This window comes from Bubalus kerabau, chromosome 4, assembly GCF_029407905.1.
Source record: "Bubalus kerabau isolate K-KA32 ecotype Philippines breed swamp buffalo chromosome 4, PCC_UOA_SB_1v2, whole genome shotgun sequence".
Classification (NCBI taxonomy): domain Eukaryota; kingdom Metazoa; phylum Chordata; class Mammalia; order Artiodactyla; family Bovidae; genus Bubalus; species Bubalus kerabau.
Window position 1 is genome coordinate 10965968 of NC_073627.1, and position 68571 is coordinate 11034538.

At 58.5% G+C, this 68571-nt stretch overlaps 2 protein-coding genes across 7 annotated transcripts; one reads left to right on the forward strand and one right to left on the reverse strand.

Moving 5' to 3' along the window:
- The first annotated feature begins 7066 nt into the window (after positions 1-7066).
- Positions 7067-15794, forward strand: ENGASE (endo-beta-N-acetylglucosaminidase). Of its 3 annotated transcripts, none has more exons than XM_055575292.1 (14): positions 7067-7191; positions 7862-7929; positions 8070-8271; positions 9714-9862; positions 10445-10602; positions 11152-11300; positions 11633-11798; positions 12729-12832; positions 13161-13269; positions 13448-13638; positions 13975-14123; positions 14557-14665; positions 15032-15146; positions 15348-15794. In XM_055575292.1, exons 1-14 carry the CDS (start codon positions 7070-7072, stop codon positions 15765-15767), a joined length of 2211 nt encoding a protein of 736 aa, XP_055431267.1. In that variant the 5' UTR covers positions 7067-7069; the 3' UTR covers positions 15768-15794. The 3 variants fall into 3 exon arrangements, with proteins under 3 accessions (XP_055431267.1, XP_055431268.1, XP_055431269.1); XM_055575293.1 differs by having other exon boundaries at positions 14560-14665; XM_055575294.1 differs by having other exon boundaries at positions 7134-7191; positions 8074-9862.
- A 5587-nt stretch (positions 15795-21381) lies between these two features.
- On the reverse strand, positions 21382-42262 carry RBFOX3 (RNA binding fox-1 homolog 3). 4 transcript variants are annotated; one of them, XM_055579829.1, is made up of 11 exons: positions 42041-42262; positions 35511-35645; positions 33356-33409; positions 32383-32475; positions 30764-30824; positions 26800-26853; positions 26405-26537; positions 25768-25807; positions 24793-24854; positions 23792-23870; positions 21382-22034 (listed from the first exon to the last, which is right to left on the reverse strand). In XM_055579829.1, exons 1-11 carry the CDS (start codon positions 42260-42262, stop codon positions 21990-21992), a joined length of 978 nt encoding a protein of 325 aa, XP_055435804.1. In that variant the 3' UTR covers positions 21382-21989. The 4 variants fall into 4 exon arrangements, with proteins under 4 accessions (XP_055435804.1, XP_055435802.1, XP_055435803.1 ...); XM_055579827.1 differs by having other exon boundaries at positions 25768-25948; XM_055579828.1 differs by having other exon boundaries at positions 35511-35648.
- Positions 42263-68571: the final 26309 nt, after the last annotated feature.

Consider the following 68571-nt stretch of genomic DNA (forward strand, 5'->3'; position numbering starts at 1 on the left):
CAAATGGCTGACCAACACGAAAAGCTGCAACTTAATTTAACACAACAGCTAGACCCCTATGGGCACCCACCAGGGGAGCAAAAATCTTCGAGTTCGATAATATCAGTATTTGAGAGGCTGTGGAGTAACCTGTATTTACCCCATGCTGCGGAGGATGTCGCTGGTAGCGTGTTAGTGACTTAAAACTGAAAACGTGCATGCTGTTACTCTTAGCAACTCTAATCCTGTTTTATCTGAAAAAGGAAAAAAACGTTAAGTATGACCAAAACGGTCGACACAAAGATGTTCATTTTAACATTTAAAAAATAACAGCAAGCAAATGTTTACCATTTACATGTCCACCTATATGTAGATAGCTAAATTGATTGATGTGTCAGAATGATCGCATAGTAATAACAGTCAAAACAAATGAGAGTTATTTAAAATGAAGTGGCCTTAAAATTTTATTTATTTATTTGGCTGTGCTGGGTCTTAGTTGTGGCACGTGGGATTCTCAATCTTCACTGGGGGCCTGCAGGATCTAGTTCACTGACCAGGGTTCCAACTCAGGCTCCCTGCAGCGGGAGCACGGAGTCTTAGCCACTGGACCACCAGGGACTTCCCTTCAAAGTGGCTTTAAAAAATATTGCTGAGTGAAAAAAGCAAGATATAGAATAATGTGTGTGACTGATACCATTTTTATAAAATGCAAACAATGTTATATAGTTCCAGATACATATAGGTGTGTAAAAAAGTATTTTAAGACATCTGAGAGGATACAGGTCAAACTGATAGAATTAGGGGGAATGTTAAGGGGTCTCAGTAGGACAGGGGAGGCAAGGCAATCAAGAGGGAGGTGGATTAAAGGAAACATTAATTTTATCTGCAGGGCTTTAAATTTTTAAAAAGAGAAAATGAATGTAACCATTGTGTGAGTATAGTAATACAGGGACCCAGCAAAGGCAGGTGCCCCAGGCTTGCTATGATTGTTGCAGAGTGTGTGTTCACAGATAGGCACCTGTGAGGCACACATGCAGGCATGAACCAGAAGGGGCTCGATATTCATCGTGCAGGACATTCAAGCAGGTGCCTGGGCACAGACTCAAGTGGGTGTAAAGGTGAGGCCAGGCCCAGCATCCTTTCATTCCTTGGCCTTTGCTGAGCACCTGGGAGAACTCTGTAAAAGGGAGTGAGAGTCCTGGGCTGCACCACACAGGCCTGCAAACCCGGGGCAGCCCTAGCTTCCAGACCGGAAAAAGAACCCAGAGTCAGCAACAGACACATCAGTGGTTTAATGGAGAGAGGAGCTTCCATGTTGGAAGGAAGGTCCTGGAGCACACGCCATGTTGCGTGTGCAGCTGATGGCAGGTAGGACATGGATGCATCTTCACTTCCCGGGGGGAGGGGGAGGAGGAGGTTCCCAGTCATAGGGATTTGACATTGATGGACTCATTAGTTACCGGGGAAACCAGCAGAGGGGCATGCGCCTCCCTGTCCCTTAGATAAGCTGTCTGGTCTAGAATAATCTAGCTCAGGCCAGAGGGGAAAATATGTAGAAAGGCCAGTCAGTTGAGTAGGATGTAGGTGAAGCAGGCACTGGTCAAGCAGTGGATGTACAGAGAACAAGAGAACAGCCTCCACGGGAGGCCTGACCACACAGAGCTATAGTTCAGGAGTCTTTAATGTGATTTTTGCTCTCACCCCAGCTGGTCTGAGGCAGCTCTCTGAATGAAGGGAAAGTGGGATTTATTGCAGAAGGAACGCAGAAAGAATAAGCTAACAAGATCTTGCAAAAAACGGTGACAGCCTTGTAAGGCAGGCTATTATTTTGAGAAATTTTTCTAAATTCCTGTGTTCTCCCTCTGCTGTAGTTAGATTCAGCTACTATAAAAAATACCAAAATAGTATTGGCTTAAATCAGACAGAAGTTTATTTTCCTTACATAGGAATCCAAACACCAGCATTCCAGGGCAATACTGTGGTCTGTGCCGTCAGGGAAGTCAAGCCCCTTCTCTCTGGTTGCTCTGGGCCCTCTCCATGTGCCTTCTGTCTTACAGTCCCAGAAGGCTGCTGCAGTTCCTACCATCACATCTCACACCCATCTGGCCAGCAGCAGGAAGCAGGGAAGAAAAAGTGTGTGTGTGTCGGGGGCGGGGAGGGGGAGTGGGTGGGGTGCCGGGGTCCAGCCCCAGCTGATCCAGCGAGTTCGAAGCCGGGACTGCGTCGGCGAGGATCAGGATACAATAGCTTTAATTAGATATTAATTAGAGATATAAAGAGTAATAGAATGAGGATAGCTCAGTAGGAAAATTCAGTGGAGAGAAGAGTCTGACTAGCTTGGTTTACGCAGGAGACCAATAAAACTTCAAGACAAGAAGCTTGCACCACTTACATAGGCCGCAGGCGTCCTTCCGTTCTCCCGAAGGAGAGGAGACACTGAGGCCTCCCCGGTCGGATCTTAGAAGCCCAGGCAAAATTAGTAAGCTTGGTGGGTTCTGCACTCCAGATGGAGACTCAGCCAGAGTTTGAGAGAGCGACATGGGGAGACCAGTATTTCGAGGAACTGATCCCAATTCTTTATTTTCCATGGTCCAGTTTTATATACTGAGATGTTATTCAAAAGTCACGCGGGGTCAGCAGTCCTGACTTTTATCAAAGTCAGGTGCTTCATACAAATGTATACAGAGGTCTTAGGGATGTTACATCATCTCCTGGCCAGGGGGCCTGCTGACAATTTATGACCCTCTCCTTGTGACAGCAGTCAGTCAACCAGGACACTTATTTCTCCAGGGGTGATTATTCTTAAAACAGACACCACCCAAATAAAGTTACATTCCTATAGGGTGAGGGTGTAGTGGGTTTTAGTTAAGGAAAAGAATTTACTTAGCCTAAGGTCTAATGTGATTAATATCAAAGGTTAATACTTATTTCTTCTATATATTCATTAATGTGTATAAGGGCAGGGGATGTGGAGACTTAGCAGTAAGCATTGGCTCAACAAATGAAAAACCCTTCACCAATACAATTTCTAATCAGCCCGCTATACTTATACTAATGGTTTTCTAACTTTTCTAAGGAACTTGTTTTTAGAAGGTTTAAAGCATCTCGTGCCTCTCACGGTTAGGAGGCTGTGAGCAATCACATGTGGCCGGACAAGCCTGTCAGGCAGGCTAGAGAACCTTCAGAGGAGTTTGTAGGTTAAAACACTCTTGTCACGCCCAGGAATTATTATTAACTGGAGCTCTAAGTTAACTCCTTCTCCGAAAGAGGTGGTGGGGGACAGCCCCCTATAAAGTCAGAGGTGTAGGTGAGAGCACAAAGTAGTAAAGTAGGCAGCCTCTGGTTATGGGGGTAGATGCTCGAGGATTTCCAGGGGGACTCCTGAGGCTCGATCCCGCCTTTGCGTATGTCGAGCCTCCTTCCTCATGACCTTTGCCACGGGCGGAGTGCCTCACGCTGGCCCCCAACAGTAGGGGGTGTTCCTTTGTTTTGCAGGCACAGCCAGAATTGCAAGTATGACTTCCATTCTCATCTGGAAAACAGGACATGCTTGCCAGGCCCTTCTAAACTCTCAGGGCTGCTGGAGATGCTGTCTTCATCCAGGCAGCCAGCAGTCAGCTAAGAGTGGGCTTTTCTCCCTAAAGTACAAGGGGGAGGAAGGCATACTGGGGACAACTAGCTGTTGCCTTTAGCTTATGAATAACCAAGCCTGTGGATCAGGTGACATCCACTCCTCTGGTTCTAGCTTCTGGCCCAGTGACATTGTGGAGGCCAGAAGAGAGAGTGGAGGAAGGAAAATCAGGCAGATGTGAGTCCAGGTCTCCCTCTAGGTCCAGTTGAGGGTCAGATGTGGCAGCCAGTGCAGGAAACATGAGGCCCGTGCAGCACCAAACCAGTGGCACCGTCAGTCGGTCAGGCAGGGAGGTCTCCAGGCTCAGGTCCCTGAGCCATCCTGGCTTCCTGTGCTGGCAGAGCCAGGAAGGTGGACAGAGCCAGGACGTGTCAGCAGGGTCTCCCACGGCAGGGCAAGGCTGCAGTGGAAATTCACAGATGGGGCTGCCAGATTTAGCAAACTCAGCATCAAGTTCACTTTGCATTTCCGATAAATGAGAAATAATCGCTTTGTATAGTCATGTCCCATTTCCATTCGTTGTTTATCTGGCGTTCATGTTTAATTGGGCATCCTGTACTTTATCTGGAAACTCTACAAGGTAAGGATTTTAGGTGGTCAGTCCAGGCTTTGGAGGGTCTGGAGCCCCAGGGGGACCAGCGTGAGCTTAAGGCAAACGTGGGGACCTCCAGGCTCATCCTGATCGCAGGACAAGGACACTGAGACCAGGAACCACAGGGTCCTGCAGAGTAGGCAGCACAGCAGGGGCCAATGCAGAGGCTGCAAACCGGCTCTTCCTGGCCCTGTGGAGGGTGTGCAGGACGACTTGAACTTCCCTGACCCCCAGACCAGAGGCCAACACTGCCGAGAGGAGCAGAGAAGGGAGGTCTGAATATATTTTTCTCCCAGAGACTGAGAATTACCCTAAAGAATCTCTAAGAACTTTTAGTTCAGAGGATGAAAATGTATTTATTTTCACCACTAAGCTGCAGTTAAGTGGTTTAAATGCAGACTAAATACAGACCCCCACATCTGTGCTCACTTGAGCACAGCCAGAGGGGACTCGTGACCCTACAACTGCCCCCCCACCACCCCCCGCTCTTCCGGGGTCAAGGCAGACTTCCCAGGGTGCTGCAGTCCCTGTCCTCCCTGGGATCACTGTCGCCTGCTCCCCAGGGCCCCATCTTTCCCCAAGGCACAGCCAGGATCCATATTTCACAGCTGAGTCATCTTCCCCACTCTATGGGTTTATGGATACTTGGGGCCTCATAAAGTTCAAAGTCTGCAGCCATAATAAAGAGGCCCACTCAGCTTGGCTTGTGCAGCAGGCCATCCCAAGCAGCACAAACGGGTGTTGGGAGCTGGGTGAGCAGAGCTTCAAGAGGGCCCACACTCAGTCCTGTGGGGCCCAGTCTTGGGTCCAGGCCCTTCTCCTCACACTCCACACTCTGGGGACCCCTCTGTGACTAAGATGCTGGGGAAGTGCTATCTCTGAGACACCTCCTGGCCCCGTGTGCTTTGCAGGGCCTTGCAGATTTGGGGGTGCAGAAAAAAATTTGTGCTTCAATGGAAACTATGCATTCTCTACATGCTGCATATCCTGCTGTTATCTCATTCTAGCTTTTTTAAAAACTGAGGTATAAAAATATGGAGGCATAGTTGATGTACAATATAAGTTCTGTACAACATAGTGATACACAATTTTTAAAGGTTTTACTCCATTTATAGTTATTATAAAATATTGGCTATATTCTCTGTGTTGTACAATATATCCTTGTAGCTTATTTATTTTATACATAGTGAAGGAGGAAACAGACAGAACAGGCTCCATCTTGAAAGCAGGACTCCATCTTGGGTCAGACTGTGGGCTTTGAGCTATATGCCCAGTAAAAACCAGGCCGCCTGGATGGAAGAGCCCCAGGGTCGTACCTAGACTCTCTGTTGCCTAAAAGAATACCCTAATTATGTGTGTAACGGAATGAGGATTCATGCTCAGTCGTGTCCGACTCTTTGCAACCCCATGGACTGGAGCCTATCAGGCTCCTCAGTTCATGGAATCTTCCAGGCAAGAGCACTGGAGTGGGTTGCCATTTCCTTCTCCACGGGATCTTCCCGACCCAGGGATCAAACCTGTGTCTCCCGCATTGCAGGCAGACACTTTACCGTCTGAGCCGCCACGGAAGTCCATAACCGAATAGAATCATACATTCTATTATGCTTATTGGGATATGACCACAGGCCTATTGATAATTGTCCACTGTTAACTACCTAGGCTTAAGGCATATGAATAATGGGTTAACTTTGATTGTATCTTTCTTTTCTTTTGTTCAGACTAGTTTCAGGGAATTTGGGGAGGTGGGCTTGGGCAGGTACACTTAGGGTATATAAGGTTTTCAGAAAAACTGGTCGGGGTCCTTGGCTAAGAGGAGACTCTGCCTTGGGCCCGAAGGTGTAATACACTGCACTCCACTATCTGCATTGTCCTTCCGAGTGAGTTTGTTTCCCGGAACGCGTGGCTACAACGATAGTACTTTGTACCTCTTCATCTGATTTTAGTTTTATTTTTTGTCACCTTTTTTACGTGTAAATTGTCTTGTCCAGAGGCTCAATGATCTCACTCACCCCCAACCCACCCAGCGGAAAAACTCTTTATGCCTCTATTTACCTACTCATTTCAGTATTCCTGATCTATACACGATCTCTTTTTTGATTTGCTTTGAACTGGTTATAACACCTGTCTGAATAACGAGTAGGACAGTCTTTAACACTTGTCCATATTTATACTTCGGAGAAGGCAATGGCACCCCACTCCAGTACTCTTGCCTGGAAAATCCCATGGACGGGGAAGCCTGGTGGGCTGCAGTCCATGGGGTCGCTAGGAGTCGGACACGACTGAGCGACTTCACTTTCACTTCTCACTTTCATGCATTGGAGAAGGAAATGGCAACCCACTCCAGTGTTCTTGCCTGGAGAATCCCAGGGACGGGGGAGCCTGGTGGGCTGCCGTCTATGGGGTCACACAGAGTCGGACACAACTGAAGCGACTTAGCAGCAGCAGCAGAATATTTATACTTGAATGAAAATTATGATTTCACTTTTCCCAGAAAATTATCTTTGAAACAGGGGTTAAGCAAACTGAGTTCAGATATCACTTTCACAATTTACTGACTTTGTGATCTTGAGATTGCTCATCTGAAAAAACTCACACAAAGGGGTTTTCCAGAGCCCTGGGCTAAGACCCCGCCCATCCCCACGCCCACCGCATCAGCCCCGCCCATTCCCCGCCCCCAGGCCTTCCTCCTCTACAAAGGCCGGGCGGCAGGTGCGCCAGCCACAGAGCGAGCGGGGTGTCCAGCCTGAGCCTAGTAGGGGCGGGGCAATCGCGCAGAGAAGTCCTCATTGGCCGGCGGGCGGCGGCGGTGGCGGGTCTCGGCCTGCGATTGGCCGGTGGCCGGCGGGTGGTGCGGGCGGGGCAACGTCATGGAGGAGGCAGGGACAGGGACCCGGACGGCGGCGCGGCGGCAGGGGCGGCGGATGCGGGCCCCGGCGACCCTGGAGAAGCAGCGGGATCGGCGGCCGGCAGGGCGGCTGACCCGGAGGAGGTGGGTAAGAGGTCGGCGGGAGAATTCTGCGGATCGATCCGGCGGCCGGACAGTGGGCCGGAGTCGTTGGGCGCCTGGCCTTGGCCAAGAGAGGCCGTAGGCACAGGACAGCGATCTCCGGCCCCCACGCTCACTGTTCGCGGCGGGTTCTGTCCATCGTCCCGCCCGCCCCGCACAGCAGCAGGCACGGACAGAGTCTCGGAGCCTGGGTGCGACCCCAGCCTCGGGCGCGTCTGGGAATCCTGGCGCCCTGACTGGAAGCTCCGACATCCTTATCTAAGAAATGGGTTGACTATGCCTCCCTCCCCTGGCCTTGGGTCTGCAGAGAGATTTTAATTGCTCAGTGCAGACCAGTGGGTGTAATTAGGATTATTAGTGTCCATGCTGGGGAGGACAGGGAGGGTGCCTGGCGTGGAACATCTGAACTGGTCTTTGAGGAGGTGGAGGACTGCAGTAGGTGGAGACTGGAGAGAAGGGTGTTCTAGTGTGAGGGAACAGAATGGGCAAAGGCACGTTTCCATAGTTTGCATTAAAAAATGTAAACCAGAGGACGTCTCCCCCTGCACATCTTCATGGGGTCTGCTCCCTTTGCTTCTACAGGTTCTTTTTCTTTACCCTTTTATTTAAAAACAAACAAACAAACAAAACAATTCAATCCTTCTTTGCTTAGAATTGAAGAGGATCAAGAAGAAGCAGTCTTTCGAGAAGTGGTCAGTTTTACCCCAGACCCTTTGCCAGGTGAGAAGGACCGAGGCTCTGAACACTGTTCATGTTCACTCTGGGGCTTCTGGGCAGGGCTGCCCCTTCCCCATCTCAAGTTCTCTATTATGAATTCCATAATTTCCACTGATTCCTCGCTGTTTCCCTCCTCTGATCAGTTAGATATTATGACAAGGACACCACCAGACCCATCAGCTTTTACTTGTCTTCCCTGGAGGAACTCTTGGCGTGGCGACCCGATGCGGAGGATGGCTTTAATGTGGCCTTGGGGCCCCCTGAGTGTCGGAACCCCCCTCTGAGCAGCCGGAGGCCCCGAACTTTGATGTGTCATGACATGATGGGCGGGTACCTGGATGACAAGTGAGAACACTGCGAGCGCATGGCCTGGTGTGATGGGAGGAGGGGAGGGGCTGTGCCCGGTGGTGGAAGGAGCACTGGATGTGGAGTTGGGAGTCAGCCAGCCCACCCTGCCACCTACTGTGAGAGGAACTCAGGCTTCAGCCTTTCATCTGTAAGAAGAGGAGGATGGGTTAGGGGCTAGCTTATGCCTCCTTCAGCCCTGAAACTGTCTGATTCTCTGGACTGTCTGCACCTGAAGTCAGGGAGGCTGGAGAAAGCACCATTGCAGGGACCTTCTTCAGACCACCTGGCCCAGTAACTTGGTTCTTCTGCTGATTTCTTTCCTTCACCCTCCTCAGTTCTATTCCATCTTGGCCCGCGGATTCTGGAATCATTCCACTCCCTCCCCAACCCCACCCCAGCTGGGGGCATTTCTTCCCAAGATCCTGCAGGGTCAGCTTAGAGATCTTGTTGTTTAGTTGCTAGGTTGTGTCTGACTCTTTGCGACCCCTAAACTGTAGCCCCTTAGGCTCCTCTGTCCAAGGTATTTCCCAGGCAAAAATACTGCAATGGGTTGCCATCCTCCTCCAGGGGATCTTTCTGACCCAGGGATCGAACCCAGGTCTCCTGGATTGGCAGGTGGATTCTTTACCACTGAGTCACCGGGGAAACCATTAGAGATCTTTAAATATCCATAAAACAGGCTTGGACGTCATAATTGATGGGAAGCCTTGAGTCAGAGCTGGCCATCAAGGTCCAGAAGTGGGTGATGAAGCCACTGGTGCAGCTCATGTGGTTGTGAACCCAACCATACCTGCGAGCTGTCTGTGTCCTAGTGAACTGCAGGTGTCGGAATAGAGCAGGGCCCCGGGCTGCTCTATAGACCCCATGGAGGTCTGTGTGAGCCCCTCCAGGTCTCTTTCCTTGTGTTCTGTCTGTCTGTTCATTGAGGCTAAACACGCTCAGTCTTTTGGATCCGATAGCAAGTGCCTGTTGGGCCTGGTGAAAATGCTTCCCTTAAGACTAACCCTCTCAGGACTTCCCTGGTGGTCTGGTGGTTAAGAATCCGCCTTCCAATGCAGAGGGTGTGGGTTCGACTCCTGGTCAGGGAACTAAGATCCCACATGTTGTGGGGCAGCTAAGCCCACATGTCACAACTACTGAGCCCATGTGCTCTGGAGCTCACACTACAACTAGAGAGCCCAAGGATCCCACCTGCTACAACTAAGACCCGACGCAGCAAACAACAACAACAACAACACTAACCCTCTTGACATCCGGGCTGTGACCTGGTGCTACTTCTGAGCCCAGTCGCTGGGCAGGGCCTAGCTCACAACAACCTTTAGTGCCAACTAGATGGAATTAAAGGGAATCTTCACTCGTGTTGCCCTCTCTTTTCACCTTGGGGTCACCATGTCCTCGTCTGTTTCTGGGTCCGGATCTCGTTCTCTTTCTTCACCCAGGTTTATTCAAGGCTCAGCCACACAGACTCCCTATTCCTTTTACCACTGGCAGTACATCGACATCTTTGTGTACTTCAGCCATCACACGGTCACCATCCCCCCAGTAGGCTGGACCAACGCCGCCCACAGGCATGGGGTCTGTGTGCTGGGTAAGAGCCAAGGGCCCACCTGCAACCCAACCAGACTCATTGGCACACCTGCCTGGGGCCCCAGTGATAAAAGGGCTTGGGTTTGGGGTGCTGTTGGGTGGGTAGACCTCCTTACCAGCCTTGATGAGTTAGGACAGGTGAAGGCAAACTTGTTCTGGAAAAAGGAAATATCCTCAGTTTTCCAGGCCACTGAGTCATGTACTGGGGCTGCCAGAGAGTCAACAGCTCCCACAGACAATAAACAAACAAATGGGCTTGACTGTGATCCCGTGAAACTGTTTTTGCAAGAAGAATTGGGGGCAGGATGTAGGATATAGGTGGTCCACCCCTGGGGGAGAGGAGTGCTTCTCAAGCTTTTCCCTGCATCTGAATAATTTATTATCTAACACTGATTTTGGGGCCCTGCCCCCAGGTATCTTATTTATCTGCCATCTGGGGACACTGGGAATTTGGAATTCTAACAATGTTTTTGCAGGTGACAGTGATGCCGTTGTTGCAGGAACCACACCCTGGGAACTGCTGGGTCTAAGGGGAAATAATCCCCTGGCCTGACCTCGACCTCGTTTCTCTCCTGCCCCACAGGGACTTTCATCACTGAATGGAAAGATGGGGAGCGGCTCTGCGAGGCCTTCCTGGCTGGGGATGAGCACTCGTACCGGGCGGTGGCCGATCAGCTGGTCCTGATTGCCCAGTTTTTCCGATTTGACGGCTGGCTGATCAACATTGAGAACTCTCTGAGTGTGAGCACGCCTGCCCTTGGTACCTGGCCCGCCAGCCCCTGTGCCCCAAGGGGACCCTCCGCCATGCTCCTCAGCCTCACCAGGCTGGGTCCCTGCTACCGCAGCGCTTCCTGCATCCCAGCTAGAGCTAGCTCCAACCTCCAGCCCCTCTGCCTCTTCACAGGGAGATGGGCATTCTCCAGCGTGATGTCCAGGAACCTTGCCTGGCTGAGCTTTGCTTCTCTGGTTCCTTCAAGGCGGCCCTGTCTTCCTCCTCTGTCTCTGCTTTGCTTGGGCTACATGTGCGACTTCCTTTTCATGGTGCCTTCCCTTTTCATTGGGTTTTACCTTCTCTTGATTGCGGAGTCCATGTCCTTCCTGCTTCAGAAAGAAAGGAAAGTTGGACCTCTGGCTGGACCCTCTGCTCGGCAGCTGTGGGGCCGAGGGGCTTCCGGGACCAGGACCTGTTTGCCCCTGGGGTTAAGTGTCCTGTCTGTCCGGGACCGGGGCGCTCCTCACGAAAGGCCTCTCTGGGCCTCACGGAGGGTCTGTCTCTATGCCTCTCTCCAGCTGGCCGCCGTGGGGAATGTGCCCCACTTCCTCCAGTACCTGACCTCTCAGCTGCATCAGCAGATCCCCGGGGGCCTGGTGCTCTGGTACGACAGCGTGGTGAGCAGCGGGCAGCTCAAATGGCAGAACGAGCTCAACGAGCAGAACAGGTGAGCCTGCAGGCGGGCGGCCTGGGCCCCTGGGCAGGGCCGGAACTTCCTCTGCCTTCTGGAGGTATCACCTACACAGCTGCCCTGGGGGAAAGCGAGGGAGAGGGCAGAGGTGTTTGGTACCCTGACCACAAGCAGACAGAATTAATGCCTTGTCAAGCCTGGCTGCGCCCAGGGTTACCGGCCACAGTTTGTGGTCTAGGTGCGGGGCTCTTCGGAAGCAGACTCTGCTCGTCCAGGAGGCAGGCAGCGTGCAGTCCGTGGGCCCAGCAGACGCAGGTGCTTGAAGGGAGAACGCCTGGGCTTCACGGCCCACCCGTGCCGCCCCCCAGAGTCTTCTTCGATTCCTGCGATGGCTTCTTCACCAACTATAACTGGCGGGAGGAGCATCTGGAGCGGATGCTGGGGCAGGCCGGGGAGCGCCTGGCGGATGTGTACGTGGGTGTGGACGTGTTCGCCCGCGGGAATGTCGTCGGGGGCCGGTTCGACACGAACAAGGTGGGTGGTGGCCTTTGAGGCCGGGGAGGTGGTGGCCGTGGCCTGGGTGCTTCGTGTTCCTGTGGACCCCTCATTCCACCTGCACCTCACGGGTAAGAGAGGCAGCAATGATCCTCCCCCAAGTGGGGACCCCGAGGCCCCGAGAACAGGCTGTGCCCTAAAATCCTAACTTTCAGCCCATCTCTTCAGATGGTACGGTTTTTCCGTAGATGCTAATGGACAAAGCACCTGTTCCGACCATGGGTCTCACAGACAGCTCTACTTCCTTCTGGACTCGGTGCTTTGAGGGGCACTGAACTGGCCTTTTAGCGCATCATGTGGACGCGGGGGTGGGGTGGGGTGGGGCCAGAAGCCAGGGAGCATGTTTTGGTGTTTCCTTAGCTCAGGGCGAAGGACTGAGGTCACACACCCACAGTTTTGGGAACTGCTGGTTTGATTAACTAGTGAGGTTTTTCTGGCAAGGGAAATCTTGTCGGCAGCGAGAAAAGAGGAAGAGAGGCCGCGGGGGTGGGGTGGGGGGGGGCGCCGCACCTGGTGTGGGATAAATAGGGAATCAGCCCGTCCCCAGGCTGTCAATCCTGCCCTTCCCAGGTGCCGCGGGGACGTTCTCAACTCATTAATTAAGCTTTTAAGTGAATAAATTAATCCAATAACTGAAGATTCTCTCCGCCCCCCTGTGAGTCTGATAATAGAACGAAGTGTAGTGAGAGAGAGAGACGTGTCTCCTGTGGGCGTCCCGCGTACAGACCCCTGCCCCTCGGATTTTTCCCTCCGCGCCTCCCTGCCGCCTTGCGCCCTCTTCAGGGCAGCTGCGGAACTTCAGGGATGAACCCTAAAGCCCCGGAGGTTGCCCCTTGCCTAAGCCCCTCATCCTGTGCGTGGACTCTGGTTGTTGGCACCGGGGCATCTCCCTGACTCCTATCTCCCCAGTCGCTGGAGCTGATTCGGAAGCACGGGTTCTCGGCGGCCCTGTTTGCGCCTGGCTGGGTGTACGAGTGTTTGGAGAAGGGGAATTTCTTCCAGAACCAGGACAAGTGAGTCCCTGGTGTCCCAGGGCCTGGGTGTGGCCAGTGGCAGGGAGGGTCTCAGGTGATTTCCCCAGGTTCTGGCCAGGCTCGGTTGAGGAGTGAGGGTTAAGACAAGGCATGGGGCTCAGCTGCCCTGGCTGCTCCTGGGGGTCCTTGAGACCAGTTACACAGGAAGGATGAAAACTGGGGACCCCAAGGGACCACTTCGTACAGACGCTCAGTGGGGGCTGAGGTCACTTGGTAAGGGGTGCAGGAAAGCTTAGGGTCATGAGAGTGAGTTCGGGGCGCTGCAGTGCCCTCTTGGGGACCTGAGCCTCCATGCATTTCTCCGTAGGTTCTGGAGTTTGCTGGAACGCTACTTGCCCACACACAGCATCTGCTCCTTGCCCTTTGTCACTTCCTTCTGCCTGGGCTTGGGGACTCGAAGAGTCTACTATGGCCAGGTATGTGGGTCCTGCTCTGGGTGGCCGGGGGCCAGGGGCTTCCTGGACGTGGCTGCTTCTGGGTGAAGGGGCTGCCTTCTCTCCGGCCTTTGGGCCTCCCCGGGACTGGTGGGAGGGGCGTTGGGTGTGATAGCTCCGTCTGCCCCCAGTGCCCCTCCACCTCTGCCTCACCCTTCAGGAGGAGGCTGCGGGGCCCTGGTACCACCCGAGCGCCCAGGAGATCCAGCCCCTGTTTGGAGAGCACAGGCTGGAAGGGGACGGGCAGGGCTGGGTGAAGACGCACTGCTGTCTGGAGGACGCCTGGAACGGGGGCAGCTCTCTGCTCATCCGGGGGCTGATTCCACCCGAGGTTGGAAACGTGGCTGTGAGGTAGGTGAGTGAGGCGGGCTGGGACCTGGGGCCCGTCAGCTGCCCCTGTCATCCTTGTCGGTTGCTAAAACCGGACAGGTGGGCAGCAGAGGCCAGAAGGAGGACAAACTGGGATTTTGTTTTACTCTGTGAAGAACATGCAACATCCAGTTTTCGCCGCTTCGAGTGTCCAGGAGAGTAGCATCAGCTGCCTGCATGCTGTTGCGTGCCTCTTCTGCCCAGCGGCCCACCCTCCTCCCCGTCCTGGAGGGAGAAGTTGGTGGCTGGGACCTGGAGCAGCGCCGGCTTTCCAGTAGTCTCCCCGCAGCCTCTCATCTCTGGACCTTTCTTCTCCAGGTTATTCTCCCTGCAGGTCCCAGTGCCACCCAAGATCTTCGTGTCCCTGGTGTACAAGCTGGAAGGGACTTCGGCGGTGGGGGTGGCTTTGGAGCTCACCACAGGGGACGCGGGCAGCTGTCACGTGGGAGGCATCTCGGTGCTGAGTGGTGAGTGGACGTGGTTGGCGCCTCCCTTCCTTACAGGCTTCTCCCTTCTCGGGGGGTGTCAGGGAGGAGGAGGCTAGGGGTGTGGAGGCGGCTGGGGTTGAGGTGCTGCTCTGAGCTGGGCCTGGACTGGGAGTCCGCCTCTGAGTGGGAGCCTCTGGGCCACAGAGGCCCTGTGGCGTGGGGTTGGACATGTGGGCCCACGGCAGCTCTCCTGCCAGCAGTGCCCCAAGTGGGAGGATGTCCTCGGGCCAGTCCTGGGCATCCATCCCCAAGATTCCCTCCTCTCCTCCCAGTTCTCCATTCCCCAAGGCCTCAGTCCATTGGGCTGAGTACCAGGGCATCTTGGGGGGCCCCCAGCTTCCTGTTCAGTGACACCTCCCAGTGCCGTTTCCTTTGGACTCCCCTTGTTAAAGTTCTGTGTCTCTTCCTCCAGCAGAAACGAGCTCAAGGCGCAGTCCCCGACCCCTCCGGGTGCCCCCAACCAAGCTGGCCAAATGGGTGGGCCACTGCGGCCAGCAGCTCCGTGGGGGCTGGGTCCAGCGGTGAGTCCCCCTCTTTTCCTGTTGAGTCCCCAGCAGAGGATGGCCACACCACCATGGTGAGGATTAGAGAGTGAGGGGCCCTCCACTGAGAAACCGCAGAATTGCAGGGATATAGGTGCCCCAGCAGCAGCAGCAGCAGGGGCCATGGGCCAGTCCTCCGAGATTTCAGGCAGCTCAATGACACAAGCCCAAGGATGCTTGCTGGGAAAGGTCACGATCACGGTCATGGCTTAGGTCCAGGTTTCCCACTGATCACAGGGTCCACTTTGGGATGGACCTCCCTGTGGCTCCGGGCTTCTGTGAGCAGCCAGTCTGCAGGTGCCGGGCTGAGGCCCCTTATGACTGGTCTCTCTCTGTCTCTCCCAGCTGCTACGAAGTGACTCTGCGGGGCTGCCTCCTGCAGGACCTCTTTGTTAATTTCTCCCGGCCTCCAGGCAGCCAGAAGGAGGAGAACTTCATCTGTCGCCTTGGAGAGCTCCAGGTGAGGCATCCCAGGGACCTGGCTGGAGCTTGGCCGGGGAATCTGTGCCCCTTGCAGACGAGGCCGGACACCCACCCGCCCTCTCCTCTGGCTCAGAGGGGAGCTGGGGCAGGGGTGCCATGGCTGGGACTGTGCAGGGCCAGGTGGCCCCCAACCTTCTCTAGGCTCCCGGGCTGAGCTTAGCCCTGTCTCTTCTGGCAGGTGGTGGATGCCAACAGCCTGCTGACCCCGCTCCCCCAGGTGCAGGCTGTGACGGTCTCGCATGTGCGCTGGCAGCCAGCCGCCTCTGAGCATGAGGGCGGCCCCGCCGGGCTGCGGCTCAGCTGTACTCTCCACTGGGCCTACCTCCTTCCCCGCGTCCGGTGCTTCCGGATCCACTGCTGCCAAGGATCGGAAGGTGGCTCTCCCGGCAGCGGGCCTTCGGAGCCAGGGAGGCCCAGGCTGCTGGGCCTGGCTTTCGTCAACCGGTATCGGATAGTGGGCCTGGCAGTGGCAGCCGCGGAGCCTGGCCAGGATGGCCGCGTGGAGTTCCTGGTGGAGCCTGTCCCTAAAGAGGGGTTCCTGGTGCCTCAGGCCGAGTGGGGCAGGGCGGCCATGCTCTACTCCATGCCCCGCACGTGAGCAGACATTAAAGCAGAGTCTCCTATCTCAAGGCTAAAGGCTTCTTCTGCGCAGGGGCCTCACACAAGTGTTCGGGGAAGACCCGGGTCCTGAGGGCTGGGCGAGAAGACCGTGGGTGAGATGTCTGTGGCTCTTCATTGGGGCATTGCAATAGGAAAGCTGAGAAGTTGGTTTGCTGAGTTGATAATTTCCAGGGGTGAATGGACACCACCCCCCCCCCACTCTTGGTTTCATCTCTCTCAGTAGTATACTATACCAGGTACAAGTGAAAAGATTTGGGAACATTTAGCCTAGAAAATTCCATAGAGTATTGCCTAATAGGCCAAGAGACACTTATGCTGACAATGGTGACCTTTTATTCCTGCAGTTGGAACAATTAGGAACGTGCTTCACTGTGGCGGGAGGGCCTCCGAGCAGGGCCCTGAGGCGCTTCCTAGGGTGGGAATGAGATAGAGGGGCCGCAATGGGGATGCAGAGCTGGGATTGGGGTGGGGGTGGTAGCGCAGGAACAGCAGCCCCTGCAGGTGCTGGGAGGGGGTCCCTGGGGTGCCTTCTACCCCAGCAGTGGGAGCCCCTGGCCAGGCTGTGCCAGGTCACACCAACCCCCGGCAGGGTGGGCACATGGGCCAGACCACCTGGTGACCTGGCTTCCCTGGCTTACTGTTCTCCAGAGCCAGAGTCACTTCTGGAACGTCCCCACTGGCCTTGGGTCCTGCTTCATCTCTTCTGGGTTGTAGGTGGGAGCTAGTGAGCTTGGGCAGCAGGTGGCCGGGCAGTACCCAGGAAGGCCCTTTGGGCTGCACCCAGCAGCCCCCAGCCCTGTGTGGGGGCTCCAGGTCGCCTCCTGCCTCCACACCCTCTTGCTCAGCCGGTCGCTTGAGCAGGTGTTAGCCCGGAGCCTCACGGCACGGGGGCTGCGGCTCTCTCCACTGGGGTCCCTCCTGCCTCCTCCTCTCTGCAGCCCCTCCCTCCGTCCTCTGCCCGAGCTGAGGCTGCCTAGCGGTTCTGCATAGGGATGAGGCGGGGGTCAGCGAGCCAGAGACAGCCCCTCCTGCCACACAGCTCGCCTTTGACCCCATGGGCTGCCGCGGTGGCTTCCTGGGAGGGATCTCGGCCCCGCAGCCTCAGGGAACCCTGCTCCCCTCCCCTCTCCAGGCCCAAGTGGGCTCTGCTGTGGCCCTCTGATGAAGGCCGTCAGCCCCTCGTTCTTGGGGATCTCTCACCTCCAGGCCCCACAGGCCAGCAATGGGGGTGTTACTTCCCTGTTCCTCTTGTCCTCCCCTCTGTGCTACGAGATGTGGATGATGGCAAGGGCCAGGACACTCTGGGGTGACCTCTCAGCTAGGAGAGTGGGGCTCCTATGCCAGCTCAGGGTCAGCAGACTTGATTTGCGCTGCAGAGAAGGGAGAGGCCGCCAGGCGGCAGTGCAGCCACACTATCCGCCCTGGCCCTCGACTGGGAGAGGACAGAGTGGCTCAGTGGTGAAGAATCGCCTGCCAAGCAGGAGACACAGGGCACATGGGTTTGACCCCTGGGCTGGGAAGATCCCCTGGAGAAGGAAATGGCAACCCACTCCAATACTCTTGGCCTGAGAAATCCCACAGACAGGAGGACAGGGGGACTACGGTCCACAGGGTCACTGAATTGTCAGACACTCAGACTTAGCCACTGAGCCTGCACACACAGGATACAGGAGTCTCCTCGGTGGACAGCGGCCTCTGTCTCAACCTGCCCTGCTTCCCAGGTGCCCATGTGCCCCCTTCACACGCAGGAACTCAGGGTCCAGGTCTTTCCTAACTGGGAACATTTAACTCTTCATGCCCCACACTGTGGCCCAGCTCAGTCCCAGGGTGGGAAGAGGTTTGTTTGGGAGGGGGATGATGGCTCTGGTGGGCCAGGAAGACCACTTCCAGTGTCTGACCCTGAAAAGGCCTCCCAGAGCCCCTGGTTTTCCCAGGACTGTCGGGGTTGGGGAACCGCTCCCTTGACTTTTCCTGGAAATGTTTTGAGCCTCCCCATTTTAAACTGGGGGTGAGGGCTCCCACCTGCCCCTGCCGCCCAGTCCCCAGGGATGGGGGTCAGCGGGGGGACATAGCCAGGCACCCAGAAGTGGGCAGCACAGCTGTGATGCCCTGCTGCTCTTATTTCAGGAGCACTCCCCCTTCCTTTTTTAAGTGCTAGTTTTCCGAATATTTTATGCAGAGAAGGAGGGAAAATTTATAGTGGCAATTATTTTCTCACAGTCTGGTGAGCAAGCAATTAGAGGTAAGGGGGTTTAGCAGAGCGTGGCATGCGGAGGGATCGCACAGCCCCAGCTCCCCTAGAGCACAGTCCCCAGTCCCACCGACGTAAAGGCTCGTATGCAGGAAAATTAATATGTCGGCATTTAAGCTCGTGCCCCTCTGGTGTGTGTAATCGCCCTGAAATAAATTATCTGGAGCTGTGAAAAATGAAGAGTGCGGTCCTGGCGAGACATGGAGGGGGCAGTGTGGTTGGGTTTGGAGTCCGCCCCCCACTGCAGCTCCCAGCCCATGGCTTTCAGGCTGTTGGTTTGAATTCTGCTGCTTCTCCTCCCAGCTCACCCTCCTCTCCCAGGAGTGGGTGGTGGAGGGTGGTGGCCACTCACACTGCCCCATCCGGCCAGGGTTGGGGGCTCACAGGGGTGGCGCAGGGGGGGCTTACCTTTAAGCAGCTCCGTTCCTTGGGACCATGGCTGGCCCCGAGTGCAGCAGCCTCAACCGCCCAGCTGGCCCTCTCTCATCCCGGGGCGGGAGGCAGGCTGGGGACTGCCTGCGGTCAGGCCCCATCAGGGGCAGCAACTGCTGAGCGGCAGCCAGTTGTGGCGGTGGTGGGGTGGGGCTGCCGCCTTAGACTGCCGCTGACTTCATAGACCTTACCCGCAGGCTAGGAGCCCTGCCTCCAGACTCCAGAGGCGGGATGGAGGAGAGGATGGGGGTACTAGAATCTCTCCCAGAAGGGTCTTCTGACTCCCCCTGGCCATCTGGCTTCCTAGGAGAAAGAAGCTGCCTGTCCTGGTCCTCTGTGCCCTCTCCCCTCTGTGCCCAGGGGGCCGGCCAATCAAAAAGAGTTGTCCTGGTTTGAAGAAAAATCTTTATTAATAATCTTAATAATAATAATACGGTTGATTTAAATGGTCACACCTTGGAAGCATACAGAATGATAAGAAAGGAAGCCTGGGGCCTGGCTGCAGTCCTGGGGGTGGGGGGTGGGGGGCGGGAGGGCCCAGGGCCGGTGGGGGGTGGGGCGGTGGGGCTGAGCGGCTGCAAGAAAAGGGCCCAGAACAGCAGAGGGTCGAGGGGCCTGTACAGAGGACGAAGCCGGAGGCGGGGCGGGGCTATGTACACTGGGAATAGAAAAGGAGACTCATCTCAGTAGCTTCAGGAGCTGATGCTGAATATAAAGTGAGGTGTATTTTTTTTTTCTTTTTTACCTTTTAAGTTTCATGAGACAGTGGAGCCATGTTGGGAGCCTACATCTTTTGTTCTTTTCTGCTGCTTCCCCGACTCCAGCTCTCTCTGCCTGGCCAGGGGCTCCTCCCTGCTGCCCACTGTCTGCGGCCACCCTGGGACCTGATCTGGGAGCAGGGGAGAGGGCCATAGACCACCCAGGCCTTCCCCTACCCCCTCGCTCTCTCTGCTCGGATGTGCCGTCCAGACCCACAGCACTGTGACCCCAACCTCACTGTGAAACCAGGCACTGGCCAGTCCCGTCCCTCTGTTTCAGCTGCAGCGGTGAGGCTGGCCTTCCCTCCCCTGGGCCAGACCCAGGGCCTCCTCCAGAAAGGGAACCAGAAACCCACCAGTCCGAGCCAAGTCCTCAGCCTTCAGGCCCCCACCCCCTGGCCGGGCAGCTGGAGCCCCCTGACGTGGAGGGGCCCTGGGTGCCCCGGAGTTCTGGAAAGACATCAGCCCTTGGTGTTGGGTTTGGAGCCCAGGGCTGCTGCTGGTCGGTCGGACAGTCTCCGGCGCTGCCAACTCCTCCTCCTCAGGTTTGCAGGACACGGGTGTTGGCGGCGAGGCAGGAGGGGTAGCTGGGGCCCAGAGCGGGAGACACGGGTGGGGGGGTGACCGGGCACAGCCGAAGCCCTGGGATGAGAAGCCGACCCCCTCCCGCGCCCGTCCCTCCGCTGGCACCGTTGGCAGCCAAGGTCAAGTCCTTCTGGCTGCTCTTCCTGCTCGGGCCTGCAGCCTCTCGCCACTGGCCCCACGCTGCCCCGAGTGGGGCCCGGAAGGAAGACTTGGTAGAAAATGAGGCACCCCCCACCTCTCCACCCCCCATCTTCCTGCAAACTTGCTCCCTCGCTGCGGTGGGTGCGGCGGCTCGCGGGCTCACGGACTCGGACGTGGTGGATGCTTCTCGGTTTAGTTGTTGTTTTTGTTGCTTGGATCTGAACATCTTTTTTTTTTTTTTATTTTGTTTTTTGTTTTGTGATTTTTTTTGTGTGTGATTTTTTTGTTTTGTTTTTGCCCTTCATGGTCCAAGAAGGAAACGGCAGAAGCTTTCACTACAACAGAAACAGAAAGGCAGGACTTGCAGTTCACAGAAGCAACTGCCGGGTGTGCTATGGGGGGAGGGCGGCAGGCTCTGGGGCCCTGGGCGCCAGCCAGGTGGGTGAGGGGAGGGCGCCCCACACTGGCCCCACTCCCCATCTTGCGTAAGGGAATTGAATGCAGACCTCTGCCCTCCAGCAGGGAGAAAGGGAGGATGGTGGCAGGGATGGAAGAGCCACAGCCAGCTGGCAGAAGCTACTGGTGGACTCTGCTGGGCCCTGGGTGAGCAGGGCCTGGCTGCTGGGGCAGATGAGGGCAGAGGTCAGGGCATGGTGGGTGGATGGCACTGCACAGGCCATGTCGGGGGGTCTGGAATGAGGCAGCTGAGAGGGTGTTCAGGCAGTGGAGGTAAGCTGGCTGGGTACACTCTAGAGGCCTGCTCACCCCACCAACCTGAAACCATGTGCTGGTGGAGTGGGTGGAGGCCCATGCCCTGGCTGGCGGGGACCTGTGCCCTCTAGCTGGCCGTCCATACCCCCCGGAAGCCAGCTCTGGCACATAGGAGCCCAGGGCCTCCTTGTCCCGGCCACTTTCTCCTGTAACAGAGGCGACAGGGCCGCACATGAAGCTTCCAGAAGCTCCCCCAGCCGTCTCAGCTTTACCTGCAGGCCCCAGAGCCCTGCAGCAGAGCTGAGCCCCGACCTTCTCCGGACAGGAGGTGGGTGCTAAGCACTGTCCCGCCAGAGGGGCTGGATGGTGAGCACCACCTTTCCCTGCTCTCTCGCTCAGACTCCCCTTCCGGAAGGGTACCCGGAAAAGAACATTTCAAGCTTGGGGAAGGGAAGGCAGGGCTGCACTCAAATACAGACCGGGGTGCCAGGCTGGCAGGGACCCCGTCTCCAGAGTGTGGCCGGATTGGAAAGACTCACGAGTGTGGGCAGTGGGGCAGACAGGCTAAGAGAGGGCCCCTAGGCACTGCAGGGCTGGACCACTTTTAGACTCTTTCATTTCTTGTAACAGAGGCTAAGGAACCCCTGAGGCTGGTGTGGCTCCCCCACGACTTGTGACAACTTCAGCAGGAAACATCAGTCAGATTTAATCAGAATTGTGAGTTTAGCTGAATGGGGACAAGGAGGGCAGAGACAGCTACTCCTGCAATTAGCTGGGTGAAGATCAGGAGTGACCACTGTCGAGGCTGGGAACCCACCAAGTGGGGCAGACAGACAAGAGCCCCTCGCCGCCTGAACCCCAGGGGCAGGGGCAGGGCTGTGGCCAGACTGGCTGGGGTGGCTTCCTTGGGGCGGGGTGGGGACAGGTGACAGGAGAGTGGGCATGGCTCTCTCGGGCTCTATTGCTACTTCTTGAGAAGAGGTCTTCTAGTAGCCTAGCCCCTCCCACTCTGTGCGTCCTATACCTGAAATGGCTCAGGGCTGGGGGTGGGGTGGGGCACAACATCAACAGAGTCAAAATAGGAATCAAGGTTTCAGACATACAGGGGTGACCAGGGTCAAAGACACACACGCCATCGTGGGGGGAGACCAGCTGGCCAGAGGTAAAACCTATGGACTTAAAGAGTCGCGGAGGTCAGCGGCGCGTGTCGCTGACCGGGAGGGGCGCACTGTCCTCGGAGTGGCTGTGCCTGCTTTTGGACTGCTGGGTTTGGTGTGTACTAGGCAGTCAGAGTGAATGCTGTTAGGGGCTGGGCCTCTTGCTAGTAGGGGGTGAAGCGGCTGTACCCTCCTCGGCAGAGGCTAGCCTGCAACATCAAAGATGAAAAACAGCCAATCAGTACCGCCTTTCGGGAGGGGAGGGGGAAAGCAAAAAGAAAAAAAAGAAAAACAAAAACAAAAAGAGAAACAGCTAAATCCCGTCTTCTGCCCCCTCCCTTCCGTTCTGCCTTGGGGAGAATGGGTGCTGGTTGTCATGGCAGCCGGAGGGGCGCTGGGCCTATTTCTGATGTGGTTGGTGGCCTCAGGGTCAGAGAGGTGCTGGGGTCACCAGCCATGGAGCTTCTGGATAACGAGGTCTGAGATGTCTTTTGGGCACTTTGTTGGCTCAGGCCTGACCCTTCCCTGCCAGCTTCCTCCATCGGCTGTCATCTGGGGGAGGTCGGAGCAGAAGCCCCGCCTCCTCCGTGCCCATCGGGGCTGGCGTGGGGGGCGGGGGGCGGTGGTGGTGCAGGCCTCAGCCCCTCCAGGCACCGGAGGGGAGAGGGGCCTCTAGTCAGGGTTCCTGGGGCCTTGGCTCTATCAGGAAGGACTGTGTCTGCTCATCCAGCTCCAGGGGCCTTCTGGGGTCCCTGCGCCTCCTCCATCCAGCCGGGAGGACAGGCCTTTGGCACGCTCTCTCCCGTGCCCCGGGGCTCCCCTGGGCCAGGGAGCCCTACACAGGACCCTTCTGCAGTTTCCCCAGAGAAAGGAATGGCCAGTGCCAGAGCAGAAAAGTTGCAGGGGGAAAAAAACCAAGAGAATCTTATAAAAATAAAAGAAAACATAAGAGGGAACCCTCTGTGAATTAACAAAAGCTTTTAGCTAACAGCTTTGCAGAGGGCCTGGCGATTCTGAAGCCAAGGAGTCTGCAAGCCAGTTTCGGGGCCTTCATCCGGGAGTGGGCCTGGGCCCACCCCCCAACCCAGAGGCCTGCGACCCATGGCTCCTTGGGATGTCTGAGGCTCATTAAAAATCAAAAAAAGACAAAACGAAAATTGGGAGGGAGTAATCAAGAACAAGGGAGATGAAAATAAAAATCCATATTGTCTCTGAAGCTCCTCCCTCTTTACCCTGCCCAAAACGTTTTCATCTTTGATGCTGGATGCCAAGCTAGTTAAAAACCGACATTAATACCCCATGGGGTCGGGATGGGCCTGGAAGGTAGGTGTTCACTGGAAGCAGATTTTGGGGTACAGAGTGAGCTGGGCTGTATGTGTCAAGAGCTGGCCATACATACACACACACACAGACACACTGGCCCGCGCACCTCCGGGCCTCAGCAGGCCGTCAGAAGTGCGCCGCCTCCTCCCCCTGCCGAAGCCCAGGGCAGAGGCCCCGCTTCCCCAGGAGAGACCTTCAGGCCCAGCTGGGAGCCATGGAGGGGTCACGGAGCAGGGGTGTGGGTGATGTGAGGAAAGGTACAGCAAGGCGGTGACAACACAGAGGGACCGTGGCACGGACACACCCACACAAGAGGAAGCGGAGGCCCTGCCTGCCTCTGGAGCCCCTGCCAGGAGGTTCTGTTGGGTTTTCCCAGTCCAGGGAATGGAAGGCCAGGATGCTCGGACTTTAGTTACAGAGCTCAGCAAAGCGGGCCACACCAGAAGGTCTTCCAGACGACGTTACCGGGCAGCTGCCTGTCTGGGCGGGCCTGCCTCCCTCTGACTCCACAGAGCACAAGGGGCAAGTCCTGCCCAGCTCAGAACCAGGCCCCTGTCCTGCCAGGCACCAGGCCGAGGTCTGGGACGTTTCCCTAAGGGCCTGCCCGCCCGCCCCAGCCTCAGCCCGGCCCGGGCCTCCTTACCATGGTTCCAATGCTGTAGGTCGCTGCGGGGCCGATGGTGTGGTGGTAGGGGTCAGCAGCCGCATAGACTCTGCCGTAACTGGGGAGGTGAGCACAGGGAGGGGGGTGGGGGGCGACAGGGCAGGTGAGGGTCTTCCGCCTCCCTGGAGACAGCACCCCAAGGCCCTGCCCTCCCCTGCACACCCCCTCTTCCTCCTTCCTGCTGGTTTGGAGGGAACATAGCCGGCCACCCTCTGAACACGTCCAGCGAATGCTGACCACGAGTGCTGGCCTGCTGTGCCCCAGATAAAACCCAGAGGCCAGACGCTGAGGGTGCCACCTGCCCCTGGAAGGGAGGGCCGAGGGGCCTTCAGTGCCGCTGGCAAGAGCAACAGCTGCCCTCCACAAAGTGCCCACTGGACGCCCGGCTCTGGAGCCTGTATGCTTCCCCAGGCTGCAGTCAGTGGCCAACAGGCCGAGTGCCCACAGGGAAAGGCATCAAGGCAGGCCCCACCCCAGGACTGGCCCTCAAGACAAGAGAGAACCCTCCTCAGGCCTCTGGATGTACTTGCAGCGGAGCACACGCTCTGCCTTTCTTTCTCCGGGCTGAAGGGTCTCAGGCCTGGGAGCATTGAAAAGGGTCAGAGGTGTCCCAGGCAGAAACCAAGGCTCCTAATTACCCTCTCACTCGGGGCTCCAGAGCTCAGGGCGTTGGGAGGGGATGGTGGTTAGGCCTCCAGGGCTGGGCATCAGAGGAACTGTCTGCTACCCAGAACTGGGGGGTCCCAAGGCCTCCCATGTTGTGAAGGAAGGAAGTGACTACAGAAGTTGGGGGCTTGCTGGCTTGGGGTCTCCAAGCCCATGTAGACTTGCTCTCCTTTGTCCAGACTCTTAAGTTCCTCCAGGGGGAAGCACTGCCAGGCCCGGAGTGGTGGGTAAGGCTTCTTGTCTGTTGCAGCCCAGGCCTGTGACCCGTCCATCTCCTCCCCATCCCACCCAGCTCTCCACCCCTCCCCAGGCACCTGTCACTGTAGGCGGCTGCAGCTGCTGCTGGCTGAGCGTATCTGTAGGCGGCATAGCCTCCCTGCAAGGTAAGGGTGGGGGGAACACAGCACATGGGCTTAGTGGGGCAAACACAGCCTTTCAGCCTTCACCTTGGGCAGGTGAGGGATGGCTGGCGCACGCCTGAGAGCACCTGGCTTGTGGTCTAGTGGCATGGCTCAAAGTGGGGCAGGGTGTCCACACACCTCCTTCATTCATTCATTCATTTATGTGTCCATTTGTGCATTCAACACACATGGGTGGGCACCAATAATTATATGTCTGGCTGTGTTCAAAGCTTTGGCACACAGTAGATGTTCACAGACCTGCCACCGAGCCAGTGTACTGCCAACCTTGATGCTGATGGGCACGAAGAACCCATGGGTGACTCGGTGTTGGATGCTGGGATGGGTCAGGGGCAAAAGGCATTAACTCAGACCACATCTTAGCCTTGTTCAATGGATGGCTGAATTACAGGTGACCACCACCCAGGATGGCAGTGGGGGATGGGGGTTGTCAGCACGGGCTCCGAGCTACAGGAAGCAGCAAGTGATGCCCCGTGAAAGAAGAGAGAAGGCAGGACTCCATCCAGGGGTCTGCCCTGGAGCTCCTACCTCCCGGTCATTCTCTGAGCCTCTGCAATGGATCTTGGGTGCCCGTCGGGGCTCAGTGACCCCAATGTGGTTAGGGATACGGAAGAGCCACCCACGGCCCCCATCGTACAACTGACACCTTGTGAAATGGAGAAGACACGCCTGGCTCATCGTGCTGCTGGGAATCCATTACTACTGCCACCCTGAGCGGGGACAACCCAGGTTTAGCTGAAGCTGACCTCCTGGGCTCCCAGGATGGGAGGGGTGGGGGGAGCGGGGCAGGGAGTGGGGGACACTGACTGTTCATTGAGACACATGAGATATCGGATTCATCTACCCTCCCACCCCCGGGGCTGCACTTACATAAATCTCAGCACCATAAAAGCCATCCTGATACACGACCCTGGAAGCAAACGGACAAGAAAGTGGTGGGAACGCTGGAGAGGTGGGGTAGGCCGGCTCCGGTGTCTGCTGAGGAGGGAGGGGGCAGGGTGCCAGCCCTGCCCATGGGACTGGCATTTTAACAAGCGTTTGCTCCAGTGCCCTGTTTTGGTATAACAATAGAGTAACACCCTTGCTGGTCAGCTCCTTTCTCCCGCAAACCCAGGGGCCCATCGGCCCACCTTGCTTACTTACCCTCCCCCTGCTCCACCCCAGGCAGCTGTACCCCACTATTAGGGTCGGAGGGCCCCGGACCAGGGAGGGCTTAGAGAAGGCCCACTGAGCTCCGGGGCCGACCACGACCCATGAAAGCAATGGGCAAGGTGCTGGGGCTCTGAACGTCCCCCACATGCCAGTGACCCTGAGATCCCGGAGCAGGGTGGGGGTGGGGGTACTGATGTGAAGGCGACTGCAGTGTGAAGGTTGCGGTTCAAGCCCCACCCCCCGCCCTCGCGGTTCTGGAAAGGCTGCCTAGCCCCCCTGGCTGCACCACGCCTCCCTCCCGACGCCCCCTGGGCCTTTCTCCAAGCCTCCCTCCCTGTGCCCGCCAGGTACTCACGCTCCGTAAGTCGGGATGGGGGGCGGGGGCGGTGCAGCCCGGAACGTATTGTATACAGCCCGGCCCCGACCCCGTAGGTGCGCGCCCCTGTAGGCAACGGCTGTGCCGGTGGTGGGGTAGGGGAACCCCGTCACTGCAAGAAAATGGGCCGGAGAGCAGACCGTGTGAGAGGGACAGCTAAGAGAGGAGGAGGCGGGAGGGCGGGAAGCCTGACCACTGCTTCACCTGACCACACCTCCTATCCGGCCACGCCCCGCCACGCCCCTGCCGGGCCCCGCCCCGCTCCGGCCCCGCCCCCTATATGGCCACGCCCCTGGCCGCGTCCTCCTACGCAGGAAGATCTGAATACCCCACCAGGCCTTCCCCAAGCCCACGCTCCAGCTCCCAGCCTTTACCTGCATAGAATTCAGGCCCATAGACTGCCCCAACCACCGGATTTAGCTTCCAGCCTAGAAGGGAAGCAGAGAAACCCAATCACTATCTTCCCCATTCTCTCCCCACTTCACATTATGTCTGGGAACCCTGGAGACTCCAGGACGGGCCCCACTGGGACAGTCCCAGGCTGTAGCCGCTGCAGAGAACAGGCAGGACCCCTTCTTCTGCAACCAGGGTAGACAGATGAGGCAGGAGCACAGACTCCAGGCCCCGCCTAGGAGGCTGCAGCCTCACTGGTTGGGTGCCTTCTGCTCCTTAACAGGCACGCAGCCACTCCTGACCATTTGCCTAGTGTCTTGATTCTTTTCAAATTTTGGCCTTCCCCAGCCTGCCCCAGGCCTCCCCTGTCCTGGGGCACTGGCCACATCAGCTTGGGGTCTGCATGTCTGCTGAAGAGCATTAACAGGCAAAGTGGAATGTGTTATTATGCAACCGTCTGTAGGTCGCAGCTGGGATAGGGGTGCTTGTGGTCTGGGTGCTTTGGCGCCTGACAGCCCAGTCTCCTGGGAGCTGTATCATGCAGGCGCTTGGTTGCCTTCCAGGAGGGTCAGAGGCTTCGGTAAATGTGCCTGGCCTCAGCCATGGCGACCTCCTCCATCTCCTGCCCATGTCTGTCCTGGGCTGGAGCTCCTGGAGGGCTCCCTTCCCCAGGGCTGAGTTTGCTCTCCTGTGTCTGTTTTTCCCCAAAGCTGCCAATGGCAGGGCTGCTGAGGGAAGAGGTGGGGAGGAAGGGCTTTGGGATTGGGGACGATAAGAAGGACAGCTAGCATTCCCTTTACCACATGCCAGACTGTTCTAGACCCACCCAACAAGGAAGGCGTCACCCTCACCCATGTTACAGATGAGCAAATAGAGGCTCACAGAGGCGTGGCAGCCTCCAGTTACACAGCTGGTGAGTGGCAGTGTGCGTCAGTCACTCAGTTGTGTCCAGCTCTTTTTCGACCCCATGGACTGTAGCCCGCCAGGCTCCTCTGTCTACAGGGATTCTCCAGGCAAGAATACTGGAGTGGGTTGCTATTTCCTTCTCCAGGGCATCTTCCCAACCCAGGGATCGAACCCCAGTCTCCTGCATTGCAGGCAGATTCTTTACCATCTGAGCCATCAGGGAAGCCCAAACCAGCTCAGACCATGCTCCTGGCCACTCCCTGGGCCCCAGCCTCTTCCTCTCTGCAGGTGGGCTGGCTCCTCCTGGCTGGTCTTCCTCTCCCGTCAGAGACCCAGGTGCAGGAGTGAAGGTCTGCTCCCACCTGAGGTCCCGGGGATGGAAACCAGTGGGCAGAAACTTCACCATCCCCAAGTGGTCAGGAAGTGAGTGCGGGGGTCAGTCAGCCTGTTTGACCAGGCCCAGCCTCTGGCCCCTTAGCTCTTGGAGTCTTTGCAGCACTCCCCCCAGGTCCAGCTCCACATCCCAAGCCCAGAGTCTGACAGCCCCACTGCTGGACTGACAGCCGAGAAGTGCACAGGACAGAGTTTCTGGGCCTTGTTCCTCCCAGGGCGGCCCGTTCTCCACACTTTTTGTGAGACTGCCGTCTATTCCTGGTCCACCATCACATGACGTGCCTGAATGTTACTGTTGTGCTTCTGAAATCTTCTATAAATACCAGGTCAGGAGGGAAGAAATAGTTCATCTTCTGAGAAGACCTCCAGTCCCAAGAACTGAGTCGTCGTCTTTTTTTTTTAATTATTTATTTTTTTGGCTTCGCTAGGTCTTCATTGGGTTCCCTTGTGGCTCAGCTGATAAAACATCCTCCTTGCAATGAGGGAAAGACCTGGGGGTCAGGAAGATCCCCTGGAGAAGGGAAAGGCTACCCACTCTGGCCTGGAGAATTCCATGGACTGTACAGTCTATGGGGTCGCAAAGAGTCGGCCGCGGCTGAGTGACTTTCACTTCAGGTCTTCATTGCTGCGCCTGGGCTTTCTTTCCTTGCGGGAGAGAGCAGGGGCTACTCTCTAGTTGCGGTGTGCAGGCTTCTCATTGCAGTGGCTTTTCCTGTTGTGGACCATGGGCTCTAGGGCTTCAGTAGTTGCTGCGCATCGGCTCAGCAGTTGTGGCTCTTGGGCTCCAGAGCACAGGCTCAGTAGTTATGCATAGGCTTAGTTGCCCTGTGGCATCTCCCAGGACCACAGATCGAACTGGTATCCTCTGAATTGAAAGGTGGACTCAGCCACTGGACTACCCTGGAAGCTGGAACTGAGTCTTCTCAGGAAAAATCCAGAGTGGTGCAGAGTCCTTGAGCCACCTACCCCAGTCCAGCCCCCAGGTCCCATCCGGCACCTCCTCTGGTCCCTTCAGAGAGTCTGCACTTCTGCTTCGGATGGTCCTGGCACTTCCCTCTGCCAGTTCTGGAATCCTGCGTACCTCTGTTGCTCTGGCCCCAATTCACTGTCTGGGATGCCAGATGACAGAGGCAGCCTGACACCCACCTGGGGGGATCCTTTGTTTCTTTTGCAAACAGTAACACCCGGTCAAACCTGGAGAGTTTTGTTTCCTGCAGTGGAAACTTCTGCTTCTCTGACCGAACAATGAATTTGAGTCCTCCAGAGTGTTAAGCAAAGTCAAGCCTTGGTCACCAGAGCCCACGAGCTGGGTCTCACGGCCACCTGTGGTTGCCGCCAAAGTGGGCAGAGGTTTCTTCCTCTCTTCACTCTCTGTTGTTTAACTGGCTTCGGTTCTGTGACCATCCGTGCCAAGGATGCAGTCATTGAGGGATGGGTTCCCTCCTGAATCCCATGCTCCTTGGCACTCTCAGGTATGCCAGACAGCAGGGGTGTGTGGCTCTCAGGAGGGGCTGTGCAGCCCCCAGGGTCACCCTGACCCTGTAAACATGTCTACGGCTTCCCTTCCTGCAGTGAGAGCCAGGTCTCTAAAGTCACACCCAGTACGGGCTCAGCACAGGTGCAAAGCCTGGGAGCCTACAGAGTTTTAGAAAGAATTTGAGCTTTGTTATCCTCAAAAAAGCACACATGTATACCTATGGCTGATTCACACTGATGTATGACCCAAACCAACACAATATTGTAAAGCAATTATCCTTCAATTAAAAAATAAATCAGGATGGGAGTGACAATAATCTCGTCTAAACGGAGTCTGGCCAAGCCCCAGCCCTACTCCAGGAGGTCAGGTGGTAGGTCTGCCCACAGTCCTGGCACAGGCCTTCTGTGCTGGCCCGCCCCCTGACTCCATGCACATCTGATCAGACCGGGACAAGCGAGTCTTGGGGTGGCTTGGTCCACTCTTTCCTGCTGGGGGTTGGGGGTGGGAAGCAAAGCCGGAAGACCCATACTGACAGAGCGAGGCTGCTGCTCCCTGGCAAGAGGTGCAAACTCAAAAAGGCCCCAACGAGGTGCCAGCTACACTCAAACTAGTTCCTTGCCCGGGGAAGTTAAGGCACAGGGTGGCCAGCCAAGAGCTGTCCCTCCACTGCTCCCAGCTGCCAGCATTTAGCATCAGCAGTTTCGTTTCAAAGACTGGTCACCTCTGCTTACAGTCAGGTAAGCAGGTCCAGGTAGGTATGGACAAGGCCGCTTGGTCAACTGGGCCTCAACCTTTCAGTGTTTCTAAGGCTGGGGGTTGGGGGAGGGCGACTGCCCATCTGTCATCACACTTGCTAAAATACTGAACACCTCTAGCCCGGGCTTCCCTCTGCGCTTAGAAAATAAGGAACAATCCAGGAAGTTGCCACCTTCCCCCTGTGCCTGAAGCCTGTCCTTGGCCCCTGGGTGCTGGACACCCCACGGGGTTCTCACCAGCTGTGTGGGAAGAGGGTGGTCCAAGGTCTCCCCTGCCTCACTGACCCACCCTCTTCGGACCACAGCAGAGCATGAGGGGGTGCTTAGCATCCTGGGAGGCCGGCCTCCAGTGGCCTGGGCCCCCTGTTCCCACTGGCACCCCTGCAGCCTCCCAGGGGTCCTGGGCCCCCTTACCGTTGGTGTAGGGGTTGGCAGTCTTCTTGTTGGTCATGACCCGGGCCGTGGCGTTATTGACCTGCCCGGAGAGAGAGAGGGAGAGGCTGAGGGGGGCATTAGCCTGCAGGCCACTGGCCGCCTGGTCCCACTCTGAACTCCTCTGTGGCCGCCTTGGAGGGGGCGGGGGGCTGGGGACGAAGCCCCCGGGGCTCCCAGGCGAGGCATGGTACAGCTTCTGCCACCAGCCTGGTCCCCCACCAACCACGGCCTGTGCTCTTCCCTCCCCGGGCCCCCCGCCCTGCCCGGGCGCCCGGAGCCACCACTGCTCCGCATGCTGCCCAGGTCCCCAGCCTCGGCTCAGACATGGCGTCCAGCACCCCCGCCCGGCCCTTGCCCTTCACACGGCTCTCCCTACAGCCCAAGCTCAGCCTCTCTCTGGCAACCCACGGCCGTGGGAGCAGCTGACTGGTGGACTCTCCACAAAGTGCTCTCAGCGCAGCTAGCAGACCGGCCCCTAAGACTTCTCTGCTGTGGGCAGCTGCTGAGGCCTTCCTAGTCGTGGGCACCAGGATGGCCACCCCTCTCTGTGGGGGCAGCACCCCTTCCCTCAAGGCCAGCAGAGAGCTTTCCTAAGGGGGGGCATATGTGCCTGTTGAGGGGGGCAAGGCCAATGTGGGAGGACCAGGTGGGCACCAAGTGGGTCCTACTGTCCAGACATCTAAGGCCCTGGTTGGGCTGCCCAGAGGGCCAGGCTGGGGTGTAGGAAGGAAGGGGAGAGCCTCTGCGGAGGGAGCAGAGAGCAGGTGGGGAACTTGAGGGCGGCGTCCGGGCCGTACTGCCTCCCCCCAAGTCCGTGTGAGCCCCATGGGCCTGGGGCCACAGCCTTGAGTGTTGCCGGACACTGAGCTGGAGCCCAGCTGCGGTCAGTGCCTGTAGCATTTGTTCCGCTTCTGGAAGCCTCCCCCACCCCCAAGCCTTCCACCGCCCTTCCTATGGCTCTGCACTGGCCACTGAGCCCTCCTCTGTGGCCGTCCTCACTGCTGAGCCTGTTTGGGAAGCCCAGCTCCCAGCCATCAGAACCACAGCACTGAGCGGGGTGCACACGGGCCTGGGGAAGCTGGCTAAGTGTCAGGAGGACTCTGCCTCCTCTCCCCTCTGCTCCTCTGGGCTGGATCCATCCCTCTGCCATGGCTGCACCTTGCTGCCCACTCTCTGGGGGATGAAGGCAAAGGGCAGATGGCAGGATGGGGCAGCGTGGGGAGGGGGCAAATGGGGCAACCGTTGTTCCTTGGTGAGAGTGGCCGGGGGGATGGTTAATGATCCCCTGCCAACCAGGGGCAGACTGGGCTGGCTGAGGTCCTTGGAGCTGCCAAGCCTCAGAGAGATGACTTCTGGGTCTTCTCCAGCCCCATGGGAAGGAGAGGGAGGGCACAGGGTGCGGGGCCCTTGGGTGAGCCTGAGATCGAGACCCAAGAGGGGCGGCAGGTGGTGGGCTCAGCTCCAGCCTCAGCGTGGCCCCGCCCCGGGGACCCTGGCCCGGCTCTCTGCAGGGCAGCGGCAGGGCTGGGTGGGGGGCCCCGGGGTGACCGGAGGCGGTTCTCAAGGGCGTCCCTGCTGCAGCACACTTATCTGAGCACCTCAATTTTCCGGCCCTCTACGATCGTCCCATTCAGCTTCTCCCGGGCTCGGTCAGCATCTGAGCTAGTTTCAAAAGTTACAAACCCAAAACCCTGTGAGCGGAGAAGGACAGACACGGAGAGAGAGACATAGGATGAGAAAAAGGAAAAAAAAAAGGAGGTGTGCGGGGTGGGGCGGGGGACGTGGGTGGGTGGGGGCGGGGCGGGGGGCGGGGCGTGGGTGGGAGGGGGCGGGGCAATGGGGGTGGGTAGAGAGAGAGAGAGGGGTTGAGTCAGGTGAGTTGAAGGAGACTCAGAGGTCTGTCCTGGTACCACTGGCAGGATGCCCAGGAGGGGTACGGCCCCTGGCAGGGGCAGCTGCTGGCCTGGCCTGAGCCCGGCCTGAGCTGACCGCCTGGCACCTGAGGGGACAGGCCAAAGCTGAAAAAGAGATGCTGACCTGACCAGGGGCCAGAACTGTCGCCCTAAGCCCACCTGGGAAGTGGGGGTGCCCAAGGCTGGGCTTCTGAAGGACCGAGTGGGGGCAGCCTCACCCATCTTCACCCCGGGGAGCCCCAGGGTGGGGGGAATCCTCCCATCCAGGAGCTGGCACCCTCCCGCCTGCCCCCTGCCGGCCCTTCTCCAAGCCCCGGGCGGGGGGGTGGGGGGCAGCTCCAGGAAGGCCAGTGGCCCCAGGGGAGCAGCTCGCAGGCTGGGGAGGGGCCCAGGCCCAGGGGTGGGGGCTCTCCGAGTGCAGACAGAGAGGTCCCGGCGGCTTAGAGAGAAGGAAGCGTCCGCGGCAGGCAGTGCAGCAACAACACAGACAGCGGGGTGGGGAGGGCGGGGCGGGCGGAGGAGCGGGGAGTACAAGCACCCGTGTCGCTCAGGGGTCCTCAGGCTCGGAGCTCTCCAGGGCGGAAACGCACATTTCACACGTTAGCCTGGCGGGACCTACAGCCGGCTGTAATGGTGGCGGCCTCTGGGCGGCACCCACCTTGGAGCCCCGCTCGTTAAAAATGATCTCCACGTCTAAAATTTTTCCGAATTGCTGCAGAGACAGAGATGAGGGTGGGAGAGACAGGAGAGGGTGGGTTAAGACCGCCGGCCGGGTTCGCCGGCTCTCCATGGGGACCACTGCCCACTGCCTCCATCTGGTCCTCTGCTCCCCGGGAGGGGGGGTGCGGGGCGGGGGGGGGGGGGTGGCCCTTTCCACCTCCTGCAGGGTCGTGCATAGCCTTGTGGGGGTGGTCTCCACCTTCCCGTGCAGAGGGCTTCTCCTGCCAGGACACCTGCCCCACCTATGTGTCACCAGTCTCCTGCTCTGACTCCCTGCTCAGGCTCTGCCCCTCCCTAGCTGCTGACAGCCGGCCCTGATTCACACACATGGGTACAGGGCTGTGGATAAGCCCTTCCCCAAAGGTTGGGTGCCACTGTGTAGAGGAGCCCCCGGAAGAGACACAGGGCCCAGGAAGGACACTGCATTGCCTGCTGCCTGTGCTGTTTGGGGGCTGGGCTGTGTGGGGTGCAGAGGATAGTGACCCCAGGCCCCTCTGCCTGACTGGGACATACCAGTCAGCTGGTCCCAGACACTTCAGCTAACCCCTTCCTGCCCCATCGCTGGCCTGGAACCCTCAAGGGGTAGCCCTGTCCCTCTCACAGCGCTTGAGATCAGGAAGCTGGGGATTAAGTCCCCTAAAATGCCAGCTGAGGTCCTAAGGGGCCTCCAGTACATGCGACTGGAGTCTCCCCTTCATCCTGTAACGTTCAGGAGGCAACACAGAGCCAGACAGCGAGGCAGGGCCAACCCTGCCGAGTGCCAGAGAGGGAGGAGGCGCAGCTGGGATGCAGGCAGAGTGGGCTGATGGTTCTGCAGGGACTGGGGGTGCTCGTGGGTGGCCTGTAGGGACAGAGTGGGCTGAGACCCATGATGTAGGGACCGGAATGGCATCCCAGTGAACTGACCCAACACCAGCTGCTTTAAGTCGGGGCTCCGGGCTCAGAGAAGTTTGGCACCTGTCAGGCCCAGGCCGAGAGGGGGTAGAATCCTTATCTTCCGATGATTCTAAATTCTGCCCGGACCCCACTGGGTCTCACCCCAATCTAATGGGCCCTGGCCCCATCCCGAGGCTACCTCCCATTTACCTGACAAATCCCTCCTGAGGGTGGCATGAGGGGAGGGCTGGGGTTTAGGGGCCAGAGTCTGCCAGACTTGAGGTGGAAGTGGGGAGTGGGCACAGGGCAGGCAGGGGAAAGAGAGTTTGGAGTGGGAGACGGGAGAGAACACAGGCTGGGTGCACATGTCCTCCACGGCCAGGCCTGAACCCGGGCTGCTGCCCCCTTACCCACCCACAGGGCAGCCCCAGCCCTGAGTGGGCATCAGCACGTGCTAGGGGCTCAAATCACGTGGCAGAATAAAGTCACCGCAGGACTTAAGAGCATCCCTGTAGGATCTCACGGTGACACTGTCACTCGCTGGGATCCTACAGAGTCTAGGAACAGACCGGGAGAATCCAGGGATGGAATGCTCACTGGCTTCCCGTAGTGTGGCTCCTTGTTGCCCTAGCCCCCGGGGCCTGGGGGCTGCAGGCCCAGAGATGTCAAGTACCCGGGCTGGGCCCCAGGCACACTGGACAGGCGGGGGCTGTTGGGTGTGAGGCCGGGAGGCTGGGTGCCCTTCTGGGCACAGAGTTCTCTGGAGCCCTCAACAGCAGAATGATAAACCTAACTGGCACCCGCCTGGGCCTGAGGGGCAAGGGGTTGGGGTGAAAGTGAAAGTCGCTCAGTCATGTCCGACTCTTTGTGACCCCATGGACTATACAGTCCATGGAATTCTCCAGGCCAGAATACTGGACTGGGTAGCCTCTCCCTTCTCCAGGAGATCTTCCCAACCCAGGGATCAAACCCAGGTCTCCTGCATTGCAGGCGGATTCTTTACCAGCTGAGCCACCAGGGACGCCTGGGGTTTGGGGTGACAGTCACGCAGGTCCCTCCCTGGAGCCTGCATCCCACCTCCCCCCTCCCATCCTGCAGGCTCGGGTCAGAGCGGGGCTGGACCCAGAGGGCAATGGGAAGCGGGAAACCGGGGGGCCGTTCTGACACTGGGGCCACGCTGGGGGTAGGGGGCAGATGGAGGGGCCACACACACTCACCCCGAACATTTGCCGCAGGTCGGGGTCCCTGAACCGGAAGGGGATGTTGGAGACGTGTAGCCGCTTGGGCTGCTGCTTCTCTGTGGGGTCGGAGGGGTGGAGTGGCTGGCTGTCCGTCTGTGCCGCCTCGTCTGTCTGCTGTGGGGAGAGGACCCGGGCTGGGAGGTGCCCCTCTTCTGCTCCCACCCCATAGTGGGGGAGGATCTAGACACCAGGTCTTCCCCAAGCCGCGCAGACTCCCCTCGCCCGGGATTCACAGGATTTGTAGTAGCACTTCAACCTCAGAGGTCCCACTTCCGGGCTTTTTCCCTGAGCAGTGTCTGTGATGCCATCACAGAGCAAGGCCTCCCTGGCCCAGTGTGCTCTCCCACCCTGTGGCTCAGCTTGTCCACTGATGCCCGACCTCAGTGGTCCCTTGGCTATCACAGTTCTTGAGGTTGTGCGTGTACTCCCCACCTCCACCCCTGACAGCCTGAGCTCTGGGAGGACAGGTAATGTTCGGGGTTTCCAGCCTGATGAGAAAGTGGAGAGCTTTTGGAAGCCACTCGTGGCACACACATCAGTAGGGATGTGGCCCCAGGGGAGGCCACCCCCAGACTGCCTCTTCTTCTAGCCCTGCTCTGAGGCTCTGCATTGTCCAGGGCTCAGGGGTGGCAACCTCCAGTGCCTCACAGCTGGTCCTGATTCTGGACCCAAACACTGATCAACAGAGGGATTCTGAAGACTCGGGTCTCTGGAAACAAAGCTGCCACAGAGCAAGGGCCACCTCCCCGCCCTGTCCCCCAAACCAGCTCCCTGAGAGGTCAAGGCCATGAAGAGGCCTCGAGGCGGTGCAGTGCAGTGAGCGGGCTGGGCACGTGTGTGAGGTTCCTCACTGGGGACTTCCATGGGGACAGGCCACCAGCTCACAGCCAGGCTGCCCTTCAACTTGGTGGGTCCTGCTGAATACCCAGGCCAAAGGCAGGCTGGGCGTGGTGAGTGCAGGGAGGGCCCACCCAGGGGCCTCATCGTGACCCTGGGCCTGCCATCTCCGGTCCTCTGTGTCGGTGTCCAGGAGCAGAGCCGATGACAGACCGGGTGACTGGACAGATGCCTTCTCTCACTTGGGGCTCCTCCGGACCAGCTCCTCTGGGGCTCTCCTCTGATGCCATGTGTCCCCATCCCCTGTGGGCATGACTGGCCGAGAAAGCATTTTTACTGCTTCTTTTCTCTTCCTGTCTCAAGTTCTGGTTTCCCTCCCAGGTTTTCTGGGATCACCTCCCCAGTACACTGCTTGGACTTGAACCTTTGTCTGAGGGTCTTCCTCTGGGTCAGGATTCCAGGTGACAGTCGGGGGGCTTGGCTCCTGTCCAATACTCCTACAGAGAGTGAAGGGGGAAGGACAAGGTCCTCAAGGCTGGGGTAGACTTTGCACAAATGGAAGTCCTGGCGGCTGTGATCTCCCACGTGGCCGGCGGAGAGAGGCCGGGCTGCAGAGACACGTGACGAGGACAGCTGAGGGGAGAAGTGCTGGTGTGTGCCTCCCACGGGTTGCTGGCAACTGCCTGCTTGCTTCTGGTGGGTTTTGTCCACCAAAGGAGTGCTGGGCAGTACCACAAGCCTCCCGGAGCCAGAATGGTAAGCAGGGCGAGCTCACGGCGCCTGAGCCTTCATGCTGTGGCTGAGGACTGGCCCTCACCAAGGCCACTGGCTGGAGGTCTGTCTCTGGACTCCTGAGTGGCTGCCCTCAATGGCCATCAGGGTCATCCTCTCTGGAAAGACAGGGCCGCTCCCCTAACTCGTGTGCTCAGCCAGTCCCCAGGGCAGCAGATGCCATAGGGGACAGGAGGGGAGGGGAGGGGGGTCAGCTCCTGGGCACACTTCCTGGTGGCAAGCCAGGAGGGGGTCTGGAGGGCTGCAGGGGTGCGGGGCTATCCTGTTCAAAGGCCCCGTAGACTCAGCTCTGTATTCCTGTGTTGAGAGGAAGCACAGGGCAGGCGATCCTATACATGGGTTTGAAACCACCATCCTCTCGTGTGCCTGGGGGGACATGTGTGACCTGGGGTTCAGCAGGCTGGCCACCTCACGCATGGCAGGCCCATTTCTGATAAGTGTGTGTTCTCTGAGCCAAGTGTGGGGCTGCAGGTGATTCTGCGCTTGTTCCTGGGGCTTCACCAACAGGCGCTGACACCCAGGAGCCCCCTTCAGTCTGGGGAGGAACAGCTGGTCAGGGGGAGTGAGGTGGCAGGGCTCCGAGGCTCCTGGTCTGGCCTGCACATGCCCTCGTTCCTGACAGACAAATCGGGGCAGCTGCCTTTGGGCTTTTGGGGGACATCTGGGGGCTCCTCTCCCCCAAGCCCAGGACATGGAGATGCCCAACCGCTCAGCCCCCTCCCCAGCTGTCCTCCTCCCTTGTTGCACTCTTCCTTGTAGCAAGCTTGGGCTTGACCGTCAGAGGCCCCGTCTGCACCCCCAGACCAAGGCAGAACTGGCCGTGCATCTGCCGATTCTTCAGAAGCCTGGGCCCCGCCCTCTGGCTATAGAAAGCTGTGGCTCTTTCCGTGAGGCGGTCAGGTTGGGTCCAGTGTCCCTTGTCACCCTCCCCTGCCATGCCTTTCACACACCTGTGCCCTTGGCTGCTCTTGGGTACAGGTGACTCATGGACTCCGGATCTGGGAAACTAGGGGGAGAGGAGCATGCAATGCTGACCCCAGGCCAGCAGAGGGCAGTGGTCAGCGCAAGCTGGTGGCCAGGACTACGGTGGGTGGTGGCAGGGGTGGGGTGGGGTGGGAATCCCAGGTCCCACTCGGAGATGGGGTGCCTTCGGCGGGAAGGGGGCACCATGGGATGGCACTGATGAAGCTGGGGCATCTGGGGCCTGGGATGTCCTTTCTGCAACGCCTTGGGCCTCTCCTAATAGCAGAACTGAGCCCACTGTGTGTCTCCAAGATCCAGGGTCTCCCTGCTTCTTCCCACCTCAAAGGCCCTTAGGAGAGCAGCTGAGGGTGAGGTGGGAGAAACGGGGTGATGAAGGGGGGCAGGAAAAGTAAGAAAAGCCCCCCTTAGCCCCAAGCACAGCTGCAAACAGAGGCAGATAAATGGGTTCAATGGCTGTGAAATTGTAAGATGTGTGGAGAACCCCCCGAGTGTAACAGCGCAGTGGCTGCCTGAGGGGAGACGGAGGCCTTCCCACCATTTATCACAGCGGTCCGGGCAGCTGGCACTGCCTTCCGAGGGACTTCACTTCCCTTTTTCTTCTTTAAAGCAATCTTTGCCTTTGGTTCTCAAATGCAGGGAAACAGCAGCAGCAACACCCCTTACCTCCCCAGCTGCTCTTGGCCGTTTTGCTTCTGCGTCCTCCTCATTTCTGTGTCATCTTAGCCCACATGGTGACACGGTCCTCGTCCCCCTTTCAAGGCAGCATCCGGTCCCTCTGCATGGGACAGTGCATCTCCCATCCTTGCACCCTCCAAAGAGTCTGCAGCCCCCTTCTCTTGGGCCTCCCCAAGCCCAGCACTGGGAGAGGCCGAGAGGGCCCTGGACAGGGTCAGTAGGTCCAGCGGGGTGGCAGGCAGCAGGCCAGGATCCGGGGGCCGTCACTGGGACAGAACCAAGGCTGGGTGATACCACACAGAGGAAGCAGCTCCAGGAAACCCTCTTTCTCTGCGGCCCCCTCTCCCCTCATCTTCGGTCCTCCAAGACCTTCTGGTCACCCATGCAATGACCATCGGCTGCTCACCCAACATGGCTTGCCCCTGGTGGGTGGTGAGCCAGCTTCGGAGGAGGTGTTCTCCACATGAGGCCTCGAGCCATCCACTCGTGAAGCCTTCTTCAGGACCTCAGGTGGAGCTGTGTCCTCTTTGGACTCTGTGAATGACGCCATGCTCTGGGAACTCTCTGCTTGACCCCCCGTGGTACATCGATGCTGATGGCGCCATCTGCTCACACCCTGCCTTAGTGGGGGCAGCACCCTGGGGTGCTGTATTCCAACCACGGTCCACCCCATTCCCTTCTCTTAAGTCCCAAGAGCCAAGAGCAAAGAGGACCGAAGGCTGCCGCTCCAGCTGGAGTTTCCAAGAGGATGTCCCTGTGGCTGCCCCACCACACAGGGTGGACGGGTGGGTGGGGAGGACCCCTGCAGGGGACCCCGTAAAACCTTGCAAGAATGAGGTAGCTCTGGGAGGTGGTCCCCAACCTGTACCCCAGGGGGTCCTGCAGAGTAGTGAGGCAGGCCTGCTCCATTAGCAGCCCTAGTCACTCTGCGTCCCCTGCTGCCTTTTGATAAAAGAACGTAGATGACGCCGTGATGACAAACGGAATCCACAGGCTTGAGAGGGCAGGTTGGACACAAGCTGGAGCCTACACTGCCTGCCGCCCCCTACCTCCCGATTCTAACACCAGGCTGTTTGGGGAAGGCCAAGGGGAGGCTCTGGGAAATGACACAGGCCTGATCCGGGATGGACATAAGACAGCTGAGCAGCAGGGCTAGGAGGACCAAGAGCTTGTTGAAGATAAGTGGCTCCTGGAATCTTCGAGCAGGACAGGCAGTGACCACCCTCCTCAGCTCCTCCCAAGGTGCGAAGCCTCTGATGGAAGGAACACTCCAGATTGGAGCATCCACGCCCTGCAGCAGCGGCAGCTGAAGTCTTTGCCGGGCAATTCTGAGTGTCTTTGAGATCATCCGCTAGTCGGGGCCTCTATCTCGGTATCCCAGGGGAAGAGCAGCAGACTCACCCCCTCCCAGGACCTGAAGAGCCCCCCGTGGACAGAGGAAGGCCGAGGCTACCCGGTATCGGGCTCAGCAGCTCTCTGGCCCAGGCATTTCTGGGGGTGGGGGTGGGGTGGCGTTCGATTGAGCAGTGAGGCTCTCACATCTCAGATGGCTTCTCTCTGAGACTCCTAGGTCCTCTTCGGGGCCACGGACTCTCGCAGAGCAGAAGGGGCCCATGTAACGTCCTTGACTGGTGGGAAGTGACGGCCCCCGCGGGGTAGGGTCAGGCCCTTCTTCCTGTGCACCCCCGTGCTGGCTTGGGGCCCGGCATAAGCAGGTCCCTGCAGAAGTTGGCCAAAGGAAGATGATTCTGTACGGGTCGTGGTGAGGCTGCGTCAGGCGGCCCAGAAGGCCTGTCTGCGCTTTGGAGGTGTCAGCGGTCGGTCTCAGCCTCCTCCGTGTCAGCGACCAGTCTGGTCATCTTGTCTCCTGGGTTTGCTTCTGGGGGGGGTAGTCAGCATTTGTTCCCAAGGAGGTCATGAGAGGTTTCCCCAGATTCACCCCATCTGCTGTTGTCCATCAGAAAGAGACCAGCCGGCCAGCGGTGACCTGCTCACAGGGACCCCTCTGGCTCTCTCACTCACCTCTCTTTTCTGAGCACATGCAGGTCACAGTTTGAGGCATGAGAAGCGGCAGCGGCCAGGGAAGTATGGTTTGGCTCCCTGTTCTGAGACCCATGGACATTGCCCTTCTCATCCGTGGAACCCTGGGGGGTGTCTGTGGCGGACACCCTGTACCAGGGATGCTGGGAGAATCAAGAAGACTGATGGTTTTGGCGCAGACTCAGGTCTGGCAGTGCTCCAAGCGGGCAGGAGAGTTTGGTCCAGCCCGTGGGGGGCAGCGTGGGTAGGCACTCTCCCCAGAGTTTGGATGATGCTGCCCACACAGTGAGGGAAGGTGATATCCACATCTAGGGGTACACCGCAGGAGCCAGGCTGGGTTAAGGGGCTGAGGTGGCACACGGAGCGGGGCACCCATCAGGCAAGCGGTGCAGGGCATGTTGGCCTCCTGCCCGGCCCCCACCAGTCAGCACTGGCACCAGGCCAGTAGGGCCAGCTCAATGAACCCAGAGCCCTGGAGCTCCGCAGGGCGCGGGTCCACAGAGGATGCAACAGAGGAGGCTGGGGGCGGGGACTCAGCAGCCCAGTCTTTGGAGGGGCTCCCTCCACAGGGCACCCACCCCAGGTGGGCCAGGGGCAGCAGCCACTCCTGGACGTGATCCTTGGCTATCAGGAAATCTCCAAGAAGTGCCAGGCTCAGCACTTTATCCTTGGAACTGCATCACAACCACATAATTGAAGTTATCTGATTGGAGGGCAGCCAAGCAGATAGATTACAAGTGATTAGAAATGTTAGGAGGGCCTGCAACCCGAGACAGCTCTGAGGGGCTCCGGGCCTCTGCTCACTGCCCCCAGCCAACCCCCATCCCCCGTCCCCCACCCCCCACCACCACTGCTGGGCCCCCCGGGACTCCGGGCGAGCCCAGGCCCCGGACCTGGCCGTTTCCCTCGCTTCCCATTAACAGGTCACTGATGGTTGAGGTCACGCTCCATCTCCCAGATGAGGTGAGAGCTGGCCTGAAGTTATGGCTCGGGGAGGCAGAGGGGGGCCCCTGCATGGCATCTGCCCACCAGAAAGATTCTTGGGTGTCGGATGGTGGAGAGCCGGAAGGCTGAGAGAGCCTTCCTGGGGGCAGAGACACCCCTGCTATGGGCTGCCTCTCCATACGCAGGCCCCGAGGCCCCTCCCCCTGGAGTTCCGAGGCTGGGGGGGCCCTTACCGGCACCGTCTGGGCCCCTGTGATGGCCTGTGTGCTGGTGTCACTGCTTGGCTGCTCCGGGTGGGTCTGTGCTGGTGTGTACAGGGTCATGCCATGCTCTGGGGGAACCGGGGTCTGGCCCGAGTAGTCCGGCGTGGGGTGCGGTGGGGGTGGGGCGTACTCGGCAGGGATGCCGTTCTGTGGCGGAGGAGGGTACTGGGCCGGGGGGTAGGGCTGGGCCATCGCTTCAGGCGGAGCCGTGGCGTCCTGATTGCCCTGCGGAGGAGAGAGCAAGGCTGGTTAGACCGCGGTGTGGCAGGGACTCTGCCTCCTTTCACCGGCCCCACTCCGGGAGGCCCTGTGGTCCTGAACTGGACTTTCAGCAGCATTGTCCAGGCCGCATGGGATGGGGCGCTCCCCCAGCACGGGCAACCAGCTCACAGCTGGGCTGCCAGGGGCATTCAGGGGAGCCCAGGTCTGCGGCGAGACACCCCTGAGTTTGAGGCCACTTGTGTGAATTTGTCAGGTCCGAGCACACTAAAGGTTTATTTTTAATCCACCGAATTTTAAAAATAATTAAACATTTCCAGATAACTGTAGACAGACACAGCTGTAAGAAATACCTCAGGGTGGCCCCGTGTACCCTCTACGCAGGGCCCCCCAGCGGTGATGGCCTGTGAAACCTTCCTCATCAGGACACTGACATGGGCCCAGTCAAGACGCAGAACCTTCCAGCAGCACCAGAATCCTGCCTTTGGCCCTGGATGGCCACACCCCCGCTCTCTGGCCTGAGAAAGGCTTTTAAGCCTCGGTTTTCTCACCAGTAAAGCAGGTGTGAGGACATGATTCACAGCCTGCAGAGGGGAGGACTGGAGCTGATTGTGAAGACATGGAGCCTCGTACAACTCAGTTTCATGGTGCCCGCAGGGTGAGGTGCTGTCCATGGGGCACAGAGGGTCTGGCCTCCGTCTCGAGGATCTCCAAGATGTCCCAGTGATCCTTCCCACCCTCAAAGGTCTGCTGCCCCAGGGGGAAATGTATTCCCTCGATGCTGGCCCCAGCCAACCTGGGGCTCCAAGAAGCCCTTGGTGAGGCCCAGAAGCGCCCCAGGACAGTGGTTCTCCAAATGGGGTGCTGGGATCCGCAGCATCGGCATCATCTGGGGTCTGGTCAGCAATGCAGATTCTCGGCTCACCCCAGACCTCCTCCCCAAATCTGGCGGCTGTGAAAACCACTGGTATTGGGTACAAAGAAAAGCCCTGGTAGAAAAATCTCTCAGCCTCAGAGAAGGGACTGGGGTCCCTTGTGGGTTCGGGGGAGGGGACTAGTGTTCTGGCCAACCCTCCCTGTGGACACACACTAGGGGGCAGGCTCTCAGCAGCCACTATGAGCAGGGGAGGCACCCCTGGCCTTCTGAGGGTGCCTCTGGGGGAGAAGGGGCCTCACCACCTAGAAGGACAGGGTCACCTCTCGCAGGAGGAGCCCCCACAGTGTGGAAGGACCATTGCACACACGGGGATGGTTGACTGCTTTCCCAGTGTCCTGCCGACGGGGGACCTCGTGTGCTCCCGCGCCCACCCCCATCAACCTCTGTGTGTCTGACCTCAGTTTTAGAGTCTCCCCACCCCGAGACAGGTGCTTCTTTTAGCAGGCACGCTGACTTGCTCATGCTGTTCCTTCAATTGGTGACTATTTGTTCACCCCAAACTATGTGTTGGGAAGCTGGGGTGCCGGGCTTGTGGTTCTGGTGGGGAGCAGGATGGGTAGTCCCTGCCCTGGTGGGGTGTGCCGTCCGGTGGGAGAGTTAGTCCAACTCCCCAGATGTTGAGTCAACCGTGAGTGGGGGAGGTGGCCCAAGGGGACTGGCCACACAAGGCCAACGGAGACTGGACGGAAGACACAGTGTTCTGCCTTCAGGCCAGAGCCCTGCCCCACCGCCACAGTCTGCCTGGCTGCCCACCTCCCTTCTAGCCAGCGACCGCAGGCCCCCACATCAGCCCAGGGCCCAGCTCCACCGTGAAACCAACCCCCCCACCCAGTGCCAGCCTCCGCCTCGGTGCTGATGGCCCTCACTTCTGGGTGACCCGACAAAAAAAGAGGTCTTGTCCCGCTCCTCCTTGGGGAAGCCCCCAGGTCCTTCCCCTCTCTCACCACGCCCCTGACAAGTGGACGGATATAGGCCTATGCACACACTCATGAGGGCCCGCTCCTCACTGGAGGGTCCCGCCTCACTGCTCCCAAGTAGCCGAGAAGCCCCGTCACCCAGTCAGCCAACACGCTGGTCGCGTCCTCTGGCTCCGGCCCAGCGGGACCCGGGGTGGGTTCACGAGGAAGGAGGAGGAGCCCGCGAGGTGGGAGGCTCCCAGGGGTGGAGGAGCACCCAGGCTCCAGGATGGCGGAGTAGAGGCAGGGAGGAGGCGGGGGCGAGGAGAGGAGGGAAGCCGAGAGCCAGGCAGGAGTGTGGAAAGGCCCGGGTGAGGGGGAGGGCGCTGTCCGCAGCCTCCGGAGATCAATTAACTGATAAATATTTGATTAGAACCTTCACTAAGTTACATCTTGCCAGCGCCCCCTCTTCCCCACCTCCTCCGAGGCTCTACGAAAGGGGGGCTGCTCTTCTGTCTGCTTCCTCCTTACCCCCACCCCCGCTGTGACCCTCCCCTGTGCCCGAGGGACAGCTGCCGATCTCTCCCTCTGCAGGGCTCCCGCGCTGGGGCCTGGGGCCCAGACTGTCAGGGGAACCTGCGACACGGTGGGGGTGGCGGGAGGGGTGTTTGGGGTCCTGAGGGCCAGGATCTGGAGGGGTTAGGGGTGGGCAGGAGGCAGCTGAGGGACGGGGACCTTGAGCGACATTGTGACATCATGAAGTCAGCGCATCTGAGCGCATGGTGCTGTCTGCTCTGCAGACGTGACCTCATCGAATCTCCACCAGGTGGACAATGTGCCCCCATTTCCCAGCCAATAAAGTTGAGGTACAGAGACCTGTATGGCATGGGCTGCCAGCTCCTAAACCTGGCTCCCTGCTCCTTGTCCAGAACTGTAGCCATTCCTGGGGGGTCTAGGGGGAGGTGAGGTTCCACAGCCCCGTGAGAGTCGAGACCCTGGAGAGCATGTGGAGAGCTCTGATCCCCCCTCTTATCCACCCACTGGCCCCAGGTCACTGCTTATCTGCTCTGAGTACATTTCCCGTCTGCAGTGACCACCTCCAGTGTGTCGGTGGGCCCTGGGCAATTCTCGACACCCCTGCCCTGCATCTCCTTCATGCCCATGCATGGTGGCTATGGTTCCATGAGTGGCCTTTTCCTAGGCTGCACAACCCGTACCTGGGATGCACACCGGGGCAACGGAACTTCACAACCAAACTTTCCCACGAGACTCTGAAGTGCAGCCCATGCTGACAGCCCCAAGAGCAGACCTGGGTGGAACAGCAGCGTGTCAGGTCCGCCCTAAGAGGGCGTCCAGGGGCCCTGCACACAGAGGTTTGCACAGTGTATGTCACTTTCGTTTTCTTCCTCCTTCTCGGGTCTGTTGGGGCCACAACGAAGGGCCTGGGGTTGGTGGCATGAGCTGGGCAGAGTCCCCCTGCCGGGCCAGGTCTCATGGCTTCAGGTGATTTCAGAGCAGTGTGAACTAGTGTGGCTCCCCAGGGATCCTGAATTCCCTCACTCGCCCTCCATCCCCACATCCCTGCACCCAGCACAGCACTCTGCTGTACTTGGAAGTTTCAACGCACACTGGATGGGTGGATGGAAGGATGGGTGGGTGGATGGATAAATGAAAAGACAGATGGAAAGATGGCTGGCTGGATAAAAAGATGGCTGGATGGTTGGATGGATGAAAGGATTGATGGGTGGATGGATGAATGGAAGAACTGACAGACAGAGGGGTGGATAGGTGGATAGATGAAGAGATAAAGAGACACTGATGTATAGAACAGTCTTATGGACTCTGTGGGAGAGGGAGAGGGTGGGAAGATTTGGGAGAATGGCATTGAAACATGTATACTATCATGTATGAAACGAGTCACCAGTCCAGGTTCGATGCACGATGCTGGATGCTTGGGGCTGGTGCACTGGGACGACCCAGAGGGATGGTATGGGGAGGGAGGAGGGAGGGGGTTCAGGATGGGGAACACGTGTATACCTGTGGCGGATTCATTTCGATGTTTGGCAAAACCAATACAATATTGTAAAGTTTAAAAATAAAATAAAATTAAAAAAAATAAATAAAAAGATGGATGGAAAGATGGACATAAAGTGGAGAATGGATGGATGAAAGGGGAGTGGTTAAGTAGATGGACAGATGAGTTAAAAGCTTAAAGACCATGGTCAAGTCATTTATTCCCACCCCCTCTGCAAAACTGTCTCTCTCTCTTGTCTTTACACTTGCCTGGCAGATTGCTAAAAGCAGCTCTGCCCATTCTACTCCATGGCCCACACTCTGGGAAAACATACAAAATCAGCCCAATTTCCTTAGATCACTGTCCTCTGCCTGGATCTGCCATTCGCTCTCGATGACCATGTCCCTCTTCCTCCCCAACCCTCCCACAACGCTCCAATGTTCTCCTTCTTGGCAATGACTGTGCTTTTATTTCCCGTGGAAATGGAAGGCCATGCCCATGCTCACTTGTTCACCTTCCTGCCTCTTGTCCCACCCCTGGCCTTCCCTCCCATTTCTGCTCCCATCTCTAACCAGTCACTTCCATGCACACAGGTGTCCAGTCCTTCTCACCAGCATATGCTCACAGCTCTGGCAATTTGCTGACTGGCTCCCATGATAGGGAAAGAAAACCCTCCTTGACCACTCAGCTTTGTCAGCTACAAACCCCATGCACTGCTTCCTTACAGAGCAAAGGCTCTTGAATGAGTCACCTACACCTGCAGCCTAAACTCCTTTATTCCTGTTCCCTCGTCATCCCACCCCCGGCAGAGTCTCCCAGGCACCATTCCCTGAAACTACCCTGGGCAAGGTTCCCACCTGTGCCATGTTGACCATCTAAGGGTCAGCTCCCAGTCCTCATCCGACCTGACCCTCAACAGCACGCAATGTGCTGACCCCTCATCTCTCTCCAGACACACTCTCTTTTCTTGGTTCTGACTCACCACTCTCTTCATTGCCATGAGGGGTTTCTGGCCCAAGAGGAACTGACCATTCTAAGTCAACAGTAATGATGGCTGGAAGGCAGTAAGTTCTAGAGAGCAAAGTTCGCTCATCTGACAAAGGGGAACTGAGGGCCACGACGCAAGAGAGTAGACCGATTCAAGAGTGGGGGTGATGTCAGGGGAGGGTGTGTGGTTGGCCATGAAGGTGGGGCGAAGGCTCAGTCCTCTGCTTTCCAGAGTCTGGGGGTGAGTCTGGGGTATTTATTCCCTTGCTGTCTCCCTGGGAGGCTGTCTCAGGCTGGATCTCCCCCAGACCAGAGGGGATCCAGACTCAAGGGAGGGGCCCCTCCAGGACCCTGCAATCTTCTTGGTTCTACTGCTGCTTCTTCCTTAGGCCTGAGGTGGTAACAGCGCTGTGACTGTCAGGCTGGGGTCCTACACTGTTCCTGGTGGTCCCTCCAGCCCATCCTCCAGTTCTTGCTGTTGTTGAGCTGCTCAGTTGTGTCCGACTCTTTGCGACCCCATGGACTGCAGCACGCCAGGCCTCTCTGTCCATCACCAACTCCTGGAGTTTGCTCAAACTCATGTCCATTGAATCGGTGATGCCATCCAACCATCTCATCCTCTGTTGTCCCCTTCTTCTCCTGCCTTCAATCCTTCCCAGCATCATGGTCTTTTCTAATGAGTCGGCTCTTCATATCAGGTGGCCAAAGTATTGGAGCTTCAGCTTCAGTCCTTCCAATGAATATTCAGGGTTGACTTCCTTTAGGATTGACTGGTTTGATCTCCTTGCAGTTCAAGGGACCCTCAAGAGTCCTCTCCAATACCACAGTTCAAAACCATCAATTCTTCAGTGCTCAGCCTTCTTTATGGTCCAGCTCTCCTCCAGACACCTCTGGAAAGTCTCCTTGTAAATAAACTCACGTTATCCTAGAGCCAGTGAGCCACCCGCTCCCTGCTGAGTCCTGATGACACAGTGGTATGAGATGGAAGGGCTTGTCCAGCCCCAGGAACGGGCAGCGAGGGGCTTTGACCAGGGAGAGCCCAGCCAGCCTCTCGGGGAGGCCCTGCAGCTAATGGCCTTTTCTCTGCTCCTGTACCTTGGGTAGTCCAGCTTTTGGCACCAGACCCTGAGCGCAGACTCAATGCCTCCATTTCTAGGTGACTCTGGGCACAGCCTAACCTCTTAGTCTGTGGAAAGGGGACAGGGACTCATCTGCCTGGAGGCAGGGTCTGTGCAGGAGGGCCCTTCATCTTTAAGATCTAGAGCTAAGACTCCCCCAAGTGTCTCTGCCCACATCACCGGCCCAATGGAAATCTGCACACTCAGGCCTTGGCCAGTGAGCTCCTGTTGTCTGGGGGTAGGGTCCCCTCTGTGTGGGATGCACTGGGCAGGATGTTCAGGGAGCAGGGTGCTGGGGGCAGGGAAGAGCCGAAGCAGCTGCAGACAGAGGCCCTCCGAGCCCCTCCCTGCACAGTCCCCTAGGGGATCTCTGCTCCCAGCCCCTCCACGACAATTAGGCTAATTGCCTCCCAGACTCCTCACCCCGGGAGGGAGGGTGTGGTGGGCCTGGTCTGCAGGCCAGCCTGCAGAAAGAAGGCAGGCTGGCGGCAAAGGCTGGGCACCACGCCATCTCTCCACCACCTCTGGGCAAAGAGGCTTCCAGACAGGGCGGAGGAGGGGAGCGTGGCAGAACCACCAGCTTCAAGGACCAGACAGGTAGGTGTGTGATCTGCTTGTCCCACTCTGGACATGGCTCACCTGTCCTGAGAGGAGAGGGGACCCCCACCACCACCTTCACAGGCATGCCCCCCCAATACCAATCTTTACCCAGGTCACTGGCATCAGTTGAGCCTCTGCTGCCTGGCACTGGGGACACAGGAGGTGCACAGGCTGGACTGATGCTGTGCCTGTGTGTGCAGGGCACTGTCCATGTTCCCAGGACAGCGGGGACAGATGTCGCCTCCCTAAGCCAGGAACAGGGGCCAAGCCTGAGCCTTCATGCTGTGTTGGACAATTCACAGGACCAGGAGAATGGGACAGTCAGTTTCCAGAAGAGGCCGGTGCAGAGGACCCCCTGTGAGCATCACTGGGTCATTCTCGAGGCATCCCCGGTGCCCGTCAGTGTCAGAAGAGGAGGCAGCTGACTTAGGGACTGACTGCTGGCAGGCAGGACATGTGGGTTCAAGTCCCCAGTGGTGGCTGAGCCAGGGCACCTCAGGGGTCTGACCTCCCAGCCTGGGAGCAGATGGTCCTGCCCTCCCCATCCCAGGGCATGCATGTGTGAGGCCATGCCCCAAACCGCTGAACACTGAGGAGTCTGCATCCCGAGCAAACCTGAGACTCCTTCAATCCCTGAGCCTTAGATGGGAGGTGACCACGGGTGACACCAGACAGTGACTCTCATCTCTGTGCCCTTACTGGTACCTGCCCGGCTCTGTCCAAGCGAGCCCAGCAATGCATGTTCACCAGCGTGGAGGCTCTTTCCCTCCCGGGGCAGCTCTGCCGGGATGCTCTTCCACGGGCAGAGCTGAAACCTGCCTTCTGGAAACTTCCACCCTGTGCCCGCATGACTGCAGCCCATGGACTCGTCCGCCCCTTGCTGACCCTCCAAGGGTGTGAAGAATCCACAACACTGCACTCACTTTGGTTGTTCATTGGTGCAGCTCCAGGAATATGTGGGATGGTTGTCCCCCTTTTACAGGTGAGGAAATGTCGGTCCGTGGTTCCATGCAAATCTGAATCCAGCCTGCATTCTGCTTGCCTCCATGACCACTGCACCTTTCCCGATTGGGGAGGGGGTCTCAGTCGACACCCACCTGCTCAGAGGGAGGGTCCCTCTGTCCCTGGCTGCCCCGGGTAGGCTGGTTCGGGAGCAGAGGGATGGCGTTTCCTGGAGTCAGAGGGCTGCCCGTGATCACGTGATGGTAGCAGTGGGGAGGGTGGGGTCTCACAGAGGGGAAAGGGCTGGGGTGGGGGGGAACACGAGGAGCAGGAGAGAAAGGGGGTGTTACTAGACTAACACATTCGGTTGTCTTCTTGGAGGTGATGTCTCTATTCTGTTTTCTTAACGTGCTGGTCACAGGGAGGTGAGGTTTTGGGGAGAAAGAGAAGATGAGATTATTGAAGAGGAACAAAGATGAAGCTGGGACACGCGATGGTATCAAGGGAAGGGGCAAGAGACTCCCAGCCCTTGTGCGTGCTGGTCCACGCATCACGGCCTGCCATGTTCCTGCTGACAGGTATGGGTGAGTTTGGTTGATTCTGGCAAGTCGTCCTGCTGTGACTTAAGACACACCGGGCAGGGATAGCACGCGTCCTCTGACTTTCTCCAAGGAGGGTGGATCCTGGCTCTGCCCCCAGAGACCCAGGACCACTGCGATCTCGGAGAGGGGCCTCCGAGGTGGAGAATGTTCTGGCCACTCAGATGAGGAGGAATCGGCCCAGGGGAGGACCAGCTGGTGAGTGCAGGCAGGGTTGGTGTTCTCGAGTCTGCGCCAGCAGAGTGGGAGCGATGGTGTGTGTGAACCTGCTCGCTGAATAAACACCCAGCGCCCACTAGGTCCAAGTTCTGGGTGCTGGGGTGCACCAGCCAGCACAGAGCCCTGTCTCTGGGAGCGGACACCCCGGGGGACACCCTGGGGAGGCCCCATGAGCATCAGCTAAGTCTGAAGCACGTGACATGACTTTTGGGGGACAAACAATTAACTCCGCCACGGTGTTTGGTTCAGGCTGATATTCAATTTCCTAGGGGGGCCGGGCGGAGGCGGGCGTGGGCTCGGCAAGTCTGTTGCCTCAGAGTGTCTCCTGCGTGACTCATGGAAGGGGCTCCCCACTCCTGGAGGGGAGGGGACTCGTTCTCCCGGGAGCATCAGTGCGGAAATAAATAGACACAATCGAGGTTTCCAGGACCTGCCAAGACCCAGAGCAAAAGGAAGAGCGGGTCCAGGATTCAGCGGAGGCTGTCTGGGCTGGAGGTCACCTGCGGGAGGGTGGCCGGGGGTGGAGCGCCAGGACAGTGCACAGTCTGGCCACACTCCCTCACTTTCCTCTTGCCTCAGACTCATTTGCTTTCTCAGTCCAGAAACAGGCCACCTCCACGGCTCACAGGCTCCTGCCCCCAAATTTCATGAGAGAGTGGCCCTGCCAGACGGGAACAGAGGCCCCTCCCAGCCCAGGCACCCGAGGAAAGTCCTGGCTCATGGAGGGGGAGTCCTGGAAACCCAGCCCCCACCTCCATGTGAGACCCCTTCTGTCCCCTTCCAGCCCGCCACCCCAGAGGCACAGCAGGGATTTCTCCCTCTTGGAATCTCATGCCTCCTCCCTTCCAAGAGCTAAGATGTCATCCCCGCGGCGTGCAGGGTGGGCAGGTCCCTGCAGGCTGGTATACGTCAAGGCAGAGACTTTGGGGCATGGTCTTGGCAAGCAGGGGTGCTGGTATAGACGCTTCAAGACAAAGCAGGGCTGCAGTCACGGTGCCAGGGAAGTTGACTGGGAACTCCCGAGGGCAAGAGCTCACCACTGAGTTCCCCAGCACCTGACACAGCCCCGGCATACAGCAGATGCTCAGTACGTGTTGAGTAATGCTGACGAATGCAGGAGTGACAGCCATGGGTCACTTGGAGAGCCCAACACTGCATAAAGCAATAAAAAGGCATTAGTTCGTATAATCGTTCAACAGCCTGTGAACTGGCCTTCTCCACCGAGGAGAGAAACAGAGAAGGAAGTCACTTGCTCAGGAGCACACAGCGGCATGTGGCAGACCCACCTGACTCTGGAGCCAGTGGACACAGCATGACAGCTATGGACGCTTGTAGCTGGACTCTTGTCCACAGCTGTGGACTCTTGTCCGTGGGAGCAGAAGATGGCGGTCCCTCCACCCACCGTCCCCAAGACTCCAGGGCTCCGTCGAGCAGGCTGACCCAGTCTCACGGAATTCCTTCTAACCCAGCAACCAACCAGGGTTTCTGAGCTTGCAGGTGCCCACCCCTGGCCTGACACCCTTCTCCAGCATTCAGAGGATGGGCTGACCTGGCAATCCACTACCCCCCCACCAGAGCGGGACAGAGCGGTGTGCTGGTGAGTGTCAGACAAGGGTTCTGTTGGGGGGGAAAAAGTCCTGCGTTGTGGCGGCTGCATATTTCCATGGCATAAACGCTACCCCCTCCACTGATTTCAAGCTGCCAGCTTGGAGTCCCTGAGCAAGGAGCCGGAAAGGGATGCACACAATTCAGGGCTCGGACGAAGGACTCGGCACGCCCCTGGGGAGAGGGGGCGCAGGCCCCAGCCGGGCTCCAGTTCACCTTTCCTCAGCTAGGCGACTGGAGGTCGGGTTAAGGGTGGTGATGCAGGCAGTAGGTGTGAAGGGGGCTCTGAGGGGGGCTGGGATGGGGCTGCCCTGGGGTGGAGGGGAGACCAGGGGCCCCCCGGCAGACACCAGGGGGAGCTTGAGGGGAGGAGGAAGCGGCGGCTCCAAGGCCAGGGCTGAGAATCCGCCTGAGCGGTGGCCCTTCCTGCCTCATCCAGTCCACTCTTCTCCGCAGCCAGTTCAGTATCTTCTGTTAAGTTAGGGCTGTTGGGAGGCCCGTCACACCCTGTACTGGTTCATTCAGGGCCCGCAGGGTGGTGGGCTCTCCAGCCTTCAGCTTTCTCCCTTTCCTCTTCTACCTTTTCCATGGGGCGTCTGGCTCAGCGGATACTCCAGGGACTACAGGGTGCATTGCGTATCTGCCCCCACCCCTGAGACCTAGAGGGACTTCAGGGGAAATCCAGGCAGAGCCCCCAGAAGTGAGCGCCGAGGACTCCAAGCCACTCGGCAAGTTTATAATCTGACGCTGAGGCCCGTGTTTGGCCATTCCTGGTGGCAATGAGGTGCAGGCCGGGCTGGGTTCCCACCACCCCGACCCCTTCCCTCCAGCATCCCAGGTCTCCTCCACCTTATGTCTCCTTTTGCTCTGGTCCACAGACTCTCATTTTCCAGAAGGGTCTCAGGCCCCTCCTGCCTTGGCGGCGGCTGAGTGGTTGATGGGCCGGGTCACCCTGGCAAACAGCAAGTCCTGATTGCGGAGGCCTGCTCTCCATATGGAGCACATGTGGGCCCGAGCCTGGGCTCCCACTTAGTCCGCAGCACTGGGGCCAGTCTCCTGACACGGCTCTCTGGGGCACCTTGGGCACCTTGCTTTCTGCCCAGGCTTCGCACAGGGGAAGTCCGGCTACACTCTTGCACAAGTCTCCCTGCTGGCGGCCTGGTTTCCCCATCTGCACCATGAAGGCCGACAGGGCTGACCCAGAGCTGCCGTGGCTTGAGATCAACGCACACCGATTTGGCGTTGTGCCCGGAAGCAGCTTGGTCGTGCTCCGCCTGTGCTCTCTGCCACTTTCTTCTATTGGGGGAAGAACTCCGGGCACCTGAGAGCCTGGACAGGAAAACACCCTACCTTTCCATCTTACCATCCGCCAACTGGAATGTCAGCACCCACGAAAGTGGCTGCAAACCCAGGGCGTGAGCACTGCCCTAGACCCCGTCTCGAACAGAAGCCGTAGGTCCTTCATACTGTGCTACGCTTGTACTCACCCCAACTCCAAAACTAGGGTGGGAGCAGACCCCACCCCTAAAGGGGTCTTTCACACACTTGTAAAGAAGCCACAGATTACGACTTCACCTGTCTTCTCTCTTTGGGTGAGTGTATTCCCATAAAATGGCTTTCATAATCCTAATGTATTTTATGCATTCAAGACCATTTTTTGAGAATGGATCTGTGTGCCTCAACGGATGCTAAGAGGGTTCAAGGCACAAGAAAGAGTAAGAACCTCCACCCGAAGGACCCCAGGCGCTTTCCCGATCTACTGACTGAGCTGTCACCCCCACCCCCCAGAATGGAGCCCCGCCACCTGCCAGAGCCTACCGCTGTCTCTCAGCCCAGACTCAGCCCCTTCCTGCATTAAGCCGGGCCCAGATCTCAGCCGAGAAGCCCCAGGGGAGGGGACGGATTTTCGCACGATTAAGCCGTAATTCCCTCCAAGCTCACTGCATACAAATCGTAAATAACGTGGCCCCATAAATCCCCCTCTCCCATCAGCTTCACCTCCACCACACTCTGTCCTGCCGGGGGAAATCAGCAAGGAACTGGCAGCCGTTGTCTGGCTGAAGGGCCCAGGAAGGCAGGTGTGGGGTGGGGGCCCTTGCCGAGCATGAGGCTGCTGGGCCAAGCAGGGACCCCAGGGGCTGGGTCTCTGCAAAAGGGGGTGGGACCAGAGCACAACTAGGGGTCAGCTGGGGAGTCCAGGGAGCTGTGGCCAGTCACTGCCCCTCAATGAGAAGGGGTCCTCACCCCATTTCACAGATCCTCTAGGGTGCTGCCTGGTCCTGAATCTGTAACTCACTGTGTGTCCACATGTGTGTGTATCCAGCTTGTGTGTGCGTGTGTGTTCACATGTGTGTGTCCATGTGTGTATCCACGATTGTATGTGACTGTGTCCACACACATGTGTATATCCAAACATGTGTGCGTGCGGGTGTTCACACGTGTATCCACAATTGTGTGCCTGTGCCCACACATGTGTATATCCACACGTGTGTTCACACATGCGCGTCCACGTGTATATCCACGATTGTTTGCCTGTGTGTCCACACGTGTGTATATCCACCCATGTGTGTTCACACGTGTATGTGTCCACACGTGTATCCACGATTGTGTTTGCCCGTGTGTCCACACACGTGTGTGTATATCCACGCATGTATGTGTCCACGTGTATTCATGCTTGTGTGCACGTGTGTTCACACGTGTCCACATGTGTACCCACCCTTGTGTGTGTACGTGTCTACACGTGTGTGTATCCACACTTGTGTGTGCACATGCCCATACACGTGCGTGTGTATCCACACTTGTGTGTGCGCATGTACATACATGTGTGTATCCACGCTTGTGTGTGTATGTGTCCACACATGTGTGCAGGTGCCATGAAGAACCAGCAGCTCTGGGGACACATGGGGCTGTGGTTAACCGGAAACAGCTGCTGTCCAGGGACGTGGGAGCGGTGGGGGCTGGACCTCTCTGCCCAGGGGTGGGCCGCCCATCACCTGATGGGCTTGTCTGCCGAGCCTGGAGGCCCCTCCTGCGGGGGCACTGGGAGGGTGGCAGTGGCTGCCTTGCTGCCCCCAAGCAGTGGGAGAACCCCCAGCACCTTTCAACTGCTGCTCACAGGCTTCCTGACAAAAAACATCAGGAGCATGGGGAAGAGACACTCAGCTCCTCAAGGTGAGGGAGGGGCTTGGGGAAAGCAACCCCCTGCTGGGCCAGGGACCCTCTTCAAACCAGGTGGGAAGAGAGAGCCAGGAGGGCCGGGAGGCTGTGTGCTGGCCCCAGGGGGTGCTGTGTCTGGGGACAAGCCCACCCACCTGCCTCCCCTACCTCACAGAGGAGCGCAGTGAAGCTCCTGGGGGCTGGCTTGAGGCCATGCAGGTAGGTCTCAGACCCCAGCATGGTCAATCCAAGGCTCCGCTCTCACCTTTGGAGCCCATCTGCCTCTGGGAGGAGGAGCCCACCGTGGTCTCGTACTCCTGCCCACAGGAGCCCCAGGCTAGACCAGCGGGAAGCATGGGGCAGCTGAGCCATGTGCCCGGGCCCTGGGTGCTGGGGGGCCAAGGCACTGAGACACCTGTGGGCTACCAAGGGCAAGGATGAAGGACACTGTCAGGGAAGCCTCATGAGGAGGGAGACGGCAAGAGGGGAGGGTCCCTAAGGAGGACCCAGGCCCAGCCTGCCAACCACAGTTACTTGCCAACTCTTAGCAGCACCCACCGAGGCTCCCACACAACTCCTTCTGTCCCCTACCTTCACTGCTCCATTCGCTCAGTAAATAACTGTTTGCTGAGCACTTCCTAAGTTTGCTGAGCATCTCCCATGTCTAGAGATATCAAAGTGAAAAACACCACCCCAGTGCTGTGCTCATGGACAGGCTTTGTGCAGTCTCTGCTGCGACCCAGGACTCTTCCCTCCTCCAACCCTCCCGCTGCCCTGGAAGTGTTCAGACACCGCCTCTGGGAAGGCTTCCAGGTTATTCCCATCCCCTGTGATTTCCATTTTGCTCAGTCCCTCCTCTAGCCTTCTCTGGGGTTCTGAGATGCCACTGTGAACTTGTAAGTGGGAGAGCACATGTGGCATCTTCGTGTATACCCGAGAGAGGACCAGCGGACACCAGGCTGCTACTCAGTGGGATGGAGAGGAAGTTCCCTCTTGAGGACAAAGCTACAGGACAGCGTCAAGGTGACCCCACGAGGAGGGGTGCCACAGAGAACCACTCATTCCAACCACAAACAGACAGCAGCCTGCGGTCCACTCTCCCCCGAGGGTCCAGGGCAGTGGCCTCTGCACTCCCAGGATGAGCCCCGCCCCCCCCACATGCAGCCACATCGTACATGTTTCCTGCATATTCATTCATTAAAACATATTAGCATGATGAATGGCCCACGGTTTCTCTTAGCAAATGGAACAGGATATTAAGCACAGTGCCCAGGACATGACATGGGCAGGCAGGGGTGGGAACGGTGGATGGTGGGGGCGGCACCCACCCTTGGGTATAGCCCAGCGTCTGTGCCCTCCAGCCTCAGGTCCCCGATGTCCGCCCACCGCTCGCTGCCCCCTACCCCACGCATACCACAGTGTGCTTCCCCTAGTTAATGTGAGCCCTGGGAAGGCAGACTCAAATGAAGACTCGCAAAACGCCATTAGGAAGGCAAATTTCCTGGCAACAGAGATTACATACTGCGTCCCACAGTCAAACACCCCTCAGGGGATCCAGGTTGAGAAATGAATTCGTTTGTCGGTTGGGCGCTCCTTCTTTCGTGGGGACGTTTGTGAGTTCAGGACAGCGTCTCCGGGACAGGGGATGTCATGGGGACAGAGCTCATGCCTGGTCACGTGTGGCCACGCACGGCGGGTGTCCGCAGCCCTTCAGCCCCGAGTCTGTGCGCAGTAAGGTCCTCCAGCTGGGGTCTGGACAGCAGCACTGTGTGCCCCGGGCACTATCAGCAATGCAGGTTCTCGGGCCTTCCTGACCTGCTGACTCAGAATGAGTGGCTCAAAGGAACAGCTGCTCCTGATCACAAGCCACAGCGGCCCTGGGAAGATGTCCTGAGTTTGAGCCCAACCTGGTGGGCTTGGGATCCGGGCTGGGGTCAGGGGCGTGAGCTGATGCTTATGGAGCCGAAAGTTCCCATCTGGGGGCCAAGTGGCAGCCTCAGCTGGTCCTCAGGTTCTGCTGGTGGGACTGTTCTTTCCAGGGACTGCAAGACCTTGGGGTCCTGGTAACCAGGACCTGGGGAGGGGCACTCCCACCCCCGGGCCTGGGCTGGGAGGACACCTGCTTAGGCTCATCATGGGACAGTGGCCATGGGTGGATGCCCGTGGTACCAGAACAGAGGGTGGGTCTGGAAGAGAAGCCAAAGGACGATGCGGGATGGGGGCTCACTGCTGCGTCTGGGGGACGAGGGACTAGGACAGGGCTTGAAGGGGGAGCAGAGATTATCGCTGGTGCCTGGGCTCTGGAGGCCCTGCTGAGGGGCCTACATGTGTGTGGCTCTGTTTGAGCCTGCCAACACCAAGGTGGGAACACTCAAGCACATCCCAAGAGCGCTGACTCTCGGAGGTCACGGGCATGTTAGTGGAGTCATGTGGGCTAGAATCCAGGCCCCTGGGGGGCAGCACGCTCCTTCGCCCGTGTGTACCTCCGAGCACCTGCTCTGCCCACAGCCCTGTGACGGGCTCCCCAGGCGGCCAGGGAGATGGAGGCAGCACACCAGCCCTGGGCCAGTGAGGAGGGGCAGGCGCGGGGGGGGCGGCCCGGAGATGAGCTCTCGGGGAAGGAGCCGGGCCACCGGAGGAGCTGCCCTTTGTCTATGCAGCCCTGGCTGCCACCTCTCCTAAGAAACCTGCTCTGATCTGCCCCCACGTCTGTCCCAGGATCACCTTGGTGCTGGAAGTGGAGACTGTGCCCTGCTCACACAGGGACCTGGGCAGCCTGAACCCCCAGACTCACAGAAAGCCCCCTCAACACAGGAGTAGCGCTGCCAACAGGAGTGTCTAGGCAAAGGCCTGGGACCCTCCTTACTGGCCTCACCCAGGAGGCTCCCCCGTACAAGGGGGCCCTGGGGGAGGGATCCCGGGTGCTTTGTCCCCATCCATTTTTCCTTCCTTTCTTTTTAAATTTTCGCTGTGCAGGGTCTTTGTTATGGTGCAAGGGCTTCTCCAGTTGTGGCACATGGGCTTAGTCGCCCGACCAGGAATCAAACCCATGTCCCCTGTATTGGAAGGCGGATTCTTAACCACTGCACCACCAGGGAAGTCCCATCCCTATCCTTTCCTCACAGGGTCTCTGTGGGGCCATCTGCTTGTCACTTCCCAGGATGGGGTGGGCCTGGCATCCAGGGTCCCCACCATCTCCCTATGATGGAGGTAGACACCCTGTCTCCAGACTTGACAGGGTGAAAACCTGCTGAGAGCCGTGGGCTCAAGGGTTCCATACTCTCTCAGCCTTCAAGCTGGTTGACGCGAATGTCTCCATGTCAAACCTGGGTCCCTCCTGCAGCACTGCCCAGCTCCTCTGCTTTGCTCCTTGCCAAGCAAGACATTTTCCTCCTGAAAATGTGAACATGTCCAGGGCCAGGAGCAGCCTGGTCCCCGGGACCTGCTGCCCCTGCTCCTGCGTCCCTCTCCTGGCTCCTGCTGCCCCACGGATTCGATGCGGCCGTCACCCTGCCACATCTGCTCTGCCCAGAGCCCCCTCCTCAGCTCACACCTGACAGCCCCAGCCTTGCCCACCCACCCACGCCATCCACACACCTGGGAAGGCCCCTCCCCTGACTCTCCCTGCTGGGGGTTGTTCTTGGCACAGTGGTAGCAGCCCACTGCACCCCTGTACTGGGGGAGGGGGCTGGAACTTGGGGAGGAAGGAGGACAGGGTGGGAAGTGAGCCCCCCGGCTGCCAGACCTCACTTGCACTGAGGAGACGGGTCCAACCTGTGCCACTGTAACCGAAACTAGGCCTCAGGCTCGGCCCAATGGGGCAGCCCGGCCCGGCACCCCCTGGGCTGCGGGAGGTGGGGAAGGTGCCTGGGAGCCCAGTGGAACCCGCAGGGCCATGGTCTGAGGGTGGCACCCTCAGGTGGGTCCCCGAACATGCAGTCAAGATCACAGGTGTTGGGGTGATGGCCCACCAGATGGGCATGCCCTCAGACAGCCTGTCCTGGGCAGGGGCCATTCTCCTCACAGCCTTAAACAGCAAGTGGACAATTCTCTAAACACACCAGAAAGCAGGATCCTCCCAGGGGCCCAGAGATGGTGCTGGGCGGTCCCGGGTGAAGCACACCCAGCAACAGGTCTCAGCTCGCCTGTCAGGTCTCCTCCAGGTCTGCTGGGGCCCCAGCCTCCTCTCCCCGCTCGTCCATGGGAATGAACCCTGACACACATCCACACTCACATCCATGTTCCCCAGGCACACAAGCTCACATGCACGCATTGCCTGTGCTCACACACACTTGGTTCACATGCCACGCACTCTCCCCATCCCCAAAGTGCATTCACACACCCAGCCTGGAGCAGGTGTCTTGTGGCCTTGGCACCACCGACGTGTGTGGCAGCAGGTTCTCCCGTGGTGCTGCCCTAGGCACCGTAGGGTGTCCGGCATCCCTGAGCCCTATGGGCGAGCGGCGGGCAGCACCACCCTCCCCAGGGTGACCACAAAACACATCTCCCGACGCTGCCGCATGTCCCCCGGTGAGGCCAAAATCAGCCTTGGCCGAGCACCTTTGATCCCGGCACCCTGACGCCGTCTGGGCACCCGAACTGGCCTCCACGTGGCCGCGAGCAGCTGGCCCGTGGGCATTGCATCTCCCTGCCGGGACCCTGGCGCTGGGCCTGGCCGCACGGGCGGGCAGAGGAGGCAGGCCGGCTCCGGTCCTCTCTCGGCGCCCGGCTCCTGGAAGAGGCAAGCGTGGATCTAATCTTCAGCTGATTAAATGTCCCTCATTAATGAGTTTCTTTAATTAATGAAGTTTTTGGGTCTGCTCCACTTGCTTTATTCCAGTCACACTCTGCCTCCTCAGCACAAAGCGGGGCCATTTCCTCCCGGGTAATTGAGGGAGCCGCGGCCGTTCCTGCCGACGCTGCACTTTCCTGATTGCGCCTGTCAACTCGGGGCTGACAACTCCATTTTTAAACATTTCTTCTCCAGAAGCCATGTGCACACGCGTGCCTGCACAAGCACACGGGGGCCGCGCCCCGGCGCTCCCGTGGCCCCGTCACAGCCGGGCACACAGGTGCTCTGCACACACCCGGGTCTCACCACCTGGGCACCCAGAGGTGCACAGGGCCGGGCGTGTGCCAAGGCTGAGTCCACATGCAGGCCTCCCTTGTGCACGCACACTAGGACCCTCGGAGCCTGACCAGGCCAGGAGAGCAGGGGAAACAGTCAGGCAGACCCTGCCCACCTGCCCCACCATAGAAGGGCTTGTTTGTAATGGCTTCCAGGCCATAGCATGCCCAGGTCCCCCTGCCGTCCAGTGACTTGGCTTGGCGTCCGGCTGCCAGGCCACACTGTGCCCAGGTCCTCCTGCCGTCCAGTGACCCAGCTTGGCATCCAGCTGTCAGGCCACAGCATGCCCCGGTCCCCCTGCCATCCAGTGACCCGGTGCGGCTGCCCCTCGGCCCACCCTGATGTGACCAGGCACCAGCTCTGGGCTCTGGGGCCTGGAAGGGTGATTTACTCCCTTTCATTGGCTCATGAAAAGCTCCCTGAATTAAAAACATTTATCTTCTGCTGCTGACGAGGACACCAGACCCCGTACCCATGAGGCTGGGCAGTCAGGGGCCATGCTCTGCAGCCAGGGAGGGGGACGAGTGGCTGGCCTGATTTCCTTGTGGGTGGGCCAGGGTGGGACAATTCTTTAGGACCTGGGCTTGGCCCTGACACCCAGGGGAAAGAAGCAGAGCCTCCCTCAGGGCAGAAGCTGGGCCTTCTGTCACCAGGAGTCAGTGGGGAGGGATGGCCCGGGCACAACAGAGTGCTCTGCAGTAATGACACCAGACGGAGGGGCACCCACACTACCTGTGTCCCGCTGGGATGGCCCAACAACTGTCACCTGAGTCAGACGACGTGTGTCATTATCCCCAGAGTACTGATGGGGAGACAGGCCTAGAGAAGCAGAGGGTCTCGTGGTCTTGCCACCAGCGAGTGATGATGCCGGCTCTGGGCACAGCTCTGCCTGGCTCCTCTGCCCACCCTCCCCGAGTTCCACGCCGCTGCCAGACCGCTCCATCTGGGTTCTCCCCCGAGGGCGGCTCTGCTCACCCAGCTGGCCACACATCCATTCACCACAAGCGCGCACAGGCTCCTCCCCACACCTGAGAGGCATGTGCCCTTGTCTCCATTTTACAGGTGAGGAAACTGAGGCTTGGAGAGCTGATGAGAGTTGCCTGGAGTCATACAACTCGTCCACGACAGAGCACCCAAGAGCTGGCCCCGGAGGGTGAGGCCTCAGTAATGCCCAGCCCTGGCAGGGGCAGCTTCACGGAGTCCCTGGACACCCGTGTGGAAAGAGACCTGATGTGTGCTGAGCACCAACCGCCCAGCCTGCCACGGTCCTGTAACTGGGTGCCAAGTGCATAGTGGCCCCAGCAGTGTTAGGGTCGTCACTTTAATAGATGGGGAAACGGAGGCTCAAAGAGATCAGGCTGAGGTGCCCCCGCTCAGAGAGGCACCTAGGGTGGGGGGTCAGATCCCAGCCCACCTGCAGCTAGGCTGTTATCCTTGGAATAGCACTTCCCAAGGCCTGTGCTGTAGAACTCTTAGTCTTCTGGGATGTTCTAGAAAAGTCCCCATGAAGTTCTGCAGGAAAGCGATGTATATATAACGAAGTTTCCCAAGCCTACACCTGGAATTCTTTTTTTTTGTCCAAGGTCTACCAGAAGTCAGGGTCTTTGGGAAACAGAGCCAGACACCATGCTGAGTGGGGGTGTGGATGGGACAGCTGGCTGCTGCTGGGACAAGCAGTGCTGAGTGCCCACATGTAGTGACCGGTTCCTGAGGACCCACGGGGGACAACACTCTGTACTGGGGGTGGGTGCGGGGGAAGGACCCCAGGGTCCAGCAGCGATGCTCAGAGCAGCTGTGAACACAAGTGAAAACAGGATGCCAGGCCAGAGAGGACGAGAGGGAGCCCCCAGAGCGCTGACCACTGCAGGCTGGGGGTGGGACAGAGAGGGGTCAGAAGGCACCCTGGCCTTTCTGTAATAAACAAGCGTGAATGGATGCCCTCCTAGGGTAACTGCAATCAGTGAAACCCCGCCCCCAAACCAGGAAGTTGGAGTCAAGTCCAGGGAATGTTTAAAGCACAGGACACTGTGTTCATGGCCAGAGGAAGGTCCGTCTGTCCCTGGGAGTTATCTGGAGAGCAGAGGGGGCCACCACAGAGCTGGGCCAAGGATCTGTCTGCAGGGTTGGAGTGTGTCTCCTTGCAGTTCTATCACAAGCAGCTGGGGTGGGTCTTCCTTTTTACAGAGACTCAGAAAGGTGAGTATGGGACCTGAGGTTGCACAGCAAATCAGCAGGTGAGAGCCGGGAGGCAAGCAGGGTGGGGCTGGGCATTCTGAGGTCCAAACACACCAGAACCGCAGGCATGTGCTCAGATCAAGCAGGCCTGAGCTCCAGTCCTGCTGAGCCGAGGGTCCCTCAGCAAATCCCACGCTTCACTAAAGTTCCGTTTTCTCATCTGTAAGGCAGGTGTGAGGACAGAGCCCACCTGGGCGGATGTATGAGATTGGAGGTGATCACAAAGGTAAGGGGATAACACAGAGCCACGCCCAGTTAAGGGCCCCAGACGGAACGATGCTGACAAAAATGAGCATATTTCTAATAGTTCCGCTGCCCAGATAGCCCGGGAAGCTCTGGAGAACCTGCCTGGCCTCTCCTGCCTGATCTCAGAGGAAGAGTGAGTGAGAAAGGGAAGTCCTCCCAAGAAGCCAGTCGGCTCTGTGGGCCCAAGTGTGGGGTTCCTGCCTGGTGTCTCTGAGTTTGTGGGAAGTGAGGGAGGGAAAAAGTTGGAGCTGTTTTCGTTTTATGATGCTTTTGAAATACTGTCTGGATCAAGGGAAATTAAATATTGCAGCTTTTAACTGGAGCCACGCTGAAAACACAACCTCGCAGTAAATAAAAATACGATTTACCACCGTGACACTTTCATTTAACAAAACCCCCTGTGCACCTCATTTGTAATTATTCCCAAACTCAGTGAAGGATGGCCCCCGGCCCTGGCCCCTGGCCCCTGACTATATCATCTCCGTCCAAAGGATGGGGAGGAGGCCAGGGAGCCTGCAAGGCTGGGCCGGGCGGGTGAGAGCTTTGCTGTCCTGGGAGGTGGAAGGGGTCTGAATGTGGTTCATTATGATTGAGATTAAACTGAAAAATCAATTTTTAATTGAATGTATTCTTTGAACAGGCCCTGTTGCCCATGGCTGAGCACTAATGGAATTTCCATTCTGAGCTGTCCCTCCTCTGTGGGTGCCCTGATGACCCCAGTAGGACTGACCAGACCAGCGGATTCACCCCCTACTGGGCCAGCAACCTGACTCGGCCTGTGGGCTTCGGAGGGCAAGGCAGCCGAGACCACCCCTCTGAGGCTCGTGCGGGTGGGAAGGGGTGGGGGCTGGTGGAGAGCATGCCTTCCCTGTGCAGACTGGCTGGTGGTGTCAGGAGGGCACCTGGGGTCTTCTGAATAGGCCAGGAGCTGCTACTTCTTGACCCAGCCTGGGGCTCTCACAAGGTTGGGGAAGGAGCAGGGTGTTCACGAAGTGGGGTTCTGTTCTGCCTCCGGGTTGTTACCAAGGGGCAAGTCCGAGGACAGGGGCCAGAAGGGTCCCAGGGAGCGTTGCCTCCTTCTCAACCCTGCACGCCCTCTCCCGTACACCCCAGTTCCCCGCCAACAAGACAAGGTGAAGGGCTCCGGGCAGGGGAGACCCGGCAAGGCCTGTGCCTCTGCACCTCCACCTGCCACCTCCCGTGGGCCTCTGAGGACCGGCCGACATACAGGGGATGGGATCTTTTTATCTTTCTTTTGTTGGGGGAGCTAGCTGAGTCTGAGATGGACTTGACTCCCAGGGATGTGGGTCCCTGTGCCTAAGTCTTGGAGAGCCCCACACCCGGGGGAGGAAACTGATTCTGACCTTTGTGGGGTCAGCTCACCAGAGGCTCACCCTGTTCTCTGCCCTCGCTGGGCTCCTTGCTGCGCAGGCCACCCAGGGGTCATCCCAGCCCATGGATGCAGCACCCGGGAAACCAGGATGCCAGCCTTCAACTGTGTTGTGCTGGGGGTGGAGGTACAAATTGGGTCTCAGATGTCTCCTTGACTGCCCCCAGGGACCCCCACCTTCAACCCTCTTTGCCTCTGATGCTTTCCTCCACTTTTCAAGGCCCCCGGCATCCCTGGATGGGCCTCAGCCACAGCTCAGGGGTCTCCTCTCAGCCTCACATCACCCTGGACCACGTGGAGCGCTTTGCAGACTCAGGTTGGGCCTCAGCTCCCAGAGCCAGGGTTCCTTCCCACCAGGGACACTTCTGTTCTGGCCCACACTTAGCCCATCAGCCAACTCAAACCCACACGTGGGGGCTCATCAGGGGCTGGAAATGGGGGGCAGTCATCCCCCCAGCAGAAGAGCCCCCTGGCCTGGAAGCCAGGGTCAGCTTTGCACCAGAGGGGGGTGCATGCTTTTGGTTGGAGGGCAGGGGCCCTCCATGCAGAGCCCCTCATGCACAAAGCGCTTTTATAAAGACACCCTTTCTTCATTTTTGGTCTATGGGGACCCCCAACCCGGGATCCTGTGCTCACTGCAAGGCACACCAGCAGGGCAAGCTTCTCCTGACACCCTGTTTAACTGTCCACCAACCTGCACAGACCCAGAGCCCCCACCATCAACACCCCCGCCCCATCTCTCCACTTAAGAACAGTCCACGACAGGAGGCTGGACTGCAAGGCAGCCTTCCCGATGCGGGGTCTGCTTGGTCCATGCCCAGGGAAGGACAGCAGGCTCCCCACACTAGTTCTGCCCACGACACCCCCGGCAGAGAACAGATCTAAGTGGCAGGGCCCAGCACTGGCTGCGGGGAGCGGAGAGCGCTCCCTAGACAGGAACCACCCAGAGGAGGAGGAGGAGACGCACCAGGCAGGCAAGTGGAGCGGTTGCAGGCCTCCCTTTCCTCCACCTCTCATCCAGCCTCTGAGTCTGGTCCATAAATTGGGCAGAGGAGCCACAGCCTGCCCACCTCCGAGCTGTTCCCGGACTCCTGGGCAACAAGACGAGCCCTCATGCACTTTTCCACTCTGGTGGTTCTGCACGAGACCTGACGACTCTACAAGAATTCTTGGCTGCCGTCATCACTGACCCATAGCCCGGGGCCCCGAGGTGCCTGCCTGTCCCAGGAGAGTCAGGAAACTCCGATTCCCGAGGAAAACTGCCCCGGAGCCCAGAGCACAGATGGGGAGCCCAGATCCTGTCTGCTGCTCACTGAGCTCAGGCAGGGCCCCCAGCGGTTCACCACCTCTCCTGTGCTCTGGCTGAAATTTCGATTCAGCATCGCGGGAAAGGCCTGAGCTTCTGCATTTCAAACAAGCTCCCAGCTGTCCATCTGTAGACCAGAGCCTGTATCCCATCCCCAGAGGGTCTGATGTCATTGATCTGGGGTAAAGCCAGGGACAGGGGTTTTTAAAAGCTGCCTCAGGGATTCAAATATGCAATTGAGTTTGAGAAGTGCTGGCCTGGACAATGGCCAGAGGTGGCCTCACGGGCACCGGCCCCCTGGAGCTCTCTGGAGCCAGCCCCCAGCTTCCCACTCCCGCTGGGGGAAGCCTGGCTTTCTTGGGGCCTGCAGAGGCCTGCTGGGTACTGGCCCTTTGTGGGGTGGTGGCTGGAGACCTCCCTGCCCCCCTCCTGTCATCTTAGCTCAGATCACTAATGACAGGAGGGGTTGGGCTTTCTCTGGGTGGTGGGCATTCTGTGCACTGCAGCAGGCTGAGGGCAGTGCCCCGGCCCCACCCACCAGAAGCCAGTAGCATCTAAACTCTCTTCAGGCATCAACAAAGGTCCTGGGTGGGGCACAAGCGGCAGCGAGAACTGCTGTTTTCACTCAGCATTGGCCTCACTGCCCGGGATTTCAGGCTACAGCAGTGTTTAATTCACAACCCCTTCAGGCAAGGCACCCAGTGAGTCAGTCCCCCATCCCACAGCCACATCAAACCACGTCTGGGGACACCAGTGACCCAGGCATCAATGGCACGGCCCGGCATGAACTCAGGATGCAGGGTCTGTGCCCTGACCCGCTTTAGGCTCAGGCTTAGCCTCCACTCTGCCCTTCTCTGACCTGTTCAGGCTCCAAAACCACCTCCCGACAAGACCTTATGTGGCTGCCTGCTTCCAGGTGGAGCCCTTTGGTTCCCAGGGGTCTGTGGGACAGAAGGGTGTGCTTCCAACCCAAGAGTGGGGGTGAGGGGGCAGAGGAGGGCTTTCCCCACCCTCCCCACAGCGTGTCCATTGTGAGTCTCAGGCCCACTCCCCTGGGCACGAGGGCCAGCAGTCCCAGCTATTCAGACTGGCCTGCACACGGGGTGCCTGTTCCCGCCCCACCAGCCACTTGTGGCACACCGGGGCACCCCAGCACGGGAACAGGGCCAGGGACAGCTCGTCCCCATGTCCCGCCCCTCCTGGTGAAGGTTCCCAGCTCCCTGGGATCCGAGGGGGCAGTCCTGGTCCCTGCCTGGGCCCAGGAGAGTTTGTGTTTAGGGGTTTGTGGCCTGCCGGTCAGGCAGGATGGCCTGATGGAAGCATTCCCTTGGCAACTGTGCGGCCCCCACTTCAGGCTCACTCCCGCCCTCTGGAAAGGGGCAGGTGGGCAACTGCCCCGGGCAGAGTTGGTAGCCCTCTGTCGACTGTTGGGCAGGGTGCCAGTAGGCATGTGCCTGCCCCCTCTGGCGGGAGCAAAGCAGTCAAAATCCTGGCTCCTGAACACACCCAGAGGTCAGATCCTTTGTTTCAGATCCTCCAAAGAAAATGACAAAATAAAAGCCAGCATGTGAGTGTGGTCACCACGGGCCCGGCACCCAGCGGTGATTGTGGACACTGGCGCCGGCACCCATCTGAGCTGAACCAAGGCCCTGGCCACGCTTCCATCCTTGGAGACAGGAAGGCCCATGTCAGCAGGAGCTGCGGTCATGGGAAGGGAGGTGGCGGTTGGCGGCGGCTGTGGGTCCGGTGGACACGAGGAAGTGCTTCATGGGCCACAGGGGCAGGACGGTGCGTGGCCTTCCAGGGGAGGAAGGACACGTCCAGTAGCCCCTTCTTCGGATGCTTTAAGCGAATTCACAGCTCTTCTCAGACTCACACCAGCCAGTGCAGCCCATTTTCCAGAAGGGGAAGATGAGGTGTACTTGGGAACGGCAGAGCTGGGATCTGGACCCAAAGCTCTGGAAGCTGCAGTTGTAAGAGGCAGTGAGACCCACCAATCTGAGTGTCCTGGGGGGTCACTGTGCTCCCCAACCAGCAGGGAAGAAGGCTGGCAAGACCCAGGAAGGCAGACCACCAGCCAGCCCTCTGTACCTCTGGCTCTAAGCTCCCCAGGGGCTCCTGCCTCCCGCTCCACGCACATATCCTAGCCAGGCTCTGTGCCCCCTTGTCCAGGCATCCGGCCGCGCCACCCACGACAAGGTGGAAGCTCGTCCTGAGTTCTGACAAGCCCCTTCGATCCAGCCTCTCTCTCATGCTAATGATTGTCAACATGAAACAGAGGCTGTGAAGGGGAAGAAAATTACTCCCTGAGAAGGAATTGACTGATCCCCATCATTTCTCAAGGAATCACTGACCTGTGAATATTTCATTACCCAAAATGCTGCACCATCCATACAAAGCAGCCACCGCTGCAACACGGCCAGGAGCTCGGCGGGGCCTGAGTGGACACGGCCGCCGGGGCCGGCCCGGGCATGAGCCCGGGGCCCGAGAGGCACCAGACTCAACGCTCCTCCTGCCTCTTGCACCTCCAAGCTGTGACCTACACCCACATCCTACCTGAGCCCTCAGGGCTCATCCTCGGCATAGAGAGATGGGGGGCCTGAGGACAGGACACCCAGACACCGAGCTGCTCGCCCCGTGGGCCTGGGGGAGCCATCTGGCATCCCGAACATCCCAGATTCGGAGTCCAGTTTCCTGCCAACGTCCCTCCCAAGCTTCACAGCTCACTTGGGCCTCACTCAGTTCTTTCCTGGGCTTGGGTGAGTCTGGGTCTAGATGTTTCTAGAAGCTCAGGCTGTCTTGCTCCCTGGCCCAGGGGGTGGAGGAGGAGGCAGAGATTAATGCCGAGGCTGCAGACCTAATGCCAAGACGGGGGTCAAGCCAGGGGAGGGGAAAGGAGGGTGC

Coding starts and splice junctions, on each gene's coding strand:
- ENGASE (XM_055575292.1), top strand. CDS start 7,070: ATGGAGGAGGCAGGGACAGGGACCCGGACGGCGGCGCGGCGGCAGGGG. Junction 12,833..13,160: donor TTCTTCCAGAACCAGGACAA/GTGAGTCCCTGG, acceptor ATTTCTCCGTAG/GTTCTGGAGTTTGCTGGAAC. Junction 13,270..13,447: donor GAAGAGTCTACTATGGCCAG/GTATGTGGGTCC, acceptor CTCACCCTTCAG/GAGGAGGCTGCGGGGCCCTG.
- RBFOX3 (XM_055579826.1), bottom strand. CDS start 42,262: ATGGCCCAGCCCTACCCCCCGGCCCAGTACCCTCCTCCGCCACAGAAC. Junction 35,649..42,040: donor CAGGGGCCCAGACGGTGCCG/GTAAGGGCCCCC, acceptor CTCTCCCCACAG/CAGACAGACGAGGCGGCACA. Junction 33,410..35,510: donor ACCTGCGGCAAATGTTCGGG/GTGAGTGTGTGT, acceptor CTGTCTCTGCAG/CAATTCGGAAAAATTTTAGA.